The sequence below is a fragment of the Emys orbicularis genome, chromosome 5 (genome assembly GCF_028017835.1).
Source record: "Emys orbicularis isolate rEmyOrb1 chromosome 5, rEmyOrb1.hap1, whole genome shotgun sequence".
NCBI lineage: Eukaryota > Metazoa > Chordata > Testudines > Emydidae > Emys > Emys orbicularis.
In genome coordinates, this window is record NC_088687.1 from 142,942,930 (window position 1) to 143,012,650 (window position 69,721).

The following is a 69,721-nucleotide window of genomic DNA, read 5'->3' on the forward strand; positions in this document are numbered from 1 at the left end:
ATCAGCTTGATGGTGATCATTAACACCTTGCAGCATAATATGATGTGTAAGGGACCCCTACCACTCTGCTTCAGACTTCAGAGCAGGTCACTCACTAGCCCCCAACCCTGCCACTACTCGTGCACACAGGTAACTTTACCCTACTCATGTACGTAAAATTAAGCATGCTCATACATGGTTGCAGGAGCTGAGCCGTAGACCATAAACTTATCCGAGCTCCTGCACCTTGGCTTGTCATTTACAACAGGAGAAAGTGGATATAAAATGCCACCACGGCAGGTGTGGGCTGGATGCCCGCAGGGGCTGGTGTGGGAAGTGAGGGCTGGGTGTTCCCTGGGGCCAGTGTATCCATGGGTGGGTGGTTGGAGGGGGGATCCTTGGTGCTGGGAGTGGGTGATCCCAGAGGCTGGTGTGGTGGCTGGGGGCCACTTGGGGCTAATGTAGGAAGTCAGTGCCCAACTAGGTCTGGTGCTCTCTGGGGCTAGTGTCTATGGGGGCTGGGTGCTACCCTCAGCCTGGTGTGGGGCTTGGGACCCATGAGTAATCCCTAAGCCTGGAATGGGGATGGGGAGGGTTAATGCACATCAAGGCTAGGGGTTCACTAGGCTTTGAGCAGGGGTTAGGGGCCCCTGGAGGTTGGGTGCTCCCTAGGCCAGGGGGCCCATGTGCAATCAGTGTTCCCTAGAGCTGGAGAAGAGACTGGGGGTGTTTATGGGGTCTGGGTGCTTGTGATGCTCCCCAGGGGTACCAAGTACCTCACCACCACCTGCCCTTAGTGTGAAGCAGTCTCATTTGTGTCTGCTGCTCCCTGAAACCACCAGCCTCTGGCACCACAAGAACTGCCTTCCAGGCCTCCCTCTCTCTACAGATAGCGACAGGCAGTCAGGGAACGTTCTCTGCTGCGTCCAGCCCCCTTCTCCACTGGACACTCCCAGAACTACCAGGCCTGCTGTTCCCAAAGGGACTGTGCCCACCAGCTTGTAAAATTTAGCTTAGGAACAGCACTTTGCTTAACACCATGGCACTGAACTAGTTCTAGAGTGAAAACAAGGAGAAGTTTATTATCAAAGAACAGAGATTCTAGTGACAGCAACACACAGTGTCTTTGTCCTTTGTTCACACAGTGACAGTGAGTAAGAATAGTGGAAACAAATGGTAAAATGTAAATAAAATCATAACCTAGTTTCCAAAGCCTAAACCTAACAAACAACTCAATACATCTGCCCAAAGAAATCTGTTAGTCTTTAAGGTGCCACCGAACTCCTCGTTGTTTTTGTGGATACAGACTAACCCCGCTACCACTCTGAGACTTGACGCCTAACTAACAAGTTACTCTCATGTCTAACAGGTTTCGGAGTTGTAGTCCTGTTAGTCTGTATCGGCAAAAACAACGAGGAGTCCTCGTTGTTTTTTCTCATGTCTAAAGAAGTTTCCTCTCACCCAAAGTTCTCTCCAACATTTTCAACCAGACCCCTTTTTCATAAAGCAAAAGTGCTTTCCTTTGTCTTGCTCAGTGACAGGAGCTTGTGTCCCCTTTCTCCTCCCAAATGTACTTAAGCAAACCTTTGATCTGCACCTCTAGATATAAGGTTTTTTTTCTCTCCTGCTGCTAACAGCCCACCTTAATTGATTAGTCTTGTTAGAGTTGGTATGGCAACACCCATTTTTTCATGTTCTCTGTGTATATATATCTTCCTACTGTAATTTCCACTGCATGCATCCGATGAAGTGGGTTTTAGCCCACAAAAGCTTATGCCCAAATAAATTTGTTAGTCTCTAAAGTGCTACAAGTACTCCTCTAGATAAGATTCTCCTCCCCCTCCCCCTGTGTTTCTCTTCCTATTAGATCCTTTCTGCATTTTTTCCCTCACAATCCTTACCAGGAGGAAGGAAAATAATTGCTCTTCTTAACTTCTGAGGATAGGACAAGAAGCAATGGGCTTGAATTGCAGCAAGGGCAGTTTAGGTTGGACAGTAGGAAAAACTTCCTAACTGTCAGGGTGGTTAAGCACTGGAATAAATTGCCTAGGGAGGTTGTGGAATCTTAATCATTGGAGATTTTTAAGAGCAAGTTAGACAAACCCCTGTCAGGGATGGCCTTGATAATACTTGGTGCAGGGGACTGAACTAGAGACCTCTCAAGGTCCTTTCCTGTCCTGTGAGTCTATGATTCATTTGCATTCAGTGCAGCCTCCTGTGGGAGCCCCATTGTGAAGGGGAGGATACTGGGCTCCCAGGTAACCAGAGCCGCAGAGACACCTCCCGCCTGCCCAACACCCACGTGCCCCTTTGCTGCTGACTGACCCCCGGGGACGGACTCCAAGCACGTGCTTTCGCTATACCCCTCACGTGGTCTCTGTACGGCCATGTCGGGTAGGCTGCTGCCAGCGCCAGGCCGGACATCAGTGACCCCGCTGCACCCCGGGGCAGAAAGAGGTTATTGGGTCACAGTGCTCCCGGGTGCCCGCCCCCCAGGCTGGGAGCGGGGCCTGGTAGTCCATGGGGGCCAGGCATGGGGACTGGGGGTTCATGGGGGCCAGGCACCCCATGGGGCAGGAGCCTGGCCTGGTAGTCCATGGGGGCCAGGCATGGGGACTGGGGGTTCATGGGGGCCAGGCACCCCATGGGGCAGGAGCCTGGCCTGGGGGGTCCATGGGGGCCAGGCATGGGGACTGGGGGTCCATGGGGGCCAAGCACCCCATGGGGCAGGAGCCTGGCCTGGGGGGTCCATGGGGGCCAGGCATGGGGACTGGGGGTTCATGGGGGCCAGACACCCCATGGGGCAGGAGCCTGGCCTGGGGGGTCCATGGGGGCCAGGCATGGGGACTGGGGGTCCATGGGGGCCAAGCACCCCATGGGGCAGGAGCCTGGCCTGGGGGTCCAGGCATGGGGACTGGGGGTTCATGGGGGCCAGGCACCCCATGGGGCAGGAGCCTGGCCTGGGGGTCCATGGGGGCCAGGCATGGGGACTGGGGGTTCATGGGGGCCAGGCACCCCATGGGGCAGGAGCCTGGCCTGGGGGTCCATGGGGTCTGGGCACAGGGGCTGGGGGTCCAGGCACGGGGTCTGGGGGTCTATGGGGGCTGGGAGCGGGACCTGGGGGTTCATGGGGGCCAGGCACCCCATGGGGCAGGAGCCTGGCCTGGGGGTCCATGGGGGCCAGGCATGGGGACTGGGGGTCCATGGGGGCCAGGCACCCCATGGGGCAGGAGCCTGGCCTGGGGGTCCATGGGGGCCAGGCATGGGGACTGGGGGTCCATGGGGGCCAGGCACCCCATGGGGCAGGAGCCTGGCCTGGGGGTCCATGGGGTCTGGGCACAGGGGCTGGGGGTCCAGGCACGGGGTCTGGGGGTCTATGGGGGCTGGGAGCGGGACCCATGGGGGCTGGGAGCGGGACCTGGGGGTCTATGGGGTGGGGGCCCACGCGGGGGTGGAGGTGTGGAGCTGGGGGCCCGGGGTCCTGGGGGAGGGGCTGGAGCGGGGGCTAATTGAACACGGGACTAGTACCCGCAACGGCCGGACGGCAACGGCCCACTCTCCACACCCCAGAGGCAGTTAACGCGACCGGATTCCCCCCTCCGCCCCTTCTCCCCCAATCACCGGCCTCGAAATAAAACTCAGCTCTGCTGGCAGAGCCGTCTCCCTGTAATTCCTCCTCTGGTTGGTTAAATATAATGTTGAGCGACAGCTGCTTCATCCAATCAGACTACGCCATGAGCGGTGGAGGCGTTCCTGTGTAAACTCATTTTCCCCACGCTCCCCAGGATTCCCGCCCCCTCCCTGGCCCCACGTGGGAGACGCACTGAACTAGTCGTGGAACTCGACCGTCGTCCATTAAGCACCGCCCATATGCCTCTTTTCCCTTGTCTGCATAGGTGGAGCGGTGGCGGAAAATACCAATGAAATGGCTCTCGAGGCGGGATTTGGGAAGCGCAGATTGAGTGACAGGCTTCTAGGCCAATAGAGAGCGGAGTGTGGGTGATGCGGCCTAATAAGGATGAGAGGCAGGGACTGAGGCAGAGGGGAGGGGCACGTTCTGAGCAATGGGATGCAAGAGTCTGCCCCACGGAGCCAATGGAGAGGCGGGGCCGGGGGAGAGGGTGGGCCTCAGGGAGGCGGAATGTACGACAGCCACGTAGGCCAATGGGGCGAATGTGTGCGCGCGATGCAACCAATGGAGAAGAGGGGGTGGGCCCTCGTGCAGCAGTTCAGGGAGAGTGACAGGCACCTCCGCCAATGAGGCGCGGGGCCAGCCTGCAGCGCCAGGGGAGCGCTTGAGGGTAGCGGTGTGCGTGTGGCAGCGGAGCAGCGTGTGCGGCCTCGGCGAGCGGAGAGGCCCCTGCGGCGCAGGCGGAGCCCGGCCAGGTGGGTACCGCGCGGGAGAGAGGGGTCTTGGTCCACCAGGCCCCCCTGGGACCGCCCCCCATCGGGATCCCCCGGGACCGCTCCCCCACGGGCTCTGTCCCCCCCGGGACCGCTCCCCCCCCGGCTCTTCCCCGCCCCCCCCCATCGGGATCCCCCGGGACCGCCCCCCCACGGGCTCTGTCCCCCCCACGGGCTCTGTCCCCCCCCGGCTCTTCCCCGCCCCCCCATCGGGATCCCCCGGGACCGCTCCCCCACGGGCTCTGTCCCCCCCCCGGGACCGCTCTTCCCCGCCCCCCCATCGGGATCCCCCGGGAAATGCCCCCCTTCTCTGGGCTCTGTCCCCCCCCCCCGGGACCGCTCCCCCCCGGCTCTTCCCTGCCCCCCCATCGGGATCCCCCGGGACCGCTCCCCCACGGGCTCTGTCCCCCCCCGGCTCTTCCCCGCCCCCCCATCGGGATCCCCCGGGACCGCTCCCCCACGGGCTCTGTCCCCCCCCCGGGACCGCTCCCCCCCGGCTCTTCCCCGCCCCCCCATCGGGATCCCCCGGGAAATGCCCCCCTTCTCTGGGCTCTGTCCCCCCCCCGGGACCGCTCCCCCCCCGGCTCTTCCCCGCCCCCCCATCGGGATCCCCCGGGACCGCTCCCCCCCGGGCTCTGTCCCCTCCCGGCTCTTCCCTGCCCCCCCATCGGGATCCCCCGGGACCGCTCCCCCACGGGCTCTGTCCCCCCCCGGGACCGCTCCCCCCCGGCTCTTCCCCGCCCCCCCATCGGGATCCCCCGGGACCGCTCTCCCCCGGGCTCTGTCCCCCCCCCGGGACCGCTCCCCCCCGGCTCTTCCCCGCCCCCCCATCGGGATCCCCCGGGAAATGCCCCCCTTCTCTGGGCTCTGTCCCCCCCCCCCCCCGGGACCGCTCCCCCCCCCGGCTCTTCCCCGCCCCCCCCCATCGGGATCCCCGGGACCGCTCCCCCCCGGCTCTTCCCCGCCCCCCCCATCGGGATCCCCCGGGACCGCTCCCCCACGGGCTCTGTCCCCCCCCGGAACCGCTCCCCCCCCCCGGCTCTTCCCCGCCCCCCCATCGGGATCCCCCGGGACCGCTCCCCCACGGGCTCTGTCCCCCCCCGGAACCGCTCCCCCCCCGGCTCTTCCCCGCCCCCCCATCGGGATCCCCCGGGACCGCTCCCCCACGGGCTCTGTCCCCCCCCGGGACCGCTCCCCCCCGGCTCTTCCCCGCCCCCCCATCGGGATCCCCCGGGACCGCTCCCCCACGGGCTCTGTCCCCCCCCCGGGACCGCTCCCCCCCCGGCTCTTCCCCGCCCCCCCTTCAGGATCCCCTGGGACCGCTCCCCCACGGGCTCTGTCCCCCCCCGGGACCGCTCCCCCCCCCCGGCTCTTCCCCGCCCCCCCATCGGGATCTCCCGGGACCGCTCCCCCACGGGCTCTGTCCCCCCCCGGAACCGCTCCCCCCCGGCTCTTCCCCGCCCCCCCCATCGGGATCCCCCGGGACCGCTCCCCCACGGGCTCTGTCCCCCCCCGGAACCGCTCCCCCCCCGGCTCTTCCCCGCCCCCCCATCGGGATCCCCCGGGACCGCTCCCCCACGGGCTCTGTCCCCCCCCGGGACCGCTCCCCCCCGGCTCTTCCCCGCCCCCCCCATCGGGATCCCCCGGGACCGCTCCCCCACGGGCTCTGTCCCCCCCCGGGACCGCTCCCCCCCCCGGCTCTTCCCCGCCCCCCCATCGGGATCCCCTGGGACCGCTCCCCCACGGGCTCTGTCCCCCCCCGGGACCGCTCTCCCCCCCCCGGCTCTTCCCCGCCCCCCCATCGGGATCTCCCGGGACCGCTCCCCCACGGGCTCTGTCCCCTCCCGGCTCTTCCCCGCCCCCCCATCGGGATCCCCCGGGACCGCTCCCCCACGGGCTCTGTCCCCCCCCCGGGACCGCTCCCCCCCCGGCTCTTCCCCGCCCCCCCATCGGGATCCCCCGGGACCGCTCCCCCCCGGGCTCTGTCCCCCCCCGGCTCTTCCCCGCCCCCCCATCGGGATCCCCCGGGACCGCTCCCCCACGGGCTCTGTCCCCCCCCGGAACCGCTCCCCCCCGGCTCTTCCCCGCCCCCCCCATCGGGATCTCCCGGGACCGCTCCCCCCAGGGCTCTGTCCCCTCCCGGCTCTTCCCCGCCCCCCCATCGGGATCCCCCGGGACCGCTCCCCCACGGGCTCTGTCCCCCCCCGGGACCGCTCCCCCCCCGGCTCTTCCCCGCCCCCCCATCGGGATCCCCCGGGACCGCTCCCCCCCGGGCTCTGTCCCCCCCCGGCTCTTCCCCGCCCCCCCCATCGGGATCCCCCGGGACCGCTCCCCCACGGGCTCTGTCCCCCCCCGGGACCGCTCCCCCCCCCCGGCTCTTCCCCGCCCCCCCATCGGGATCCCCCGGGACCGCTCCCCCACGGGCTCAGTCCCCCCCCCGGGACCGCTCCCCCCCCCCGGCTCTTCCCCGCCCCCCCATCGGGATCCCCCGGGACCGCTCCCCCACGGGCTCTGTCCCCCCCCGGAACCGCTCCCCCCCGGCTCTTCCCCGCCCCCCCATCGGGATCTCCCGGGACCGCTCCCCCCAGGGCTCTGTCCCCTCCCGGCTCTTCCCGCCCCCCCCATCGGGATCCCCGGGAAATGTCCCCCTTCTCTGGGCTCTCCTCCCCCCGGGGTCTCCTCCCCCCGGGACCGCCCCCCATCGGGACCACTCCCCATCGGGATCCCCGGGAAATGCTCCCCTTCTCTGGGCTTTGTCCCCCCCCGGGACCGCTGCCCCCTGGCTCTCCCCCCCCATCGGGGTCCCCCGGGACCGCTCCCCCCCGGGCTCTTGCCCCCCTGGGACCGCCCGCCATCAGGATCCCCCGGGAAATACCCCCCTTCTCTGGGCTCTGTCCCCCCCCGGGACCGCTTTCTCCCCCCGGCTCTTCCCCGCCCCCCCCCATCGGTATCCCCCGGGACTGCTCCCCCCCGGGCTCTTGCCCCCCTGGGACCGCCCGCCATCAGGATCCCCCGGGAAATACCCCCCTTCTCTGGGCTCTGTCCCCCCCCCGCGGGAGCGCCCCCCCCGGCTCTTCCCCACCCCCCCCCATCGGGATCCCCCAGGACCGCTCCCCCCCCGGGCTCTTCCCCCCCCCCCCCCGTCCCCCTGGGACCGCCTCCCATCGGGATTCCCCCGGGAAATGCCCCCCTTCTCTGGGCTCTGTCCCCCCCCGGGACCGCTTCCCCCCCAGGGACCGTCCCCCATCGGGATCCCCCGGGAAATGCCCCCCTTCTCTGGGCTCTGTCGTCCCCTCCCGGGACCGCTTCACCCATCGGGATCCCCCGGGACTGCTCCCCCTGGGCTCTTCCCCCCGCAACCCCCCCCCGTTCCCCAGGACCGGCCCCCTCATCGGGATCCCCTGGGAAATGCCCCCCATTCTCTGGGCTCTGTCCTCCTCCCCTGGGACCGCTTCCCCCCATCGGGATCCCTGGGAAATGCCCCCCTTCGCTGGGCTCTGTCCCCCCCCCCCCGGCTCTTCCCCGTCCTCCGGTACCGCCCCCCCATTGGGATCCCCTGGGAAATGCTCCCCTTCTCTGGACTCTGTCCTCCCCGGGACCGCTCCCCCCCAGGGCTCTTCCCTGCCCCCCCATCCGGATTCCCCGGGAAATGCCCCCCTTCTCTGGGTTTGTTCCCCCCCCGGACCGCTCCCCCCCAGGGCTCTTCCCCCGTCCCCCAGGACTGCCCCCCCCATTGTCCCCCCCTGGGACCACTGCACCTCACCCCCTCCAGATCTTCCTCCCCTCTGCTCCTGGGCCCGCTCCCCCTGGGCTCTTCTGTCCCCCCAACCGGATCCCCCAGGAAATACCCCCCCCACACCCGGGCTCTCCCCCCCCCCCCCCCTTTCCGGGACCGCTCCCCCTGCTCTGGGCTGTTCTGCCCCTCCCCCCCCATCAGTTCTCCTGCCCGTTGTTCTCATCAGAATGACCATCCCCCACCCCCTTCTCTGGGCTCTGCCCCCCACCCCCCCAGGCAGACCCTTCCATCGTGTTCCCCCTGGGACTGGCCTCCCTTCTCTGGGCTCTGTCCTCCACAGGACTGATTCCCCCCCTCCCCCCCCCCCAAAAAAAAAAAATCAGGCTGAGCTCTGTTTCCTCTATCAAAGCCCCTTAGGATCAGCCCTCCTCACCGGGATTCCCATTGGTATCCCCCTGCTTCCCCTGGGAACAGCCCCTTCCATGGAACACACCTCCCCAGGGTTGCCCCCCCATCCCCTGTGACATTCCTCTAGGATACCCCCCCTTCCCCAGGACTAGCCCTGTCCAGTGAGCTCTGCCCCTTCCTCCTAGGACCAGCCCTCCTGCCTGGGATTCCCATTGGTGTCTGCTCTCCCCTACATCTTCCCCACACATGGGGACCCCCTTGGGTACCACTTCCTGTTCTCTTCCTCAGTGTGCTCTTGGTTGCCTTTTCTGTGATTGTCCGCTTGACCCCAGGTGCCCCTGGAAATGGGTGGGACAGGAGGGGACGTGGCATCCCTCGGCTGACCTGTCCAGGACTTGCCCCAGAGTTGTCCCTTAGGGACCTACTTGCTGCTTTACCTTCCACCCCTCCGCCCCGTCTGTGAGCCTCCCCTCAAACCAGGCTGGTCGCCCTAGAACGTCGCAGTGACAGGGGAGGTTGTCGTAATCCTTATGTAGTTCAATGGGCAAAGTGGGTTCCCACAGTAAGCGCCTCAGACAGAAGGAGCGTGAAGCTCCTGATTTGGCTGCCGTTGCCTAGGCCGGGAGCCAATACTGTGGGGCTTGGTAGAATTAGACCCCTAACTTACTCTCCCTGCCCCCTACCCCCAGGAGTTTATTAAATGGCAAGGGAGCCGTCAAGTAGCCCGTGGGGTTCATGTCCCAAGAACATGGTGAGCTTGGGTACTTAAAGAAAATCAGCCTAACGCGGTGATGTCTCTGCATAACCTTTGAGGAAGGAGCCATGGTTGTATGGGTCCTGGCGGATGGGCTCCAACAGGGAGGGGTTCTCCAGGTCTCCTGCTCTGTGACTTACTTGTGAGAGATTCTCATGGACTCCCCATGAGATTTAAGCAATCCGAATGATTTCTTTAACGCACACACACCTAATTAATTCTTTACCTCCAGGGTAACTCGGGAGCTGCTGCTCTCCTGGCATGTTCTCTTTGTAATGGCTGAACAGGAGCCACTGGGGACGGCAACGGCATCCATGTCCGTTCTGCTTCTCTTTGCCAGGCCTTTGTGGTCTGGAGCTGTCAAAAAGTTTTGAATTTCCTCTTGCTTTCATCTCTCATAGCCGGCACAAATGGGCTTGTGTGCTGGGCACGATGCGGTGATTGATTAAACATTATAACTAAGCACAATTGGCTGTGGCTAAGCCAGAGGCCAGAGAAAGCTGCCTTGGCCCATATTATTAGCTCCTCGTGGGATCCCTGAGAAAGTAGCATGTCACTGGTGGCTTTAACTGTGCTCTAGGGTGAAAAGGGATGAAACTAGAAACGGGATGGCGCACTGTAGTGGAACTGTCAGGGCAGTTAGCAACGTGTCCTCCCTTGTTGGTGGAGGAAGGACAGTCAAACCTTTGAACTCACAATCTGGCATATGGGTCCCCTAGGATGATTTGATCTCTTTTTAACCACCTTGAAGGTTCCTCCAAATCTTAATCTCCCTGCAGGAGCCTTTTGGGGCAGGACTAACAGACTCAAGGGTGGAGGTGGGAAATACTACAGTAGAACTGTGAAAGCTGCTCCCCGGTCATCCTGTCTGTGCTGCTGGGCAGCCCTCTGTCTGTAGCATGCCACTTGCAGCCTAACACAAGAACTTGCGCTGATTCCGAGAGGCCCAGAAGTGATGTACTATACTTGCTAGTTCAGCATAGGGCTGGGTGATGGTGTTCTGATGAATTAATAGGGATCTGCTCTCCCTGTAAAAGGGCTTTCTCCACCCTCGTCTCAGGAGGCACTTGGAGCTCTTGAGATTTGCTTCCCCTTCCCCAGAGAATGTTTCTGCCTTATTCCTTCAGCCAGGCTGTGACCTGATCATGGTCCTGTGGACACTGCTCTTTCCAGAGCCTCTTGGTATCACTCCTCGCTAGGCCGTAGAGGTGAAGGCTTGCAAGGCACTTGGTCTGTAACCTTGGGCCTAAGGATGGCCATAGACTCTTGGAAGAGAAGTTGAACTGCCTCTGGTTTTATATGTGCTTAACTGAAATCCTGTATTTAGTCCAGTTTGGGGGGTATATCTGAGAGTCCTGCAGCCCTGCTTAGGCCTGTCTTCTCACGTGACACTGGGTGAGAGCATGCTTCGTGCAGAACCCGGGAAGTAAGTTGCTCGCTGTGCTGTCTGCTGGCATATGTGGAGATGGACTGAGGTGTTACTGGGCAGTTCCCCGCACCAGTATTTCTCCGGTGGCCCTATTGGTTTCTGCGGAATCGCAGTTGTCATTGAACATTTCCTAGGTTTTCTGGGTGAAAAGAGAACCCCAAATGGGACCTGTTGCAGGGCTGTCTGCCCGCGTCTGCAGACAGTTGGAAACCGCAGCCCTGCGAGGTATGTCATGCCCCCATATGACACTTAAATGTCAACGTTCACTATTTCACTGGCGGTAACTTCAGCGGCAACCTCTGAGGGGCTGATCTGGAGTCCTAGCACTTTCTAGTCCAACCGCTGCCATATGCACTGGCTCACGTTAAGCAAACCAGATAGACGCTGAGCAAGGTTGCAGCCCTGGAAAAACGAAGATCCTCAATGTTTTTCGTCTAAGATACTGTCTGGTTTACCTGGGGTAGTGTGAATATTGCTGTGTGAGAACTGCAGAGCACAGCTGATGTGTGTAGTAATATACTGTAAGGAAGTAGGCAGTGTGTGCATGCACAAAGCACTGTCCCCTCCTGGATGGAATTACAACTGGACTACCACGTGTCATAGACCTTATAGCGTTAACAGCTAATGGAACTAGGGCTGTCAAGCGATTAAAAAAATGAATCGCGCGATTAAACGATAGAATACCATTTATTTAAATATTTTTGGATGTTTTCTACGTTTTCAAATACACCTCTACCCCTATATAACGCTGGCCTCGGGAGCCAAAAAATCTTACCGCATTATAGGTGAAACTGCGTTATATCGAACTTGCTTTGATCTGCCGGAGTGCGCAGTTCCGCCCCCCCCAGAGCGCTGCTTTACCCCGTTATATCCGAATTCGTGTTCTATCAGGTCGCGTTATATTGGGGTAGAGGTGTATATTGATTTCAATTACAACACAGAATACAAGATATATGTGAAAATATAGAAAAACATCCAAAATATTAAACAAGGGAATACCAATTGAAATGTATTAAACCGTGCGATTTAAAACTGCGATTAATGGCGATTCATTGGTTTGAGTTCATCGCGTGAGTTAACTGCGATGAATCGACAGCCCTAAATGGAACCATTGCTGTAGGAGCAAGGACGTTGGGATTGCATCCCCACTGCCATCGTGTGGTTGCACTGAACCGTGCTGTGGAGCGTAATGACTAGTGTAGGTCAAACACTACAGACCAGCAAGCCTCCTCCCCCAGTGAGAATTCCTTGCTGTTCTGAGAGCTGCACACAACCTAACGAAAAGGTGCCTCGCAGTTGGGGAAGCAGATGCCTATAGTGGAGGCCTAGAGCCATGTGTCCTGCCAGGCCTACGTGCAGTGAGTTAGCGTGTTCATCGGGATGGTGTCAGACTCGGTATTATCAGCTGAAAATATCACCTACTCCTCTGTCCTCTCTGTGGAGTTCCTTGTCTGGGAGCTTCTGGTTTCCAGCTGAAGGCTTTGGAGTGCTTTATTGAGCCAGCACACGCGCTGCCTCTTGAAATCGTACCACCACAAGCGGGTGTGCACCTGACAGAGGACCAATCTCAGTACATGAAGTTCAGCTGCAAGCGTTTTCAGCAGGTTATCAGACAGCCATTCGTTTTGAAATACCTTGGTGCATCTCTAGTGCCAGAACTTCCTTTCGTGGGTTTCTCCTTCACTTTGCCTGCGTGTGTCTGCCAGAGAAATCACGGAGAGGCTCAAAGGGCAGAAAGACCAATGAACTTTTCTTGTAGGTGAGAGCAGTACTCGGGAGGAATGATGCCCGGCCTGTGGGCAGGTCTTGTGCAATTATCCCCCCCTTCCCAGTCTCTCCATATCCCAACTAATCTTGGCTAACAAACCTCAGTGTGCCAGCCCATGTCCCCTCAATCCTGATCCACAGCACTCCCTGCTGTTCCACTCCTTGGCTCCCAGCCACAAATTTGCCGGTGCACCTCAGCTTTCCTGCTCTCCATGTCCTGCCCCTCACCCTCTCTGCTGATGCACCTCAATCTACTACAAAGCAAAGCAAAAGAAACTAACTTTCCAGTGTCTCTCTATGCCGCCTGATCCTGCCTGCAGAGCCAGAGTCAGATCCACTGACTTTCGGGAGTGGGGCTAATACTTTTACACTGCAGGGGGCTGTGGAAACCTAATTCACACAGGGCTCTGAGATTCTGTGATGGAAGGTGCCGTAGACTGGCAGAGTATAATTAAAGCTGCATAAAATTCTGAATGGGACACAATAGTCTTGGTGCCTTAATGTAATTATCCCGCTTTGGAAAGGGGCCTGGACGCTGGGGCTAACCGCTTTTCATCTCATGACATGGGGTCTTCAATGATCACCAGTGGCTGTTTTAATCTTCACCCAAAAGACAGCCGATCCTGCACCACAGGGACCCTTGCTACCTGCTGGCCAGAGGTTTTTGGGATTGAGTCAGAGGGCAGAGCGCTTCCTACTGAACTGCCAGCCCCACTTTCTCCAGAATCATGTCTGTCTTATTGGGGGAAGAACAAGGTCAGTGACCAGACTCCATGCTGCTTAGCTCCATCCCTGCCTTGCGTGTTTCAGGTATTTGTTACATGCCGGCTTTTCAGGTTCCACTGTAACGTGCAGTGACAGGTTGTATATTGGTATGAGAACATCATGGCCAGTCACACACAACTTCTCTCTCTGGCTGAACCTTGTGGCTCCTGGCTGGTCAGGTGATTGGGACAGCCAATTGAATCTGGTGCATGCTGGCGTTCGGTCCTGTTGCTCTCATGACCGTGAATGCCATAGTTCAGGTTGCAGGAAATCTTTCCCTCTGTGTTCACTCAGCTGCTCGTAACTTTATATAGATCCTGGGTTGAGAATGTCTAGACTTGGAAGGGTTAGATTATCGGCAAATGTCGGTGAACGTCGATTTCACTGTGTACGCTCACACTGATGGAAAAAATTGCCATACGTGATCGAAACGTACAGAGAGGCAAAGTAAGAGAAATGGTGCTTGAGAACTAATTCGCATTTGAGTTAAGGATATTTATTTGGTGTATTTTGACATGTGATATTGACAGTTTGTGTTTTAAGTTAGAAAGCTTTAGCTTTTTGAATCACAACATTTGCTGTCATTAAGCAATTAATGTCTGAGCCCTCCATAATTTCCCACAGCTGTGCACATTGAAATTGATAAAAATAAAAAATGCTTCAAAATAAACATCGATATTGCTGGTCGAAATTATAAAAAGTAAAAACTGAATTCTGCCAAGCCTAAAAACATCCATGCTTAGTCTCAGCCCCAAAGGGGTCTTTGTGTGTGGGGGAAAGCATGGGGGGTATGGGGGGGAGATAGATATATGCTTTGACTCGTAAGAAGAAATATTTTAACTCTCACCGGTATGGTTACTGGAGATGAGTAAAGGAATTCTAGTCATTTGCATGAGGTGATGTAAACAAACTATTATGTTACTAGTGCTCCTGTGTTAGCAGTGGATAGGAGCCCACATCCTGGTGCCTTAACTTAGGCCTGTAATCTCTTGGTCCTAAACCGAGTGGTGACCCATAGAAGGGGAGCAAAGGGATGTGCTAGACCTGTAGCTGGGTTTGCCTTGCAGAGACAGGAATGTTTTGTGCCTGAGGAATGGCAGACCATCAGGTTGGGCAGACCTTGTGCCAAGCGGTCTCGGATTCTCGTGAACGAGGGCAGAGCTGGAACATGCTGCCTGGGCACGTAGATACTGCAGAAATAAAGCACCGAAGGCTGTTAGTGTAGGGTTGCATGCTTGTTGTCACTTGTCTCGAGGCTCCAAACCTGAAACCATTGTGAGTCCTGGTGATGCTTTGTCTGATTGGACCTGGATTCTACAATACGCTGCTGCATCCAAAACTGAGGCAGACTAAAGCTTGGGAAGGATTTGAGCGAAGTCAGTCTGTGACGTGGCTGGTTTTTCTTCCCCCTCCCTCCTCCCCCCTCCTGCTGACGCTCCCAATTTGTTTGGAATAAAATTTTTATCCAATGTCTACTAGCTCCCCTCCCCCCGAAGACCTTAACGTGGCGCACCAAGCTTCATACTGAAGTGCTGGGAATGTGAGCCGTTCGTCTCTCGGGAGTGTTGGAATAGATTCCCAGCCTTGTGTTTGGGTGGGCTTGTGTGCACGCATGCGCAGGCTGGCTGGCACAAGCTTCCTGCTAAGAAATGGTGCCCAGGCAGGCAAAAACTCGCCACAGAAGCCCCCTCCCCCTTTTAGCTTAATGTGTGTGACTTTGTTTCCCTATGAGTCCATTCAAAGAGGATATTTAAAGAGACACCATCAAGCTTTCAGGAGTCCCAGAGATTTGGCAAAATCCACTTAACTTTTCATGGTTCTTTTCTAAACAAATACTTCAAGGGTACTTTTTATTATTTTTAGAGAAAAACAGCAGCATCCCAATGCTTGTGAGCAACGCTCAGTGCACGCGTGAAGGAAGGACAGTTTATATCGTATACACAAAGTGATCTTGAGCTTTGTTCCAGTTACATGTGATGATGTGAGGCTGGCCACAAGAGCTGGTAATGTGAGCACTAAGCCAGGGGTGGCCAGCCTGGGAAGGAGCCAGAATTTACCAATGTACATTGCTAAAGAGCCGCAGTAATATGTCAGCAGCCCCCCATCCGCTCCCCTGCCTGCCCCCAGTGCTTCCCGCAGCCCTGCTGATCAACGCCTCCCCCTCCCTCCCCGCACCTCCTGATCAGCTGTTTCATGGCGTGCAGGAGGCTCTGGGGGGAAGGGGGAGGAGTGAGGGCATGGCAGGCTCAGGGGAGGGGGCAGGAAGGGGTGGAGTGGGGGCAGGGTCTGTGGCAGAGCCGGGGTTGAGCAGTGAGCAACCCCCTCCCCCCCCCACCCCCCGGCACAGTGGAAAGTTGGCGCCTGTAGCTCCAGCCCCGGAGTCGGTGCCTAGACAAGGAGCCGCATATTAACTTCTGAAGAGCCGCATGTGGCTCCGGAGCCACAGGTTGGCCACCCTTGCACTAAGCCATTCACCTTTGCGTCACCAATCTGTATCCAGCCCAGGTTGGCAGTGTCATTGAAGGATGAAACGTGTTGCTGAAATTCAAGTTCCTGAACCTGCCTGTCTGCCCCTTAACGATTAATGAATGTTTTCCTCTGGTGTGGTTAAGAGAGATTGCCTCAAGCAGGCTGTTTCTGGACTGCTTGGAATGCAGTGCCACTGGCAGCCCTGTAAGCTTTAATGCAGATTGTGGGGAAGGGAATGGTAGAGAGGCAGCATGGCCCAGTGGATCGGGAACTAGCCTAGGATTTGAGAGATCTGGATTCAGTTCCGTGCTTTGCCACAGACTTCCTGCGTGACCTTGAGCAAGAAGCTTTGCCCGTGCCTCAGTTTCCCCTCTGTGCAATGAGGATAATAGCACAGGGGGTTGCAAGGATGACTACATGAGAGATCATGAGGTGCTCGGATGCTGTGGTGATGGAGCCATCTAAGTACTATAGATAAATACGGAGGGATGCGTACCCAGTAAGGCCCTGCCCTGCTAATGGGAGGGGTGTGTGATCTTTAGTGGTAATTGGCTGGTACGTAAGTACAGGGCTATTTTGAGAGTGGGCTGATGTTCTCCAGCTAAAGAGCAATGTGGAGGGCTCTTTTCACCGAGATGTCACGTCTCGGGGGAATTCTGTTTGCAGGCTTTTCTCTGGGTGCTTGTGGGGGATGTGCTCATATGCAGCAACTGGACTGGGCTGTTCCCTGTCTCTCTCGTTACTGGGCACCTGCTGGCTCTGCCGAGGGGCAAGTGGCTTTTTTCGGGTAGATTCATCGATACCAAGGCCAGAAGAGGGATCGTTGTGATGATCTAGTCTGACCTGTCTGATAGAGGCTGGAGTACTTCCCCAGCTGACACCTGCTGCTAGTAACTAGGGTAGCAGGGTTCAGTACCAGGCCATTCCTTGACTTGCATCGCATTCTGATGCAATCCCACAGCTCAGTCCCTGGCAGCTTCCTTGGAGTGTAGACGAGCAATGTTTCTTTATGGGCTAGAGCACCACTTTGGTTACAGCATTTGTTGTTCTATGCTGCAGTGACACTCCAGGAGCCTCCTGCGCTGTGAGCCGGACAAACACAGTGGAAGCCCTTGTCCCACACTCAAGGCTACAATGTCATTTTACCCTTTAGCCAAATAGTACTGAAAAGCTGTAGTTAAAGGTTCTGAACATTGACCAGCTCTGCTAGGTCAGACTTTAAAACTAACACCATGCTTTCCAGGCCGGCCTGCAGAGATCACGCTAACTCGGTGTGGGGAGGAATGTGAGACCACCGTATTCTGCTTTGGAGGGGATTCTGACCTGCTGTGGGCCGCCACAGATCAAAAGCCGATTAAAATGGCAGCGTGGGGAGGGATGGGCATCCAAATCCGAGATTGAAACGGGATCTAATTTCTTTTCTTTTTTAAAACCATTGCGGATTCCCCATCTGTTCTGCTGATGTAAGCCGCGGCAAGCGTTAGTGCCGTTACTTAGCTAATGGGAGAGCAGCTTGGGGGTCACTTAGGTAAATGACAGGATACTCTGAAATCCTTCAGCAAACTGGAGAAGGAAACCAAATGAACATGGAAGAGAAATTTAAATGGAAAGACAGCTAGGGGCAGTGACGGATTGCAGACCGGCCACGAGTTTGTGTTGAAATGCAGAGAAGTGTCGTTTGGGGCTGTGTATGAAGAGTCGTCATGCCACGGAGCAGGGCACTGATAACTCCTCAGTATATGGCACTGGTGAGATGGATGTTCTAGGTGCCCAAGGACCAGAAGGATAGGAGGTGAGTGGGGAAGCTAGATGCACAAGTGATTTCTTTTTATGAAGAAAGATCAGAGGAACTAAATCTGTCTAGTTGACAAGACTAGTATTAAGGTGCGCGCGTGGGAGTATGACAGTGCCCTGCAGGGGTCTGAAAGGCATAGACTCTAGGGAAGGTGAAGAATTCCATAGGGGACTGGAGGTCTTGTCTACACTAGAATCTTTTTCTCTCTCAATTACTCCCTGTTCTAGCACTGGTGCCGCTCTGCGGATGTAGATACATCACGATATCATCTGGACCCATATTGGGGGCACAGCCAGATGAACCCACGGTTCAAATGCTGGTGGCTGTCTACACTCACTCTCCAGCTGTGGCTATGGGTAGTGGGGCTGCATCAGGCTAATAAACGTCTAGCATAGCCACAGCCTGGGTCAGTAGAAATTTGATTAAGCAGAGTTGGGGGGCGGGGGGAGTCCAGGGTGAACATGCCTCTACAGGGCGTCAGACTGTGTGGAATAGACTCCTAGGAAACATGGTAGGAACTTAAAAACTATACTCTAGAGAGCCCTTCTGCAGTGATGGTTGGGGCTTGGGGGAGGGAGATGTAATGGATTTTTTTGGATGTGACTTTTTCAGCTAAAATGTGAGTGTTTGAAGCCTGAAGTATGTTGTACAGCTGGGGTGGTATCTACTGGCCAACAAAACGTTTGTTAGAAAACCTTTGCTCTTGGATGCGAAGGCGGAGAGCTATGCAAGTATCCAAAGAGAGGAGAGCTGGGTTTTCTGTGTCTAAGTTGAGTTTCCTTTGGTAAATGATCAGCCAGTGTGCAAACACAAGGATTCCCAGCGCTATTTATAGAGCTGGGTGGTGGGATCCCTAGCCCAGCCCCCAGCCCCTGGGGCATAATCCTTGACATTCCCCATTGACTGGCCCTAGACCCGTCTCTGTGGCTGTAGAATGTGAGCACCTCCTTTGGGGTTTAAAACCCCAATGAATTAGGCCTCATGACCCTTCTGTGGGGGTCCATGTTCTAGCTTCACTGTACGGAAGTGGAATTTGAGGTGAGAAGTTAGGCAGCAAGGCCACACAAAGTGGCAAAGCCAAGCCTAGAACCCATGTTGAATTAGCACCACGTTCTGTGCCGCCTTTCTTTCGTTTGCCTCTCGGGAAGGGGCAGAAGACTCCCCATCCCATAGATGCCCTGATATGCCGTGCACAACACAACATGCTGGAGCAAGAACTTTGCAACACTGGGCGGGGTGGGGGATCCCTACTCCATTCCCAGGGTTGGCTTCTGGTTAGGCAGCAGTTGGGGGGATGGGTTTTGTAGTGCGTGTCCTTCATCATCTCTTGGCTTGGAGTCTCCAGCTTCCCTGCGTGCCAAGTGTGGCTAAGATTCATCAGGGTGGAGTCACTTTTGCTTGTTCTCATGAGTTCGGTCTTGGTGCGCGGAGCAAGAGCAGAGCGTTTAAAGCTTCTCTCCCAGGCAGCGGGGATTGCGCTAACAGCGGGACGCTCCTGGGTATGTTGTGCCTTCGCTCTGAGCAGGTAGCGGCAAGCAGACTTCAGTATATTTTCCATCTTAGTCACTGATTGCCAGGGAAGTGAAGTAGCTGATGAGCTGGGAAACTTCGTTTTCCAGTGTCGCAAGAGCCCCTCCGCAGGTAAAGGGGAGCCGCAAAGGATTTAAAAAAGGAACTAGCGGGTCTCGTGCGTTGCATGCATCGGTGGCTCCGAGCATCTTTCCACTCCCCCTACAAGCCCCTTCGGTGTCACTTTCCCATCCCACTCTGGCAGGGACTCCCTACAACCCCCCTCCCCATTTCAGGGGCTCTGCCAACCAAAGTGCCCACCAGTATTTTTTCTTGCTGGGAGGTAAGTCACTCTGGTGGGGGGTGGTCAACATTTTAGACTTTCTTGGGAGCATGGGCAGAGCTGAGATGGGGGGTGTTAGTGGTTGTTATCAGCTGGTTCTTTGAGCTATAGCCTATTACAAAGGTGGCTGAAGCTGCTAGCTCTGCTAACCAGGAGCCAGGGGCTCTGTGGCCCCCATTTCCCCCTTCTGTTTTTCTGATTTTTCACCAGACTCAACGGGGTTTTGCCAATCGTTGCCTAGAGTGTTCCCTGGAATTGACTGGACGCAACTTTCAGAAATTATCACCTTACAGACCGATGCTGTCAAGTTGTGTAGGGCCTTGCTTTGCTCGGTGAATGAAAAAATGCTTTTTCTGGCTTCTCTCTGTATCTTAGAATTCAGGAGGTCTGGCTCTGCTTCTCCCTCGTTTTGCTGGAGAACTTTTGGGGGTCTTGGAGGATGTGTCTTATAAGCGTTCGCACCTTAATTGAAAAGGCTGGGAATGCTCAGTGACTTGTAGGGACAAGAGCTATGATCTGGAGCTGTGGTGAGCACAGAGAATACGTTGTGTTAAGCTGAATTTGATGGTTCTGTGATGATCAATTGCGAAGAGGCAACTTGGCTAACGAAATGGGAATGAAGTGTCACCTGGAGCGGCCCAGACAAACTGCTCAAGCCTTTGTATCCCTCAAAAAGAATCAAAAATGGCACAAGCCCAAATTTTTCTGCGGGTCATTGGAGGTGGTAGGGTTAAGATTGTCAACATTGTAACCGGGGGTGGGAATCTTTAATACACAATTGCGGTTTTTAAAAAGCAAGCATGAAAGTCAGAGAGTGCCAAGTCCTGGTTGCATTTTAACAAAGACACGAGAAAGCAAACAAGCCTTGGGAAGTGCAGTGGAAATGCAGTGCTAGCCCCTCAGACAGCTTTAACTGGGCTTTTATACAGTGGCTTCCGTATTGGAAGCACTGTGGAGCCGTTAACTATAGCTAATTCCCATGATACCCATGTGAAACGGGTGAGGAAACTGAATCAAAAGGTAACAGGGTAGACTTCAGCCTCCCCTGCCTCCTAGCCCTTTGCTTGTTTCCCCAGTTCCTTCCACTTGCATTCTGGCCACTTCTCCCCACCCAAATCATGGACCATCCATACGGCAGCACACCGTCTCCCTTGACAGTGGGAAAGCCCTCTTTCCTCTGTGTGCAATACCCACTGCCTTCCTCTCCCCACTGCTCAGCTGGAGACTGTCCTCCTCTGGTCCCGGGTTAGTCCCTGTGGCCAAGTAGGATTGGATGGAGACATGTACCTGGAAGTCATAGAGTTTGAGGCCAGAAGGGCTCATGGGATCATGCAGTCTGACCTCCTGTATGGCCACCCACATCACCTGCAGACTAACTCAGCAACAGGATTTAGACCAAAGAATTATAGCCCCCAGGAGACTCAACCATTCTGTGCTACGGACAGAGAATCGGATGGACCAAGGGGCAGATACCCAGATAATTCCAGCAAGTGACCTGCACTCCATGCTGCAGAAGAAGGTGGAATACCCCCGAAGTCCCTGCCAATCTGCCCTGGAGGGAGTCCTTCCCAGCCCCACAGATGCTGATCAGTTCAACCCTGAGCATGTGAGCAAGAACCAGCCAGCCAAGCCCTCAGGAGGGACAGAGAGAGTTCGGTACCACCTCAGAGCACTGGCCCACCCCAGTCGGTGTCCTGTGGCCATCGCTAATACTTCTGAGGAAGGAGACCGCAGCATCTTCATTCAACACCTGTGTTTAGTTTCTTGAAGTATAACTTAACATTTTGAGGTTTTCCCATGTTTGCATGTTCCTGACCTCCGCAGTATTTTGATAAAGGGTGTCCTTCTGGTTAAGGTGCTGGAATGGGACTGGGTCTAGGGGGACCTGGTACCTGCTCAGCTATAGATTCCTTGTCTGACCTTCAAGTCCCTTAATCTACCCCGTGCCTCAGTTTCCCCATCTGTAAACAGGAGTAAGAATCCTTACCTTTCTCTTGCTGTCTGTTGAGATTGTAAAATCTCCAAAGCAAGGACAGTGTCCCACCATGTCGATGCAGCACCTAGCTCATGGTTGGGACAACTGCGACAGAAGTGATTTACAGTCTTACACCCCCCCCCCCCAATTTGTGTTCTTTGGACCCGTGAAGCCGGCATAAGTCAGACACTGAATGGCTGCGGTGTCTGGTGCAGGGCTGTGAAATGTCTTCCAGGCAGTTTTTCCAGTTCCTTTTCTCCCTCCGTCTTTCCCAGACAGCTTTAAACCTCTTGAAAGCTTTCTGTACCAATTCCCGACGGCGTGTAGGTGGGGATCTGGCTGGTGAGTAAGTCCTAAACACGTACGTGCCTCTCCGAACACAACAGAGCTCTGTTTGGCAACTTTCGTCTCTTTAAAACGTCTGACACCACTGTTGTGTCTCACATCAAGCCAATAATTGTCTCCATAAAATGCACACTTTTGTGCTCTTTAATTAACCCGTAGTTTCTGCTGACATCTGCAGCAGCGTTTTCCAGAGACACCAATCAACACCGTGTCTTCTCACATTCATGTTACAGCTCCCCGCTGGCTAAAGTACCCAGATAAGTGATAACATCTAAGGCTCCGCTGATCGGCTTCAGCTGCTGCTGTAGCTTTGGTGACATACTTGCATCAGCATTGTTTATTGTGTAATCCACTATTCATGGCTCGGTCACCCTCTAGTGGTGAGACCACTTACAGAGGTTTGAGCCAGCGCCTGCCTCTGAGTTAATGGACCTGCTTCTTTTTGATCCTTCAGGCCAACTATTGGGCCGTGCAACGTTCCAACTGCTCCAGGACAAGTTGGCTGGGGGCTGGCGTCGGACTGCATAACGCCGACAGTGGGCGAGTGGCAGATAGCTCAGGCAATAGAGATTTGTGCTCTTAGATCCAAAGGTCCTGAGTTCAAACCCCGCCGACGCAACCAGGGCATCCTTACAGTTGGATTTTCACATAGGTAGTCCACATGGCCTCTCAAAGTGCTGTCTCAAGATTGCGTGCAATGTCATGAATCAGATGGGGAATGTCTTGGGTCTTTCCAGGCCAAAACGCTGGCACCTTGGCCCCATCAATATGCAAACACAGCAGCTTCTCAAGTCTGTTCCTTGTTTGGTTTGACGTCTTCTTGAACTTCATTAGTAGCATTGTGGACACCTGTTGCACCTAATCCTTGTAGGTGTTTAGCAGGCAGGCTTTGCTCACAGATCAGTCCCTCCTGATCCTTTTTGTTGCTCTTCCCTAAACTCCCTTCCACTTGTATGGCACTTGCACACTGTCCCATGCCTTTGGCACCCTGCCCTTCAGGCTCTATGAAATGGAACTGGTTTGAGGCTGGAAACTGACAGTTCTCCTTGTACCATGTGGGTCATTGTGCTTAGTCTCCCCATGGGCATGCAGGATGTTGCAACTGCTCACCTAGAAGCAGAGTCTACAAAGGGAATCCTGGAGGGGGAGAGCTATTTTGCACCAGATGAAGATGAGGGAGGCAGGGGCAGTGTAGGCCAGTGGGTGGAGAACCCTGCCTGCTGGACCACAGATAATCCCCCAAGGGAAGAGTGACCTAGTGAGGGATGTTGTGATTAGGCTGTTGCCTTGTTTTGTGTGATCTCTACTCTCCAGGGCTTTACAGGATTAAATAAAGAAGAGCATAAAAGTTGGAAGAGTATCAAAGCATGTGCGTGTGCTGACTGCTTCACAGCTGGCGCATTCCTGAGCGAGAGTTCAGCTGGAAACCAGAAGCTTCCCACCTATTGAGTGGCGTTCTGGGGGATGGGGCTCAGGGGAGAGGGTCTGAAGGGTCAGCGTTGCACCCAGGGGGGCTAGGTGGCTGGACAGCAGGTTCCAACACTGAGGGATGTCAGATAGGTCTGTGTTCTGAGAGAGCACCCAGGGACCCCAAGATCGGGGCAGTGGCTGGACTCGGGGCTTGCTCGGATCTGTGACAGAGAGTCGCTGCTTAAACCAGAGCGCTTGCCGGGCAGTGTCTTTGCAATGCAGTCAGGAGGTGAGAACGCTGTGGCAGAGTTTCAACAGACCCCGCGGTTGCAGTTCTGCTCTGGACTGTCTGATAAATAACACATGGGGCAAAGTTTACATTGAACCTGGCGTAGCATGGAGACGAAAAATACAGACATAAATCTTGGAAGTGCTTCTCCAAAGCTGAAAAAATGCTCTAAACCTGCCCCATCTGGAACAGAAACTGCGGCGTTTGGTGCTTGGGACTTGGCAAAGTGGAGATTTGGGGGGGGATGTTCGGCTGTGGGTAGTTGCTGCATTGCTGCATGTGACAGGCTGACCTGGGAAGCGATCCAGGTTGGTGGCTCTGCAGGCTCCTGGCTCAGTCTGCTGAAGCGATAGCACTCAGGCCGTACAGAGGTGGAAGAGGAGGAGAACTACTGCTTTGGAAATGTTGCCTAGCAAGACCATCGCAATCCAGGGAAAGATGAAGAGATGGCAGAGGAGCAAGGAGAACACACGCATCAAGAAACTTGCCGACGTTGGAATGAAAGGTAGGAAATGTTAGCACTCGATTCCTCCTGTTGTCTCTTCTTCTTGCCCCATATGACTTTTTTCTCTGGGGAGGAGCAGGTGGTATGCAGCTACCTAGACTATGGGTGTGAGCTAGCCTCCGTCACGCTGTCACTGGCCCTTTGTACGGGACAAAGTCCTTGCACAAACCCTTAAGTTAACTTTTGTCCATCCTGAATCAGATGTGGGGCATGTTCTGAGCATCCTTCTGATGGGATGGCCTTGGGGTGTCAGCACAGCACTGAGAAGCCAGCTATCCCAGCAGGCCCATTCCTGGCTGTGCCACAGACATGCTGAGTAACTGTACATAGGGTATGTCTACACTGCAATTAAAAACCCGTGGCTGGTCCATGCTGCTGGCCGGGCTCGGACAAAGGGGCTGTTGAATTGTGGTGTAGATGTTCGTAAGGTGGGAGGGTCCCAGAGCGCAGGCTGCAGCTCGAACCCAGGCAGTTAAACAGCCCCTTAGCCAAAGCCAGCTGTAGATGTGGCATAGCAGTGGAGACGTACCCTTAGCCTCTCCATTCCTCCATCTGTAAAACGGGAATATTGCTAACCTGGGAAAATCCTGCTGTCTTCAGTGGGACCAGGATTCGGCCCTAGTATTTTGTAAAGGGCTTTGAGATCCTCGGGTGATACGTGCTTTCTAAGTGCAAAGCATTATTAGCACCTCCGAACAGTGGTGGGCTCTTCAGAACTGCCAGGGATGGTGTGGGGGGGTGAGGGACGGAGGGGGGGGTAAGGGTGAGGGGTTGGGCAAGAGTCCTGAACAGCCTGGGTAAGGGAAGGCACAGATGTTGGACTTAGCCCATGGCATCACCAGCTAGGCCAATAGTATTAGTGCTTCGGGTGTAACAAGTCCTGCAGACTTGGCGTTGTGGAGAAGGGGCTACCTGCTTTCCTTTCCAGAAGATTGCTGTGGTTTTTCTTTTACCAGCAAAGAGCTGTATGAAGCCACTAAATGCTGCACTCTGATGGACCCTAATGGTGCTTTCTTCTCTCTCTCAGAACTGAGTGTGTGACATACCTGCCATGCAGGGCTGAATACAGATCCCACTGAAGAGTGCTGGTTCCGTTTTCTATCAGCGTTGGCAGGAAGGAGACCTCTTCTAGAAGCAGGAGCTTTACTGGCTTCCGATGGACCTTCTTGATGTGTTGGGCTCTCTGAAATCCAGTCAGACCGTACGGTGCAAGTTGGCTGAATTCAGCTGTGTGCATTGGGAAGCCGCCTGCGCAAGCATGGCCTGGCATTGAGACCACAAGCAAAGGAATCCACCATGGTGTGACCTTAAGCAAGCCCCTGGCCAGAGGCAGAGCCGCTGAACTGGAAAGAGTTGGCTGGAGCTGGAACCCTGGGTTTTGAGGGGACGCGGGTACCAGAAGATCAGACTGTTGATGAGAATTAAAAAGCCCTGGCATTCGCGCTCTGGGGCTCCTTCTGGCTAAAGCCTGGAGCGGAAGTGCCAAGCAATAAGGACAGCAAGAGGACTGTGAAGTAGGGCCCTGAAACACTGGAACAATGTGCGCAAAGCTGCCTGATGTGTGATTGCATCTGAAGTCTGATTGGGGGGGGGGGGCGCTATGAAACCATTGGGCCAGATTCTGGCCTGGGTTACACCAGAGTACATATGGAGTAATGGTTAATTTAAATGAAGTTGCTCTAGATTTACACCAATGTGACTTCAGACCAGTATGTGACCTGAGAGATTTTTATAGTAAAACACTGTGAAGGTGCAAAGAGACCTTTATTCAAGATGCCGTAGAGCAAACGCAGCTGTGAACAGGACCTTTAGTCTGCTGCAGGATTGCTGGACTCTCTTATATGCCGCAGAATGGCAATTTTGAGACATGCTCACTTAGATTAAATGGAGTTTTGTTTTTTTTAAGAATGCGGTATGAAAATGAGTAATCCATTCAGTACAGTCGTCCCTGGGTTTAGTTTGATGATGAATTCAGTTGATTTTGTGCTGATCCTACACTTTTCAAGACACTGCTCACTTTTGTACTGACCAAGCGATTGTAGCGATTGTCAAGGGGGTGGGAAGCTGGTGGACTTTGCACCTACACAGGGCACAACTGGGCTTTCAGCATCTAAAGGGAGGAAGTTTGGGATTGTGTGATAAGCACACTCGCTGCGTGTGGGGGATGTGTTTGATGAAGAGGATCAGTTGGGAAGGAATCGGAGTGTTAACATTTGAATGCCATCTTTAGATTTCAGGGTTAACACCCTATTGAGATGAATGGGGAGATTCACACCTCTTAGAGCCATTGTTTCAGGCTGTCTGCAGACTCAGGCAGGCAGCACTGCATCATTTTATATTTGGTCTTGTTTTCAGAAATGTCCCTGGAACCATGTGAGGCCTAGAAATGTGATTTCTTAAATGGAAAATCTTACATGCTGGAGAATTGTACTGCAAAGGATGGCCTAGAAGTGAACTCTGGGGTAAATTCCATGGATATTGAGCATCACAAGCTGTCTGACAAATGTTAACTAGTGTTTGTAACATTGCAGACGTAAGTCAGAATTCTTACTTTCCTCTTACAGGAGAGAGACAATGGGCAGCTAAATGCCTTTGCCTTTTGTTGTGTAGCTAGTGTTGGGAAAGAACCCAGGAGTCCTGAGGTACAATCTTGGCCCTGATGAAGCCAATGGGAGTTTTGCCATTGACCTCAGTGGAACCAGGGTTTCACCCCTGCTTCCCAATTCCCTGCTCTGATATATACCTATTGGCCAATTTTGAGTTGCACCAGGGGGGGCGAGTCAGTGGAGAATTTGCCCCCCTCTGACTGACACAGCTGTGTTATGATGAAGTCAGTGGATAGCGTGGCGAAAGGTGAGCTGCAAAGCTAAAACAGTCGGTGCGGGACACGTGTCTCTGACCCCTGCACATAACTCTTTCCCTTCTGGCTATCTGCGCAGGTATTTTTTTGGCGCCCATCGCTGTAGTACACGGTAACGATAAGCTTGTTGAAGGATGCAGTCCACTCATGTTCTGTACAGTTCCTGCTCCTTGTGTGAGCAGCAGCCTGCCTGCTGATCTAACAGCAAAGGCCCGTGTCAGCCAGTGACCATGCCTTATTGTGCTTTCCTGGCTTCGGGGCCTTGGCTCTACTCAGTGAAATCCTGTGCAGTCAGAACAGCCTGGCTGGTATCCAGCACCATGCTAGCTCACAGCATATCCTGCTCCCCCTGTGCAGAAAACCGCTGTGGCCAAGGCCCAAGCGCTGGGCAAGGCTAGCTTCAGAAGGGGACGTGTTCGATCCAGCTGTTGGGCCGTGCAACGTTCCAAGTGCTCTAGGACAAGTTGGCTGGGGGCTGGTGTCGGCGCATGAGCGGAAGTGCATAACGCTGACGAGTAGGCGAGTGGCAGACCCCACCGATTTGGTCGCCTTGCTACGCACACCCAATAGGGATGACGCAGTCCCCTCCTGTTCACGCGTGTAGAGCGGGAGGAGATTCATTGCAGGAGTCGGGAGTGAGGTGCGTCCCCAGTTGCAGGCACAGGTATGAGTGGTGCTTGTCAGCTGTGCTGGTTATAGTGCTTGTTTCAGTCCACTTGGTTTCTGTGTGTTCCAGTTTTGGAAACTAGTGAACAGCCAGGACCAAAACATCTGTGTCGGGTGACTTCATTACTATGGTTCCTTTGACTCCAGGGACCAAAAGCCATATTGACACATACAGCGTGAAGAAGCATCCTTGTGTCCTTGAGTACTGTACAGGTCTTGGGCTTCTACAACACCGCTGCTGGTGATGGATGTGCTACTTCACCATTGGAAAGCATCCAGCTAGGAGGAGTGTTTGTGTTGGGTGTGCTCCTACAGTCTCAGGTGGATTTTGAACCATATAGCTGAGAAGGCACTGCTTGTTGGATATGACGTTTGGAAACTTTTCCCATGGAGGCACAGGGTGTCCATCAGCCGCCTGGTATTTCCTGCATCCAACCTTAGATCCTGTCCGGCACTGTCTTTCTGCAGCTTTCACAGAGGTACTGTTGTGCTATCTGTCAGACTTCGATTACAGAATTAGCTTTGTCAAATCCCTTTTGGGCCTGCCTCAAGTACCCAGCAGCCAGTTCATCGAATGTGTGGCATTAGTCTCCAGCCATCCTGTGAGACAGCCAGGGCAGCTCTGGTGTACACGGTGGTTTCTTTGTGGCATGCTCTTAGCTCCAGAATTCCTTCACTTGAGCTTCCAGCTGATGCCTAATTCAGCTTTGTCTTCTGTTCTCATTGTTCCGTCAGCAAACAAGAGGGATAATACGCAGGTCTTATTGGGTGACACATCCCAGTTCCCACTGAAACATCACCTATGCATTTTGCGAAGGACGGGGCTGTGCAGAAACCAGTTTCTGGACTGACAACTGCTGTGATTGTCCCTCCCTTCTCAGACTTAAATTTGGTTGTCTTGGCCATGTCAGCAAATGTCTCGATGCCAGATTGCTTGACGGGGCTGAAGCTAGATGACTCGTCAGAATCAAGTGCACGTCTCTCAAATCTCCATTTGTTCTTCACCAACATCTGCTATTGTCTGGAGACTTGATACATCTGATGTTACATGCAGACTAGTAGATCTGTTGGTAAGCACCTCTGGATGTGATTCAGGGCCCAATAGGTTTGTCTTATCGATAATATGGTCGGTAAGAGCTGTAACATGATCTTCATCCCTCTTCCATGTAGAGACAAGGACTTGTTTATGGACTTTGTCCTCACTGCTTCTTGTTAGGTCATAGCTTTTGCATATTCATAATATGAAGCTGTGTATTGTCATCTCTAACACTAATACTGACCTGTGCATAAGTGTCTGAATTAAAAAGCTAGTTTCTAGAATATTTCAAAGGCTAGTACAGCATGTGTAGGTAATTGCAAATTAAAACCTTCTACCAGGCAGACTAGATGCTACAATGTACGTACAAAAATTTACCAATGGAGAAGCATTACCTTAAGAATTTCCATACTTTATATCTACCCGCAATGCAGTACAAACTGTTGGTACAGCGTCTACTGTGGCTGGTGCACAGTGAGAGACTCATCTGGTCAGTGAACTTCCATTGAAAATATAGAAAACTATTTGTGAGATTTGACAATTAAGAATATGCGACATGAAAACACTTTGTCAGTATATTGCAAAATGTTGATAGCCGCCATTTTGGCCACATGCTAAACAGCTTCATTGTTTTGGGGGAGGGGGAGGGGGACTTGTCCACGCAAAACCAATAACAATACCTGTGGTTAAGTGTCTGCACTGAGTTTCTCTGCAAAATCTGATGGCAGCAAGGATGGGAGTCCGAGTGTAGCGTGACGGCTGGTGTCTTTTTACCGGTCTTGTTTTAGTTGCAACCCTAGCTCCGTCACCGACTTTCCATGTCTGTCTCGTTGTCCCATCTGTAACATGGTGATACTTAGCTGTGGTACTTCTTGGTTAGAAACAAAACAAAATAAAACCCAGCTCCTGCCCCAAGGGACTTAGTTTCAGCATAAGACAAGAGATGGAGACAGACATGAGCAGAAGGAAGCAATGAGACCGCTTTGGTTAGCATGACAGGCGGTGGTCTGAGCACAGCAGCAGCTTAACCGTTGTCAGTTTTTTGCAAGCATTGTGGCAGAGGAGAGTTTGAAGGAGGACTATATGTTAGTTTTGCAGATGTTTATGGGGAGCTCCTTCCCAGCATGAGGGGCAGCCTGGGAGAAAGCATGAGGGGTGTGTGAAAATTTGACAAGTGGGTGCAGGAGGCTGGTACTGTGGGCTGATTGTGAGCGAGGATCAACAGCTTGGTAGCAAATGAGATAGATAGGGCGGGGACTGGCTGTGAAGGGCCTTGAAAGTGAAGACCAGCAGTTTGTTTGTGCTCGAGCAGGGGGAGCCAGTGGAGGGATGCGAAGAGAGGTGACATGGTCAAAGCGACGGGCTAGGAAATGATCTTAGCAGCAGCCTTTTGAATGGGTATCGGGGAGGCTAAGATTGTTGGTCGAGTTAAACCCTGACGCAGGAGGGTTTGTGTCTGCCAAAACTCTTGGGGTTTTTTGTTGTTCTGTATCACAGAAGATCAGTAAAGAACACACTCATACAGAGCTCTTCAGAGAAGTGTTCTTGGGTCACTGTACAGGTAATCCACAAAGGGAATTCTAGAACCAGGGTTTGTCCCTCTGTGTGGCACGGGCTGGAGGGTGCGGGAGTTGATCTGTTTTCTGTAGCCTTATAAATAACAGGATTGTCAGCTCTATTCTTACGGAGCTTTGCTGGAGGCGTCTCTGGAGAGCCTGCTAGGTGAAGGGGCAGAGCGCTGAATCTGTAACTTCAGTAGCTAATTGGCAGTTTGGAGAAAGGATGTCTGTGTTAAACAGTCTGACTAAAAGCCTTTCACTGAAAGGCCACTTCCAGCTGCAAAATGGGTACCTGCTCCATCGGGGTAGGGCAGTCCGTGGTGGTCGGCCGTGATACTGGCCACATCGCTCCCTTGTGTACCCTTGGACATGAAACTGAACTGCATCTGCCCAATGAGCCATTAGCTGGGGGGACTTTGTCTCATGGCAATCACTGCCTCAGTGCTTGGAGAACTAGTGAAACAGGCCCTGGCAATCACCATAGAACTTCCCTGGCTAGGGACCTGGATTTCCAAAGTGGAAAGACAAGCGGGTCATGGAGAATGGAAGAAGGGTATAGGCTCACTTTCAGCCTCCTGCTGCAGGTCTCCTTTACAAACGAACAGCTGTCCTCTTCCATCTGGCCTGTATGGTCCGCATCTGTAGTCTGGTGTTGAGATGCCCTCTTGAGTGACTCCGGCACGGTGGGAAGGAAAAGAGAAGCACAGCCATCAAGGTATGTGAGAAAGAGACAGCCGGAGTGTGCTGTGGAGCACAGCCCCATAACTCAGTAACCAGCTGTCTCCGGTATCGGATTCACCATGGCACCATGGCTCCAGGCCCACGCTCAGAAGAGGCCTCGGTACCTGGACCATGGCCCTGCTCGGCCCCGCCCCTTCTCGGCCTCTTCCCCCTAAAGTCCCGCCCACTGCTCACTCCTCTCCACCCCTCCCTTGGGGCCTTGGGGAGCAGGGGCGGGGGCTTAGAGTAGAACATGGGTGGAGTGGGGGGGCAGGGCCTCAGGGTGGAGTACAGGCAAAGCGGGGGGTGTGGGGCCCACAAAAGATCAATCCAGCCCTAGCTGTCTCACTGGCTACATCTTGCTTCTCTCCGGTTCAGAGTTCCCGGGCTCATCCCGGCCTTTGCTGAGCTCCTGGCCTGGTGTGTCTCCCTCATCAGGGCTCAGTGTTTTTCCCCCAATTTCTCTGTGGACAGTTCTTTCTTCCTGCCTACTCAGGGTGTTGCTCAGCAGGGTATCTCTCCTTTCCCCAGCTCCAGCGCTGGAGGGAGTGATGATGCAGGTAGCGGGCCCTGCCGTGTGGTTCTCAAGTGCCTGGCAAAGCGGTGGGGGAATCCTTTTGCCACTGGCAAACTGCTGCAAAGCTCTGCTCAGTGTGGGTCGAGCTGCACTGAGGGGGCAGGCCTGGGATTGCACCCAGCACAGCTGATTGACGTTGTCAAGGTATGGGTGGATGGCAGAGGTTGTCCATTGTTGTTTCATTTTATTTTTGGGGCGCTTGATTTTTGTGCTGCAACTTGAACTGCCCCAATCTCTGCAGTTACTGGTACAGCTCCTCCTGGCTCACACCTGGTGCAAACCTCCCTGCCAGTTTTAGAGCAGTGTCCCTGCCACACCCCTGTGTTTGCATAGGAGGATTTACTGTGGATAGTGTGAACAATCAGTAATCCCTGCCAGTTCTTTAACACTGCCGGCATTGTTGCAACTGGGGGGTTGGCTTTGCCTATGTAAACATCTTGTTTTCTCAGCAGAGCAAAGAAATAAGGGGAGACTATGTTAGATTTCTTAAAGAGGAGGAAAAACTCTCTTGTGTTGTAAAACTTCAGCATCCTCTTGGCCCCACCCTGCCTCTGTAATCTTCCCCTCGCCCCTCTGCTCCACAACTCCTTCCCCACCACCTTCCCCCCGGACTTTGAGCGATTGCCCTAGCAAGGAAGAGGACCCCACCCCATTAACTTTTGCAGCATTTAAGCATTCATTTTAAAAACAAAAAGCTCTTCAGCTTTTCCGCTTGTGGTAAACCTTCCAAATGGGACCTGGTGCGGTGTGGTCTTCCAGAGTCAGTAGACAGACGGCTCCAGGGCCCCTGCTGCTGCTGTTCTGCCCTGCAGATGCAAGGTTAACGAGATTCTGGTCAATTTCCGCTGCTGTTCAGAACCCTATAGACTAGGGTTACCATCCGTCCGGGTTTCCCCGGACATGTCCGGCTTTTTTAGTTTTAAATGGCCGTCCGGGGGGGATTTCTAATAAGGTAGAAGTGTCCGGGATTTCCCCCTTCCCGTTATGCAGAGTGCGGCACGGCTGTGCCTGATTGAAAGCGGCTCGCAGCCACTGGGGCCTCTAGCAGCCAGAGTCCCCGCCCCCTCCCTCCTCCCCCGCAGAGCAGCGCCACAGTGTTTGGCTGCACGTGGAGCCCGCAGCTCTCCCTCGGCCTGGTGGAGGAGGCAGGCAGGGGACAGGGAACAGGGAGGGTTAGATTGGTCGGGGGTTCTGGGGGGGGCTGTCGGGAGAAGGGGGTGTAGAGAGCGGTTGGGGCAGGCAAGGGACAGGGAACGGGGGGGGTTAGATTGGTCGGGGGTTCTGGGGGGGGCTGTCGGGAGAAGGGGGTGTAGAGAGCGGTTGGGGCAGGCAGGGAACAGGGAGGGTTAGATAGGGGGTGGGGTCCTGGGGGCAGTGTAGGGTGGGGGGGGCAGGTAGGGGATAGGGGGATTCTGAGGGGAGCGGGAAGTGGGAGGGGGCGGGGCTAGAGCAGCACCCCGTGTCCTCTTTTTTGATTGTTGAAATATGGTAACCCTACTATAGACAGCAGCAGAACAAGCTGATTCCTGCTACTGCTTGGGGACAACTGGAGTAGCAGCAGAGGTATTCATGGCGGAGGCGTTGGCCTCTCCCCCACATACCAGGAGGCTGTGGTAGAGGGAGGTGAAAGAGGAAAGATCCTTATTTCCTGCAGCTAAAACGTGGGCATGGGGCTTCACATCAGAGTCCTCTACAAGCCAGAGGCTGATCCAAAAGATGGCGTAACCAGTCAGGATCTAGGGTAGAAATCCCTGCAGCAGGGGAGCTGGGCTTCTCAGCCCCCCCAGCCTTATGCTTTGGATCCACCTCTGTCTAGTGGGTCTAGTTCTCTAGCGAATAAATGACGGGTAAGTATTTCAAGCCTTGTTCTCCTATAGGAAATGTGGCTTCTTCCCCTCCTCCCACAAAGTAGCATGTGCCAAATGAGTATTGCAGAATTCTAGCTGCTGTGGGAAGCATGGGGTGGGGAGGGAGACAGTGTCAGTCTGCTGTCCAGAATCCAGATCTGAAGCCAGCTGTGATCCAGATTCAAACAGGAGAGAGCATTTCAGCATGGTTGTGGGCGGGGACAGGGGAGAGGGTGCTATGGAATGAGACCTCTTTTGTGTGTGGCCAGGAAAGTGCATGGGGTGGAGTCAAATAAGACTCCTCCCACTTTTCCTCGGCCTTGCAAGCTGGCATCTGCCAGAGTTGGAGCTACCCAAAACCCCAGGGAAGACTAAATGTCTACAGACACATTGTAACTAATTTGTGGGGTTTGATTTTTAATAGTATTCTACACTTATAGCCTGCTACATCTCACCTTCCTCTCTTTCCTTGCTTTCCCCCTCCATTCACTGTAGGAACTTAGATGTGTTTCTCCTCATGCCATTTTAGCTTGTCTCATGATATTTGTAGTTATTAAAGCTCCAGCTTCTGGAGTCATGGGAATGTGTGTCTCCACTTCCATGTAAAAAGTTTCTAGCTCTCATGGTTATAGGAGACCGCTTAAAAACCTAACCCAGGTGCATCCCGACAGGCTGAGAAACCAGAAGGTAGAGGGGGAAAAAACACCTATTTTTAAAAAAAAGTCTTGTGACTTTTAAGCTCCTCTCGGGATTTCTGGGGGCCTGAGTCGTAATTTTTGCTGTTGGTCGGTTTTTTTGTTAAGTGTGTGGGCTGGCGATGTTGGTTCGAGGGCCGGGACTGTAAATGGCCTCAGCACCGGTTGGCAACCATCCTGGACGTTCGAAATGAACACACCTATTCAGTCATGTAACTTCCCCCTTCCAGTAGGGGGAGAGGCCAGTACTGCCCCACGGAATCCATTTCAGTAGGAAAGGCAAGAAGGTTAAGTTTGGTGTGTGTTTGCCCCCTCAAGGCTCGCCTTGCAATGTTAGCCTGCGTCTATTGTACCTCCCGCATGGTGAACTGGTTAAGTAGGAATCGGATGTGGGGCAACGTGGATGGGTTAACGCGAAGAGAATCCGAAACTAGAACTCCTGAGTGTTCGTGTGTTTAAATGTTCAAAGAGCATATTTAGTGTTTCCGTTCGAAGTCGGATAAAGAGGATGGGGTGGGAAAGCCCAGGGCTGGGAATCTGAGAGCTGGCTTCCGTTCCAAGCCCTGTCGCGGACTGTGTGGCCCTAGGCGAGTCGCTACGGTCAGGTCTACGCTACAAAGTTGTCAGCGTAGCTGTGTCGGCCAGGTGTGTAAACCACACTCCCCGGTGACATGCTAAGCTGGCAAACCCCCAGCGGATACGCGGCTGTGCAGACAGAGCTTTGGGCAGCACAGCTGCTGCTGCTCGGGGAGGTGCGGTTACTGTGCTGGCAGAGCTTCCCCTGCGGGAGGTACTGTGATAGAAAGATGAAGCCTTAATTAAATGAATGTAAATGTTGATAGCTCCCTAAGGATCTTCTGGGCACTGCACATCCATCCCCCAGGAGAGGAGCGCATGCTGGAGTAATAAGATGAGTGTCAGGTGCTGTACACCTGGTGGAAGCTCTCATCTTGTGGGACAACACAGAGCGTCTGCAATATGCTTGGCAGGTTTGCCACCCTGGTGGGCAAGACCCAAGCGCTACACACGTACCTCCTTTATAGCTCTGGGGTTGAGTCATGCGATGGTGTGGGAGTCCTGGCCTGTCACTTCCCTCCTCTTGACGCTCCCTGTTTTCCCCTCCCCACAGAACCAGTAATGATGAATGGTTCCAACGTTGCCAATACGACGACGTCCAACGCTAAATCCAAAGACGAGCAGGTAGTGAACGGGCACGATGAGAAGGAGAACAACCCTTTCGCGGAGTACATGTGGATGGAGAACGAAGAGGATTTCAATAGACAGGTGAGAGGGGGGCAGCTGGCTCCACATCTCTCTGCAGCCCTCACTCCCAAACCAAATTGTGCTGTTCCAACTGGGTGTGCAAACAAGCCGGGGGATGAGTAGAGGAGGGACAACCTGCTCCTGTTCTCCCCACCCTCCCATCCCCCAATTACATCTGGCCACGGTGACAGAAAGGACATGCCCTTCCCCCAAACTTTGCTCTGAATTTTAGGCAAGTCAGTTCCTGCCTGCCTAGTTTGGAAAAATCAGGCCTGAGTTGGGCATCCAAAAATGGATGTGCCCCAAATCACAGGTCACTTCCAACCGCATTGTCCGTAGCGAGCAGGGTTAATGACTTGAGCGGCAGATGCTTGCCAATAGGTGGACTCGATCCGGTCACAGGGTTGTCACAATAACCTTGGAAGCTGTTTGCTCTGAATTTTAGCAGATGGCAACTGAGCAGAGGAAACCTTGGTAGGAGAGAGTTAATGGTCTGCAAAATACTTGATAAATGATGATCCAAACTGTGCATGACTCTCCTGTCCCATGAGAAGCTTGTAACTTGTTGCTTCGAAGCTTGTGACTTAGATGACGATGAGCTGGGAGCACTGCAGGGCTTGGTTATTAGGCAGTCTCCCCGTTCCCAACACACAGTCTTATCCCCTTGTTTCTCCCCTGGACTCGCCTAGAGTTTGTCCCGATGCCAAGCGTGTGCGATGTGGCAGGGGAAAGCTTGCCGGAGCTCTGCAGAGGGGAACAGCACACGCCTCTAGCTGGAGGAAACTTAGACTCTGCTTGAGCTGGGTGGGCAGTGAGCTCACCCGTCGCTGGCCGTTCCATTGGCTGAGCAAGCGCCTGCTATGGGCAGGAAACCTGAAACTTTCTTGGAGACAGCGGACAAAGGCCTGCTGCTTTCCTGAAGTTCCCCACTCGGTAGCCTCCGTGTACCTGTGTGGTGGGGGGGGATGATGATGATTGATGATGGGGAGTGATCCAGCTGAGGGCAGGAGCGATTGGACGGAGGCCTTGCTTCCCTCCACTCCCCCAACTCCCCAAAAGGGGAACTTCCTCAGTCTTTAATGTTCTCAGCAGAAAATCTCCATCTGGTAACGTTTAAGCTTGTTCCCATGGGAGCAAACCCAGCCTCCAGCTCACGATAACCCTTCAGCGCAGAGCCGGAGTCTTGCCACGCCAAATTACGCAACAGTCGTTCCTGAATTATGGCAACTAGACACAGCCGCCGCCCACGAGCAGCTGCACGGGTGGGACTGTGTTAGACTAATTCGAGAGAAGGTTTGCAAAGTGCTCAGTTGCTGGAAGCCCCATGGAAGCGCTCACAAGCAGTGTTACATTGAGTCCAGTTTGCCTTTTTTCCCTGAAGGGAGCGTACTATGAATGGAGGCAGATGGGGGGTGCTAAGGGGCTATAGATAGGAGTGATGGGCTGAGGAATGAAAATCCGGGGTGAATGCTGGGGAGCTGTTTGACTGTGGAATAGGGTCCCATTGCTTGGGACCCTTCCGTGAGATTGCAAAGGGAAACCAGTCTGCGCCTTCCTGCTTTGCCAGCCTCCGCTCTTAGACTAGACCGGCTTTGACTCTGGAGCTATCCCAAGGATCTAAGCCGGCCGGGAGGTGCGTGTGTGGGGTTATAGCAGCCAGACCATCTAACTTGTATTGCAGGAGCACCTAGAGGCACAGGGAGGGGCCAGGTGCTGCCCATTCTAGATGGGCCCATCTGCGTTACAGCCTTGACAATGGCGAGGTGGGGCTTCTGTCCCTGGGAGTGTGGATTCCAGACTGCTCGACGCACCCGTGGGGAGTAGAAAACGTTCCCGGGGGCACAAGAATCTCAGCCAGCTTTTTCGGGACAGTCTGAGGTTTCACTGAACGGTTTCTAGTCCTGTTGGTTGTCGGGGGGGGGGGGAGCCCCCCCGGGGGGACAGCACTGGATTGGGGCACAGACTCAGGTGAACCATAGAGATGGGAACCCACCTCCCGTGTCGTCCGAGGCAGAGGTAACTCTGAGCCCATCGCTGTGGGTCATGCCACTGTAGTGAGTGGAATTAGCCTGAGGTGGGCTTGGCCCTGTTTCCCACTGTTAGTCTTATCCCTTCAAAAGGCTGTTAAGAGACCACCCCTTCCCTGCCCCCACAAATCCCTGTGGGGGTTGGGGGCCCAGGCAGCGATGGGACAGACCTGACTTGTGGCCAGCCCCAACTGGGTGACTTGTCCGTAGAATCGGGGTTGAATCCTTCCCAGATTCACTTTCTCCCTCTTCTCTGCCAGTTTTCTGGAGTGTTCGTTTCCTCCGGGCGGTGCTAGCCAAGCGGAGAAGTGTCTGGGTGTCTTCACAAGCCCCCAGGCTCCTTGCCACGCTCCTCATTGATTCCAGCAATGCGCCCTTTCCCATGGAAGGAAGGCTCCTGACCCAGAGAGCCTGCACATCCCAGGAGGCAGAACAGGAAGCAGTGGGCTCTGGCTGTAGTGGAGAAAACGCAGGTTCGATACCGGAGGAAGCTAGAACAAGCGGTGAGGGGAGTCGGGGGAGTCGTAACGCCTGTGGGAAGGTGCAAAGGAGATTTTAAGAGCCCCCCCAAATAGGCACATTTTCACCAGTGAGAGCAATTAACCACTGGAACCAACTTCCCAAGGCCTATGGTGGATTCTCCATCGCTGGCAATCTTTAAATCAAGATTGGATGATTTTCGAAAAGATCTGCTCCAGTTCATACAGGAATGAATTCAGGGAAGTCCTATGGCCTGTCACGCAGGAGGGCAGACTAGGATTAACAGCGATCCCCTTAGAATCTGTGAGTCTCCGAGCTCAGACTGTCCTGACCGGCTAGTAAAATCGTGTGAGCCTTGTCTACATGCCTGGCTTAGCACCAGGACATCTGCAGGTGAGGCTGCTCCCTTCCACATCTGGGCGTTGTCAGCACCATTGCTGGTTTCCTTGTGATACACCTCAGCTCTACACACAAGCATCTGCAACGGTGCCCAAGCATGCCCAGCTCCATTGCTCACAGCAAGGTGAAGTGCTGTACCCCCTGAGTGTGTGCCTCTCACCGTGTAGCTCAGGAGAAAGCGCTGGCGTCTACATGACCAACTTGGCAGTGTCGGTTCGACGGCCTCCGCTGCATCGTTGTGGTTGCTGGAGGTGCCGTTTGCTCCGCCTACGGGGGCCATGCTCCTGCCGGGATCTGTAGCTCAGGCTGGGTTAAGGCAGGGTTCGACCTACCGTGGCCGGTCTGAGACCCAGTATCGTGCATTCATCTGCACATCCTCAGAAGGTTGGGATCCAGAGCGGGGCTTGAAGCGCAGGGAAGGCTCTGAACACCTGCACGAAGCAGTCGGCAGGCATGGGGCGGCAGAGTTGCATTGATCTGTATTTAAACGACGGGAAAGAGGAAGCTGCTCTAGGAATAAAAATGCCCAAGGTGGGATGTCCGGGAGTAGTCGGCTCATTTGGGAGTGGGGAGTTTGGCAATCAAGGAACCTCTGTTTCTCCTCAAGGTACTGTGTTACCAGTCTCAAGGACCTGAAGAGAGCCCATGCCGTCCTCTTTGGCAGCCTCTGGGCAGTCCAGTTGTTTAACCAGCTGATTTGGGGGGCTAATCTGGATCTGATTATATCCATCAGACAGTTGCGGCAGCAGGCGCCAGTCCTGTGCACACTGCGGGAGCTCGGTGGCAATCCGTCCCTGCTGAAAGAAGTCTAAGTTAACATTCGTCAGACAATTTGCAATAAACTCCTTGCAGAATACAGCAATATAGGGATGGCCAGACCCTGTTAGACCAGGACCCACCTCGTCCAGTATCCTGACTCCAGGGGCCTGTACCACTAAATGTTGCAGAGGAAGCTGCTAGAAACCCTGAGGTGACCGCTGGGGAATGACCGGCCCCCAGGGGTGGTGTCCCAGAATTGGCTTATAAAGCTAACGTGGAGACTTGTTTTTAGCCTGCATTGCTGCTGTAGAAGAACCTGAAGATCAGAGAAGTCTCTGCTCAGCTGTTCGAGTTGAAGGGCCCTGTCCTGTTGGGAACCCTAGCTCAGTCCTGAGCTGAGAGGAGGAGCTGGTCTGTAAGATTTCAGGCAGGATCACATATTTAAGTGTGTTTTGCTCCAGGCTTGGGCTGGGCTGGGCTGGGCTTGGTGCTGTCTCCTGACAGATGCTTCCAATGCCGGCCTCTGGCTTGCAGTTTCACAAGGGCTTGCTCACCATTGCAACTGCAAGGTCAAGGAATGGCTCTTTCCTGACACAGCAGCCCCTGCTCCCCTGTGGCTTGGAGTGAGTCAGGGTTTGTACTGGGGCAGAGGGGATAGTGCCTCCCCCTCCCCCTGCCTTTATAATCTTTGCCAAGCCTCTGTTGGACCGGGACTAGTCTGAGGCTTTTTAAGAAGAACTTTGTAACTAAATTGGCCATGTGGCTCTGAAGTAGCTCGAGTGTGCCTGGAGCCCAGCTAAAGACCCTGTGGCATGTTTGCTTCCCCGATGAATTGCCTGCTTGGTGCAATAGGTCATAAGTAGGGACCTATCAAATTCACGGCCGTGAAAAACGCATCATGGACCGTGAAATCGGATCTCCGTGAAATCTGGCTATTGTGGGGGGGTGGTAATGCCACCCTTACATCTGTGCTGCCTTCAGAGCTGGGCAGCCGGAGAGCGGTGGCTGCTGGCCGGGCACCCAGCCCTGAAGGCAGTGCCGCCACCAGCAGCAGCCCAGAAGTGAGGGTGGCATGGTATGGGGGGGTATCATCACTTTTTGGGGAAGGGCAGGGCCGATCTTATGAGTGAGTGACTGCCCGGGGCAGAGGGGTGCTATGGTTACCCATCCACACACAGCCAGTCCAAGGCCCCTATAATCCCTGAGCGCTGGGGAGGACCAGGGCTGGGGGTGCCTTGGCCGGGGGCTCCGACCCTGTGCCAGGCTCTAGCGGCTAGTCCTGGCTGGGCTGCGAAGGGATGGGATTTCCTCTTCCCCTGCACAGGCCGCTCCCGGGGCTGGGTCAGACCCACCTCCAGCAGTGGTGCAGAAGTAAGGGTGGCTTCTGCACTGCTGCTGGCGGCTCTGCCTTCAGAGCTGGGCTCCCGGCCAGCAGCCGCCGCTCTCCAGCTGCCCAGCTCTGAAGGCGGTGCTGCCGCCAGCAGCAGCGCAGAAGTGAGGGTGGCAATACTGCAACCCCCCCACCACTAGCCATGTGACCCCCTCACAACCCTTTGGTGGGTCAGGGCCCCCACAGTTACAACACTGAAATTTCAATATCTAAAACCGTGAAATTTCAGATTTTTAAAATCGGATGATCGTGAAATTTACTAATCTGGACCATGAATTTAGTAGGGCCCTCGGTATAAGTGACTCTCATACAAAGAGGAGGAAAGGTAGCCTTGTGTTTAAGGCATGGGACTAAGAGCTGGGAACAGAACACACAATATCCCAGCTCTGTCACCAGTGTCCTACGTGATCATGGGCAGGACGTGCTCTCTTGCTGTGACTCCGTTTATCCATCTGTGAAATGGGCTATTGGGCGTTTTAATGCATTGCTTATGCCCTGATGTGCTACCAAAGCCAAAAACCACAGTGCCTGCCCTGAAGGGCTTAGTCAGATGAGATGCGATGCGCTGGGAGGCAGAAGGAAGGTGGCACTTCCAATGCCTTGTTTTGTTATCTCCTGGGATTTAGCGTTGTGATGGAGAAGGACTCTGGCTGATTGTGGGGGGGGGGGGGGGGTGTTAGTCCCCGTGGACCATGTGGAAGCAGCAAGTCTTTAGGAGGGATTCGATTTTGGGGGGGAGCCAGGAGTACAGGGCCCACAAGGCCTTTCCACATATGGGTGGACGGCAGGAGAAGACGCAAGCTGGGGTGGTGGAGCAGAGGAGAGGGATTCTTTGTTAGTTCCGTTGCTCGCTTGCTGTGTGCCTGCTGTAGTGTGGTCTGTTTGGGGGGGACTGTGTGTGGAGCGTGGGGCCTGCTACCCAAGGCTGAGAGCTTCCTAAGGAGACTCTAGCCTGCTGTCCTTAGATCCCTGATCCGTTTAGGATCCCTTGTCGGGGGGGCTGCTCAGGGAGAAGAGGGGTTTAAAAAGCCAGCTCCTAAGTCACCAGAGGAGCTAGCAAAACTCCCCTGTTCGCGAGGGGGTGTGTGTGTGTGTGTGTGTGTGTGTGTGTGTGCAAGAGGCACCTAACAAACCTTCTCTAAACTTAGACTGATAACACCCCCCACCCCTAATGAAGAACAAAAATCCTGCAAGAGTAAAAAGAAGGCCGGCAGAAGTCCCGCAGCAGAGTGGGGGCGGCGGAGGCTCTCCAGTGTATTGCACTGAATGCCGCATACACGATTACCTGCCTCGTGGGCCGGTGGCAACCGTGTGCATTCAGTGCAGGTAGCTCATGGCCTTCAGAGACCAACGATGGGCTCTGGAGACCGGAGGGGCTGAACTGGAGGAGCGAAGGGAGACAGAGAGGTGCACAGAGGAGACTTTCAGGGACACGGCAGAGCGGCCCCATCCCCACTCTGACAACCGCTGGGCTGTTGAGAAGGATGAACGTCTTGGAAGGAGAACATCAAGCTGGAATGGAGGAAAACAATCTCCTAGTTGGGACCTTCCTTCCAGATGGTGTCACGGTGTCCTTGCATTGAAGATGTCTAGTTGGCAGCCAGTTTCAAGCGGAGTGCCCCAAGGGTCGGTCCTGGGGCCGGTTTTGTTTAATATCTTTATTAATGATCTGGAGGATGGTGTGGACTGCAGTCTCAGCAAGTTTGCCGATGACACTAAACTAGGAGGCGTGGTAGATACACTAGAGGGTAGGGATCGGATACAGAGGGACCTAAACAAATTAGAGGATTGGGCCAAAAGAAATCTGATGAGGTTCAACAAGGACAAGTGCAGAGTCCTGCACTTAGGACGGAAGAATCCCATGCACTGCTACAGACTAGGGATCGAATGGCTAGGAAGCAGTTCTGCAGAAAAGGACCTAGGGGTCACAGTGGACGAGAAGCTGGATATGAGTCAACAGTGTGCCCTTGTTGCTAAGAAGGCTAATGGCATTTTGGGCTGTATAAGTAGGGGCATTGCCAGCAGATCGAGGGACGTGATCGTTCCCCTTTATTCGACATTGGTGAGGCCTCATCTGGAGTACTGTGTCCAGTTTTGGGCCCCACACTACAAGAAGGATGTGGAAAAATTGGAAAGAGTCCAGCGGAGGGCAACAAAAATGATTAGGGGTCTGGAGCGCATGACTTATGAGGAGAGGCTGAGGGAACTGGGATTGTTTAGTCTCCAGAAGAGAAGAATGAGGGGGGATTTGAAAGCAGCCTTCAACTACCTGAAGGGGGGTTCCAAAGAGGATGGAACTCGGCTGTTCTCAGTGGTGGCAGATAACAGAACAAGGAGCAATGGTCTCAAGTTGCAGTGCGGGAGGTCTAGGTTGGATATTAGGAAACACTGTTTCACAAGGAGGGTGGTGAAGCACTGGAATGCGTTACCTAGGGAGGTGGTGGAGTCTCCTTCCTTGGAGGTTTTTAAGGCCCGGCTTGACAAAGCCCTGGCTGGGATGATTTAGTTGGGGATTGGTCCTGCTTTGAGCAGGGGGTTGGACTAGATGACCTCCTGAGGTCCCTTCCAACCCTGATATTCTATGTTCCTCCAGAGGAGGGGACCCCAGTTATTGGGAAGAGATGGGTAATAGTCATGGGGCTTTGGTTATTAGAAACCTAGATAGCTGGGTTTGTGATGGCCAGGAAAACCACATGGTGAATTGCCTGCCGCGTGTGAAGGTTGCAGGCCTCTTAAGACATCTAAACATACTTGTGTGCAGTGCTGGGGAGGAACAGCTTGTCATGGCCAAGACCATAACAGGGTTCAAAAAAGAGCTAGATAAATTCATGGCCGATAGCCATTGATGGACCTATCCCCTATTAGCCAGGATGGGCAGGGATGGTGTCCCTAGCCTCTGACTCCCAGATACTGGGAATGGGCGACGGGATGGATCACTTGATGATTCCCTGTTCTCTTCATTCCCTCTGGGGCATCTGGCACTGGCTACTGTTGGAAGACGGGATACTGGGCTAGATGGACTTTTGGTCTGACCCAGTAAGGTCATTCTTATGTTCTTATGGTACACATAGGTATCCATGACATAGGGAAAGGTGGTAGAGAGGTCATGGGAGGCTAAATTTAGGCTGCTAGGTAAGAGATGAAAGTCCAGGACCTCCATGGTAGCAGTCTCTGAAATGCTTCCAGTTCCAGAGCAGAACTGCAGTATCTCACTATGTGGATGAGACATTGGTGTAGGGAGGAGGGTTTTAGGTTTATTAGGAACTGGGGGGCCTTTTGGGAAAGGGGAACCCTACACGGGAAGGATGTGGGCTCCACCTAAACCAAAACGGAACCAGGTTGCTGGCATGTAAAATTAAAAAGGTCGTTGAGTTTTTAAACTAAGGGTTGGGGGAAAGCCAACAGGTACGGAGGAGCACACAGTTTGGACATAGACTTCCTGGGGGGGGGGGGGAGGGGGCGGGGGCGGGCAGGACTTATTAAGGGGGATTCTCTACATCCTGGTAAAGAGGGAGGATAGAAGTTGATAAGGTGGGAGCTGAAGAAAAAACAGTCAGACCAAAAAAGAGTCCTGCTCACTTATATCCCATCAAGGCAGCCAACTAAGTATTGACAAATTTATCAGTGCTTGTATACAAATGCAATAAGACTAAATACCAAGACAGGTGAACTTGAGTGCCTGGTGTTAAATTAGGATATTGATATAACGGGCATCACAGAAACTTGGTGAAACAGTGGTAATCAATGGGACACGGTCATAAAATCATAGAATATCAGGGTTGGAAGGGACCTCAGGAGGTCATCTAGTCCAACCCCCTGCTCAAAGCAGGACCAATCCCCAGACAGATTTTTACCCCAGTTCCCTAAGTGGCCCCCTCAAGGATTGAACTCACAACCCTGGGTTTAGCAGGCCAATGCTCAAACCACTGAGCTATCCCTCCCCCCATACCAAGGTACAAAATATATCGGAATGACAGAGTAGGTCGTGCTGGTGGGGGAGTGGCACTGTATGTGAAAGAAAACAGAGGCAAATATAGTAAAAATCTTAAATAAATCAAACTGTCCCATGGAATCTCTCTGGATGGAAATTCCATGCTTAAACAATAAGAGCATAGCAGTAGGACTATACTACCGACCCCCTGACCAGGAGGGTGGGGGTGATTAGAGAGGCTGCGAAAACCCAATATGATCTGGAAAAAAGGGTGACCAGTGAGGTGGCAAAATGTGCTGATGTTACAAAATTACTTAAGATAGTTCAGTCCAAAGCTGACAGTGAAGAGTAGCAAAGGGATCTCACAAAACTGGGTGGAGGGGCAACAAAACAGCAGATGAAATTCAATGGTGATAAATGCAAAGTAATGCACATTGGAAAACATAATCCCAACTCTACGTATACAATGATGGGGTCTAAACTGGCTGTTACCACTCAAAAAAGATCTTGGAGTCATTGTGGATAGTTCTCTGAAAACAGCCACTCAGTGTTTCAATCCTTCTACCTCCTGATTTGGAATATCTTCAGTTACATTTTTTGTCCTCAGTTCCCTCTATGGCAGGTGGATCTCTACTCTCGACCTCCAGCATCTGGCTGCGTTGGAGAGCTTGAGCCCAGGTGGAGGCGTTCTCCCGTCTCCAGTGTGCACTCCGTAGGAGTAGCCTGCCCCCATGTGTCGGCATACGCACACTGCTGGGTGGGGTTTAACTAGTGATGTTGTACTCTGATGGAAAGCTCCCAGAGCAAACTCCGTCTCCAAGAGTCTCACTTCTTATTCCCTGCACGCAGAGTGTGAATGTTTATCCGAGCTGCCTTGTGGCGTGACGCCAAAAGCGACCAGCTGAGCTACTTCTGCAGTGGGGTTTTGTCACTTCTGGGCAAATCGGATGTTCCACCGAACCCTGGAGCTGAGCTGCGCTATAGATAGAAAGGGGCCTGAGAGGTAGTGTACCCGCCACCCGTAGCGCCCCCTTGTGTCAGGGTGCAATGCTGCAAGGAGCACTGCTCTCCGGCGACTCATGCTGACCGCTTGCCTCTCGCTGGGTCTTCCAGGTGTCGGCCGTCCAGCCAAGTCCAAAGTTCAGTCCCTTCCGGAGTAACAGAAAGGTCCACGTGAAAATCCTAACAAATCCAAGTAGTTGTTTTTCCTCTGCCCGTCGTGGGCCAAACTAATAGCTACTTCTGCAGCCGGATTGCCCATGTTGGCTGCCTCCCGCAGGGTCTCTGACAGTTTGCCCTGGGGTCGCCCTGCTCCCCCTTAGGAACCCTGTTTCAGGACTTCCCCCCCATAGGAGTCTACTGAACTCCCCATGGGTTTCTTCTCGCAGACCTCTCCTTCCTTTCCCTTCCCAGGAGCCGGTTTCCCCCTCTAGGACTCCGTGGGCTGGAAGCCAATGCCCTCTGCCCCCAGAGCCTGATGACCAGAGCCGTGCCACTGTCCTCCTTCCTGGGGGACCCTGGCAGTTCTCTTGGGTCTCACTGTGCCCCCGGAGCCCTCATTCACAGAGGCCTGTTCTGTCTCCTGTGGGCTCCTTCAAGCCTGCAGCAGCTGCTGGGCCTCTCTAGAGACCTCCTTTGCTCCTCCTTTATACAGCTTGAGCAGCCTCTTGCTAGCTCCGCTGCTCCCTTACCAATTAGCTAAAGGGCTGCCGCTTGGAGCACTTGAGTGCTCCCAGGTGTAGCCCTCAGGGTCGTCATGGACCAGTTGGGCCCTCGTTCGCGTCAAGAGCCACTGATCCCATGGATGGTCCATGTGGGCTTCGCTGCGGCACAGATAGAAGACAGGAGCGGCAGCCTATGCTCCACTGAGCTGCAGGTCCTTAGCGCCTTTTGAGAATCAGGCTGGCTGTTTAGGACCCCAGCTTTGAAACCTGTGTCCTGACTATGTGACTTGACCAAAGCCCACCCGACAGGTTGGTGGCAGAGCCAAAGATGAAGCCCAGGAGTCCTGGCTCCTCGGCAGCTACTCTTGCCACTAGAGCAGTGGTTCTCAAACTTGTTCCACCGCTTGTGCAGGGAAAGCCCCTGGCGGGCCGGGCCGGTTTGTTTACCTGCCGCGTCCGCAGGTTCAGCCGATCGCAGCAGCCGCGGTTCACCGCTCCAGGCCAATGGGGGCTGCGGGAAGCAGCGGCCAGTATGTCCCTCGGCCCGCGCCGCTTCCCCTAGCTCCCATTGGCCTGGAGCGGCGAACCGCGGCCACTGGGAGCTGCGATCGGCTGAACCTCCGGACGCGGCAGGTAAACAAACCGGCCCGGCCCGCCAGGGGCTTTCCCTGCACAAGCGGTGGAACAAGTTTGAGAACCACTGCTCTGGAGCACACCACCTCCCAGCGTCCTACGGAAATTGTCCAAAACGCTCCACCTTGCTGTGCTGGCACTCCAGTGTTGTAATGCCGTAGTGTGCGTTAATAACAGGCAGGTGCAGCGTGAAGCAAACAAGCAATTGAAGGCAGGGCTGTAGAATCCTATTGCCTTCCCAGGGCTAATGCCTTGCAAATGTTTGGGCTTCCTGCTTTGAGCCCCATCCACATTACACCCTAACCTCCACTGTCCCGGTCCTCTAACTGGCTCGAATGCCCAATTCGACACTTACTACCAGCAAGCTCTGCTGGAATATGTACGCCGTAGTCATGGCCGGGAGTGATGTGCTGGCATGTTCAGGTGTGTAGTGTAGATGGACCCAAAGTTGTAGAGCTCCCTTCTGCACTGACTGCTGCGTGCCGTTCCCCGTCCCTCTGACACCATCTGTGCACCCTGAGAGCCGTGGTCACGCATGGCTTTGCCTAGCCACCTCGGAGTCAGGACTCCTGGGTTCTGTTTCTGGCTCCGTCACCTACCAGGGTTTCAGGCCAGCTACTCAAGCCCCCAAGTTTAATTTTCAAAGGTGCTAAGAACCTGCATTCAGCACGGCCAGATCTTAGCCCAGGATTAAACCGTGGCTCTGGCATGGTAAAAGCATGTCTCCGCGTGGCATGGCTTTCCCACAGCTATGTTCCTAAAGTGTCCATCCCACCGCTTTTCTCCAGGGCAAGGGGAGATGTACTTTCATTCATAGATTGCAAGGCCAGAAGGGACCATTGTGATCATCTAGTCTGACCGCCGGAAGCATGTACTGTGCAGCGCATGCTGTGTGCACTCAGGCAGGTGGCTTGCGACCCTCGGCCCTGATGTTCTTTCCCCTTCCCGGCCAGGTGGAGGAGGAGCTGCAGGAGCAGGACTTCCTTGACCGCTGTTTCCAGGAGATGCTGGATGAAGAGGACCAGGACTGGTTCATTCCATCACGCGACCTGCCCCAGGGCATCGGGCAGCTGCAGCAGCAGCTGAATGGCCTCTCGGTGGGCGACAGTTGCAGTTCAGAGGATATTTTGGTAAAGATCTGGGAGAAGGCTGTGTACGGTGTTAGACGGCTTATTCCTTCACCCTCCCACTTCCCTGGTGCTTCTCATGTGAACAGAGAGATCCATATCCTGACATAGGGCATTGGTCCCTCGGGATTCCTCCCCCCTCAGCAGGGCCCTGTCTCAGGGTGGGGCGCACCAGTGAGGGCAGAGCTCCTCTCGCTGGTGGGGTTTCCTCCGCCCTTGTGTCATCCCCACTAGCACTGGTGGGATTCGCATGCACTGCACAGTGAGGATAGACCCCCTCAGTGTTGATGAATCTCATTTCCTTCCATGATGATCCCACAGGCCAGGAGTAACCATCCCAGCTCAGTATATCCGAGGGGTTATGTTCTGCAGGGCTTCCTCCTGGGTCTGCAGGAGGCTGGGTGGCTGGTTGTCCTATCAATGAGTCATGTCCATCACTGGGGTAACCCCAGGCATCTGAGGTGATCTGATCTGGAAAACACTGCTGACCGTGCGGCCTTGCAGCAGGCCCGTGGGTGTTATCCCGCAGCACAGACGGTGGGTGAGGGGATACTCTGCATCAGTTCCCATTACTTGGCATCTTGAGTAGCCAGATCTCTGGGTAGAGAGGAGGAGACGGGGGCAAGGTGGAGAGAAATGCACGGTGAGAGGAATGATCCATCTCCCTTTTCTCCATTTCAGAGCAAAAGCAACTTGAACCCCGACGCCAAGGAGTTTGTTCCTGGAGTGAAGTACTGAACCTTCAGGCAAACAGACTGTGTCCCTGGCTTTTGGAGTGGGAGAGGGGGTGGGAAAGGATCCGGGCGAGAGTCGAACTCGGCACTGTGAATGGAGTCGCCGCGATGCAGGGAAATCTTGCTCTATAAGCTTCTCGGGTACCTTTTTATTTTTCCTTTATAGCATCTCTTGTTTGGGCAGGCGGCTTTCTGGGACTTGCAGCCCTGCGGGCTTACCTTGCGACTGCTACTCCATCGACGGCCAAGTCCAGGTGTGTGCTTCGAACCGGCTAACAGAGGCCATTTTTGAAAGCAGGTTCCCTGCTCTCCTTCCCATCCGCAGCGGGCCAGGAAGTGCTGTGGGGAAGGGTGGGGCTTGGGGAAGGATCCGGATTGGGTGTGTTTCCTATTTCCGTTCAGCAGGGATTTTAGAAAAGCCGAAGCGTAACGAGGCTGCGACTCAAAATCCTTCCAACCTGCTGGAAACACGACGAACGCCCTTCCTCTGCGTGCACCGACCACTAGATTGGGTAAAACTCTGCAGATTGAGAGGAGCCCGGCCTGCTTTTCTTGTTGGTGGAAGTTCTCAAGCCAAGGAGATCAGATCGGCAAGAGGCCAAGTGACCACCGGGGGAATGGCTCCTTCTACAGAATGTCCATTCACCTTGGCTTTTGGTTTCTGGCTCTTGAGCTTATCCAGCACTGCAGGCTGCCCCTCTGAAACCTCCGGCATCTGCTGTTTACAAATCACTAGGCAAAGTGACCCACCTTTTGGCTTAAACAAAAAACAAACCCAAAGGGAACTAAAATGTTCCCATTCCCTGGCATGCTATGGAGAGGTGTGTTCCAGCTCACACGGCAAACCCTCCTTGGAGAGGAGAACGATCCAGTCACGTCTGGTGCGCTCCTTATGGGCCCTATCCTGCAAGGTGCTGTGCTCCCCTTGGAAGAAGGTACTCAGCAGCTTGTAAGATCAGGCCCTGGCTATTTGGAGTGTGGTCTGTCTGCTCCCTGGGCATTCCCGAGTGTCTCATGAGAATGCTGCCATGGGTTGAGAGAAGCATTGGGGCTGCTGGTCATCACCTTCCCCGGGCAGGGAGGGGCCTGGCTTGATGTCCTGACTTCTGCCCCACAATTTGCCTCTTGCTGTGTGAGATGCTTTGTGGGTCTGTAGGCAAATTTGGCTTCTGATAACGAATGCTTTGAGCTGATGAGAATTGTTGGCAAACAAACCAGAGCCCCCAGGAGACCTGTGGGAACCAGCTGGGAGCAGGAGACTCTGCCCATGTTGTCAACCAGTGTTTTTGAATGGTCCCATGGTTTGGGATTTAACCCTTATGGGCTTGTCTCAGCAGTGGCACGGTCCCCATAGAACTTAGGCCTCCAGGTATTTAGAGATTAAAAGCATCTTGGGTTGCAGGAGTTGCTGTCACTTCTGAACCTCTGAGCCATGGTTAGACACTGGTCTGGGAAACACAGGAAGGGATTTCCATCCTCAGCCTAGTCTGGGGGAGTGGGAAGAGCAAGTTCCCTGTGAGCTGTCAGATGGACTTGCTGGGGCTGTACAGAAGGCTGGGGAACCTTCAGCGTAAAGGTGAGGGAGCGGCTTTTAGGAGGCATTACCCACCACCTTGTCCTTGGGCTGCCGGAGGGCCTGCAGGATCAAGCTCTCTCTAGAAGCAGATACCAGGAATTTTAACGGGAGCTGGTAAACCGCAGGCCCAGCTCCATTTGGAACAGATATGCTCCCAGCTTCCCTCTCCTCTGTGCCAAGCCGGAGCCATCTCCTCTTGCAGCAGGAGGCTGGGATCCAGGCTTTAGCTTCCCCAAAGCAGAGCCCAGCCTCTTTGGGTTTTAAACCATCTTCCGGGAGGTTGGTGGCTTCCTCCTTCTGGGAACCAAGGTCAGCAACCTCCGCGCCAGGTGGAACCAGCTGTCTCTCAGTGAGGTTGCTTAGGACGACACTCGCTTTTTTTTTTTTTTTTTTTTTTTTTTTTACTACATCTGGCCTTGGTGAAGTAGACGGGGATTCTCTGCTCTGTCCATGTACAACACAGGCCACAAACGCCCATCTTCAGAGTGTCACCAGGTTTTTAATCTCCCCTCCCTGCTGCAGCTTTTTATATCGTCCCTTCGAACTTTTTCAGTAGATTGGCAATGGGGATTCTGGAGTCCTTTCAGATCTCGCCTGGGCTGGTAGGGATGGAAATTAATTACACGAGAGGGCTGCCCACTGGCCTATGTGAAATGAGTGAGGTTCTCAGGCCAGTTTCCACTGGCCTGGCAAACCCCATCACGCCAGTTGGCTCCGGTGTTGGCAAGCTCAAAAGAAGGATCCACGGAGCATGACTTCCCCTTGGGGCATAGTCCAAGCACACGGCATTGTTGCTGTCTGTATGGGACCTGCTTTGGGATTAAACTGAGAAATCCAGTCTCCGTGGCTGTCGGGCTGATGCCTTCAACCAGCACTAAACTCCCTTGCAAACTTCACCCAGGATCAGAAGTGGCTCAAACTGGAGTCTTACCGAAGTCTGCAGGTACCTATACGAATATTGCTACACAATGGCAGGGTTGGGCCTGGTTGTGTTGTGTCCTCCTGTTCTTGGGTACAACCGTTGCCTTCAGTGCCTACTTTCTGTTGCCCTATCTAAAAGGGGTTTTTCCATTATCTGGAGCCAGAGCGCACGCCTTGCTACGTATCTAGTGATGGATGGACTGTGGCACAGGAACAAAAATGTTCAAACTCCAGCTGCCCTTTGGAACAGCCCAGTCTTCTGGGTCAGTGTGGATTCCATTGCCATGAGAGATTAATGCCCACGTGACTGTGCAGGAGTGGTAAGGGTGGGCATACAGGTCAAACTACTTTTGTATCACTGGTTGAGTTCTCAATTCCCCCCCCCCGCCACCCTGCTCTGGCTTCTTTCTGACTTTGGAAAGCACTTTCTGATGACGTGCTGTACATTTTTAAGATAATGCATTATTAAAAATAAACCTTTTGGAGTTGTGCAGTGTAGTGCATAGATCTTTCTAATGGCCGGGCAAGCTCCTTCTCCATGGGCAACTCCTACAGACATCAAGATCCCAGTAGGATGCCCCAACTCCACTTGTTCTTTCACAAGTCCTCGTTATGCAAAAGACACGCATGTAATTCAGTGTTGATAAATGCAAAGTAACGCACATTGGAAAACATCATCCCAACTATACGTATAAAATGATGGGGTCTAAATTAGCTGATACCACTCAAGGAAGCGATCTTGGAGTCATTGTGGAGAGTTCTCTGAAAACAGCCACTCAGTGTACAGCGGCAGTCAAACAAGTGAACAGAATGTTGGGAATCATTAGGAAAGGTATCGATAAGACAGATATTACCATATTACCTCTATATAAATCCATGGTACACCCACACCTTGAATACTGCGTGCAGATGTGGTCGCCCCATCTCAAAAAAGATGTATTGGAATTGGAAAAGATTCAGAAAAGGGATTAGGGGTATGGAACGGCTTCCCTATGAGGAGCGATTTAATAAGACTGGCACCTTTCAGCTTGGAAAAGTGATGACTAAGGGGGGGATATGACAGAGGTCTATAAAATCATGACTGGTGTGGAGAAAGTAAATAAGGAAGTGTTGTTTACTCCTTCTCATAACACAAGAACTAGGGGTCACCAAATTAAATGAATAGGCAGCAGGTTTAAAACAAACAAAAGGAAATTTCTTCACACAACTCACAGTCGACCTGTGGAACTCCTTGCCAGAGGATGTTGTGAAGGACAAGACTATAACGGTTCAAAAAAGACCTAGATAAATTAATGGAGAATCGGTCTATCAATGGCTATTAGCCAGGAGGGGCAGGGATGGTGTCCTTAGCCTCTATTTGCCGGAACGGGGGAATGGGCAACAGGGGATGGATCACTTGATGATTCCCTGCTCTGTTCATTCCCTCTGGGGCACCTGGCACTGGCCACTGTGAGCAGACAGGACACTGGGCTAGATGTGTTGTGTGTAACAGGTTCTGAGGGGTAGCTGGGCCCCTTACTCTGTTGGCTCAGGTGGTTGAGGCTTGTGCTGTCAATGTTGGAAGTTCATGTGACTGATCCCCACGACCAAGCCCCTGTGTCTGTGAACCTGGGCCTGGGCCTTGCAGCTTTAAGCAGAACGTTCAGAGCTACCTGAACATTGTTACAGTCTGGGGGGATTTCCAAACGGGGCTGCTGTGACTCGACACACCAGCAGCAGGATGTCGTGTCTGCCCACTCCATCCTATCCACTGGCTTTTCAGGAGCAGGCTGCCACCGGCCTGTTTCCCTAATTCCCCACTCTCCGTAAAGCAGGGTTTCTTAACCGGGGGAGGACCGTGGGCCAGGTTTAGTGGGGTCGCAAGTGCAGGGCCGGCATTGGGGAGTGGCACACAGGGCAATTGCCTGGGGGCCCTCCGTATCTAAGTTGCATGCTTCAGTCCCTCTGCTCTCTCCCCACACAGCAGGGCTTGGGCTTCAGTGCCCCCTTCCCCCCCCAAATGCATCAGGGCTCTGGCTGAAGCATGTGACTTAGCTTCGCCGGGGCCCCCAACATCAGCCCTGAGTATTACTCATCATTTACTTAATGATAGTCAAGGTCGGGGTTTGCAGTTATTTTAAGAACGGGAAATGCTGAGAGCTGGGAGGCTCGATGGAGGGAAGAGCAGCACTTCCGGAGTCACGGGCATGCTGGCACCGGGGGCCCTCACCAGGCCAACTGTGGCTAACCCCATCCAGCAGAGCTGGCGGCATTACGCCCGGAGGTCTTAATTCCGCAAAGCACTTCGGAGGGCCCACGCGTGCTGAAGTCACCTGTTTAAAGTTACCCTGGTGCTTACGCGCCTCTCAGGGGCTCTGTGGAATGGGCAACCTACTTCCGGTGGTGCCGCTGGAGGAAGTCTGTTGGGGGGGATGCATTGACCGTGTCTTAAACACTGATCCTTGCTCTCGGGGGGAGGGGGGGGGCACAATGACAACCACATGGGTGTTAGCTATAGCAGGCTCAAGCAGGAAGTCTGAATAGGAAGTTGCGCCTCCCAGTCCTGTGTCCCTAACAGAAACGGACCCTCGAGAGGTCTGGATTTTAAAGGTGATCTGCAAAGGGAAGAAAATGGGTTTTCTTTGCCTTACAGGGGATACAGGGAAGTTTTTATATAAAACGGGGTTGGGGGGGGGGGGAAGACTGTTAGAAACTCTGTTTTTGTGTCTTTAGGCAGCTAGATGATGTCCCCACTACCAAGTGAGTCCTGATCTACTGCAAGGGGAAATGATCTTTTCTTAAGTCTTGGGGTTGTTGGGGACACATTTAACTCAAATACAGTACAACCAATTGAGAGAAGAGAGCAGTTGCACCTCTCCTTTCATATAAGAACTGGAAAAGCCTCAACTCTGCTGACAGTTCACCATCCAAGGAAGATGAATGAGACTTGGTTTATCTGATGCTTCTAAAGTTAAAAACAAAAAAACCCTTCCCCTGTTTTCTTCCATTTGCAAAAAGGGGGCCCAGAGGATACTGCTGAATAAACAGCAGCGCCAAGCCGGGCTCCCGGAGGAAGCATTGTCCGTTCCATGGCCAGTGCCTATAGCTGTGACTCCAGATCAAAGTGGTGTTTAAATAAGCAGTTGTCTTCAGGCTGTGGCCTTAGAGGGGGTTGCTCCACTGTCTTATTCTTGGGAAAGAGGAACTACGCGAGGAAATGTTTTCATAAAATTGAAAAGAAACATAAGCACCTTTTTCTGATCTTTGCTTTTGAACCAAATGGCAGCTCTGGTAATGTCGACAAAGAGGCAGTGATCTGTTTCAGGGCTGTGTGTGTGTGGGGGGTTCTGCTGTGATCAGATGAATTGGGGAAGGAAAGGGAAGATTCGGAGATTCCAAGGCCAGAAGGATCCATTGTGAGCATCGAGGCTGGTCTCCTGTATAACACAGGCCAGACACCTGCCCCACAATAATCCCTAGAGCCGAACTTTAGAAAAAAATCCCATCTTGATTTAAAAATCGCCGGTGATGGAGAATCTACCTCAACCCTTTGTATTGTTGCAATGGTTAATTACTCTTGCCTTTAAAAATGTATGCCTTATTTCCAGTCTGTCTAGCTTCAACATCCAGCCATTGGAGTGTGTTAGACCTTCCTCTGCTAGGTTGAAGAGCCAATTGTCAAATATTTGTTCCCTGTGTAGGTACTTATAGACTGTGAGCATCACCCCTTAACCTTCTATTTGTAAAGCTAAACTGATTGAGCTCCTCGAGTCTGTCACTATCAGGCAGGTTTTCTAATCCTTTAGTCATTCTCATGGCTCTTCTCTGAGCCCTCCCCAATTTATCAACATCCTTCTTTAATTGTGGACGCCAGAACCGGACCCAGGATTCCAACCCTGGTTGCACCAGTGCCAAATAAAGAGGTAAAATAACCTCTCTACTACCCAAGATTCAAGTTTGTATATCCAAGGATTGGATTAGCCCTTTTAGCATCACACTGGGAACTTGCTGATTATTCACCATGACCCCAAGTCTTTTTCAGAGTCACTGCTTCCCAGGATCGAGTCCCCCCCCCATCATGTAAAACTGGCCTGCATTCTATGGTCGTAGGTGAGTACATCTGCATTTAGCTGTATTAAAACACATTGTTTGCTTGTGCCCAGCTTCCCAAGTGATCCAGATTGTTCTGTATCAGTGCCCTGTCCTCTTCATTAATCACCACGCCCCTGCTTTTTGTCATCTGCAATCTTTATCAGAGATGATTTTGTTTCCTTCCAGGTCATTGATCATGTTTAAGAGAGTAGGGCCAAGAAGCGATTCCTGTGGGACCCCATTAGAAATACACCCATTCAATGATGATTCTCTGTTACAATTACATTTTGAGACCTATTAATTAGCCAGTTTTTAATCCATTTCATGTGTGCCATCTTCATTTTATATTCTATTTTTTTAATGAAAATGTTGGGTAGTACCAAGTCAGATGCCTTGCAGAATTCTATATTCCTTAACACTGGTACCTTTATCAACCAAACTTGTAATCTCAATACGGAAAGATATCAAGTTAGTTTGACAGGAACTGTTTTCCATAAACTCATGTTGATTGGCATTAATTAGATCACTCTCCTTTAATTGTTTATCAACAGAGTCCCATATCAACGCCTCCATTATCTTGGCCAGGATCAGTGTCAGACAGACAGGTCTTTTATTACCCAGATCATCCCGTTTACCCTTTTTAAATATTGGTACAGCATTAGCTTTCTGCCAGTCTTCTGGAACTTCCTTAATGTTTTAAAACTTACTGAAAATTAGCATTAAAAGTCCACTGAACTCCTCAGCCAGCTCTTTTAAAATGCTTGGATGCCAGTTATCTGGACCTGCTGATTTAAAAATAACATTAGCAGCTGCTATTTAATATTCTCCTGAGATGCTCACGGAAGGGAAAGAGTTACTGTCTGATACAACATCTGTTTTCGCAAATACAGAATAGATATTTATTCAACACTTCTGCATTTTGGGCATTATTATTGATAATTCTACCATTTCCATCTTGTAGTAGACCAACACCCGTGTTGGGATTCATTTTGCTCCTAAAATATTTAAAAACTCCTTATTGTCCTTAACTCTGCTGGCCATTGATTTTTCCTTGTGTCCCTTTGCTTCCCCTATCAATTTTCTGCAGTTCCTAGCTTCTGATTTATATTCATTACTACCAACTTCCATTTGTTACATTTTGTATTTATTATTTTTTATAGTTGCCTTCACTTTCCCTCTAAACTAGATCATTTTTTTAACCAGTAAGGCCTCGTCTCTCAATTTTGTGGCTTTTTAGTAAAGTGTTCTTAAACATTCTCCATTATCACTCCCACTTTTTTTCTGAGATATTTTAGCTCATAATTGTTTTCAGCTTTGTGAAATTAGCCCCTTTCAAGCATTGAGTATATATTACTGATCTGGACTTTATTCTGCTTTCAAATGATAAATGTGATAGTCACGAACTCTTGTACCTAAATAACCATCATTTCTTCTAGGTCTGGGCTCAGTTCATCTTTATTCCTCAAGACGAGATTGAATATAGAATTCCCCTGTGTTGGATGCAACACTTGCTGCGTTAGGAAATTGTTTGGAAATCCCAAGGACCAGGGCCGGCTCTAGCTTTTTTGCCGCCCCAGGCAAAAAAAAAAAAAAAAAAAAGGCGTCCGGACTGCCGAAGCAAAAAAAACCCCGGCAGCCGCAGGGAGCGCGTGGAGGGTGGTCAAGGCAGCTTGCAGGGGGGTGAAGGGCGGCACCCGCCCGCTCCTTCCCCCGTGGGCAGCCCTCCGGCCTTGGGGTGTCTCTCCCAGCCAGGCAGGCAAAGCCCCCGGGGGCTGCAGGAGGTGCTGGCTCAGCCACTCCTTTAAAGGCAGCTCGGCCGGGCCGGGCTCAGAGCGGCACAGGAGGCAGAGGCCAATGCAGGCGGCGGGGAGTGGCGCATCCCAGGGAGCTTGGCGGCACGGTGAGCGGCGGGGATCACTAGTTCGTGCCCCTGCAGGGCTGGGCTTGCCGCCCCAAAATTGGCCAGAATACCGCCCCTTACAACACGCCGCCCCAGGCACGTGCTTTCTCGTCTGGTGCCTGGAGCCGGCCCTGTTTAGGACTGGCAGTGGGAGGCTACCAGCATATTTCACTCAAACTGAAGTCCCCCGTGATCACACAGCTTTTCCCCCTACACATTGCAGATAGGTGTGTAAGGAGCCAGTCAGTCTGTTCCCTAGTGCGATTTGGTGTCTCTAGCAGATACCATCTAATCCCCCATCTTGTGTGTTTCCTGTTAGGGCGTTGACCCCTCAGCATTCAAGATCATTTTCTTCCAAATTATCAGGGACTCGGAAAGAGGTAATCCCAGTTTTGACATAGAGCGCCCCTCCCCCTGCCCTTTTGCCCACTCAATCCTATACCAGTTCAAACCATTGATTTTAACATTCCAATCATGGGAATCATCGCACCAGGTTTCAGTGATGCTAACAAATGAGCAATTCCACTTCCTGTTTGTTACGCCGGCTCCTAGCTCTGGTGTACAGGCAATTCAAGAATTTCTTCTCTTCATGTCCTTGAGTTCCTTGACGAATTTTCTTCTCAACATCTTGATTTTGTGCTAACTGAGTGCTTCACCTTCTCTCGTGACCCTCCTATTTTTTTGTTAGTTTAACTGGCCTGTCCCTGAGGAAATTGGTCTGTTGCAATGGAGATCATCCCAGCTATACAGCCCCATCTCCCGTGGCTTCCTTCACTCAGGGGACAGGAAGGATCTCCGAGAAGATGGCTTGGACCTTCTTGTTCAGCATGCTTCTGCATTCCCTGCAGTCACCTATTGTCTGTGAGATCCAGCAAGGCCGTGTCCTTAGTGCTGATATTAACCGTCTCCACTGGATCCTTGCCCATTGATTTCAGAAGCCTATCCAATAGTAGAGTGACATCTCCTGACATGGTGCTGGGTGATGGCTCCTGGCTCTGCTGTTGTCCACCTGTCCCTTGCAGAATGTTCTTTTGATTCTTCTGCGTCATGAATCCCCACCAAGGATTGTCTTCCTCGGCTGGGTGGAGAACACCGAGAACAGGTTTGGTTTTCTTACAGGTTGGGCTGAACTGCCGCCCACAGCTATGGCCCCTGCATAAAATAACCAGTGTCAATTACAAGAGTTCAAAACTCATGAGCTGGATGTGCTGGCTGGGCCTGGCTTTCAGGCTTTTCTCTGCACTGCTGAGGGCTGAATTTTGTATGAAAATGAAAGCAGAGCTGCTGTAATCACAGGACTGGAAGCTGGGGCTTTACACATTAAACATCCTGAGATAAGCATGAAATTAGCCATGCACAAGTTCGTGCTACTGTGGTAGGTTGGGGCAGTTGCTAGAACTATTTTTCCTGAATTAACTCCCAATTAAGTCAGTTGGTACCATACTTGCAAAGGTTAGTCTAGCCACGCCCACACTGGCTCCAGGCTGCAACTGTTGGCCATTGATACGGGGTAGAAAACCTTGCAATAAGGAGGACTCTAACTGCGTGAGAAGCTATTGTCAGGGTGAAGCATTGCTCTGGGCTGCTCAGGGGCTAGATTTCATTCCTGGGTGTTATGGTTACTACCATTGCTACAGCACCATTCAGCCAGGTGGCTCCTAGGGTGTTTATGCCCTTCAGCGGCAGGTCCCTAATCACTCTGCCTTAAGCTAGACTTTTTTTTCTACCACTTAAGCTACCCTTAAAGGGACAGTCAGCTGGTGATATCGCCAGGTTCCAAGCGTGTTAGAAGTAAGGTGAGCTACTGCACTTGTCCACTTACAGTCACCTTTTCCCTTGTCTTGGAGCATGTGAAAGAGCCCCCTGTGTGGGGAAACCGCAGTAGTGCCAGGCCGGAGCTCCCTGTCACTTACCCAAGGGACCAAGTGTCAATAACTCCCTACAGCGAGGAGCGGGGAGTTGTTTAACTTTTACTGTTAAGTGTTACAGACTAAAGCTAGACGTCGAAAGTTGTGTCGTCTTCACAGCAACCTCCTCCCAGCACTCAGGGCTTTTCTAGCCTGTTTTTATACTCCGTGAACCTTTGGGGACAGAGGGGTGGTTAAGCCAAAATCGTCAGACTGGGGTACTAGCTGCAGTTCGATGCCAGGTGTGCAAAGGGGTCTCACCTACAGGCAAGGTGTGCTGCCTTCGCTAGACCAGTGGAGTTAGTGGTAGTTATCGTAATGCAGGTACCACTTGAGCTTAATCGCATACGGGAAGGGGAACAAACTGTAGTGCTATAAGGCACCTTCCTACCAGTCGAGCTACAGGCGGCCGAGGGCTGTGCTGATAACTAGTTCAGAAGGTTCCCAACCCCCCGACTGACTGTTGTACCACTAAGGCCTGGTCTGCACTACAGCGTTAGGTTGACATAAAGCAGGTTACGCCGACTCAGCTATGTCAGTGTCTACGCTACAGCCTTGCTCCCAGCGACGTAAGTGCCCTGCTACAATGGTTCGCAACCAGGGGCTCCCTGCAGGGCCGCGAGCAGGTTTCAGGGGGTCCCTCCAAGCAGGGCCAGCATTAGACTTGCTGGGGCCCAGGGCAGAAAGCCGAAGCCCCACTGCCTGGGGCTGAAGCCCGGGTCCCTGAGCCCTGCCCCCTGGGGCTGAAGCCGAAGCCTGAGCAATGGAGCTTCGCGGGTGGCCCTGTGGTGTGTGGCCCCAGGCAATTCCCCTGCTTGCTGCCCCCTAACCCTGGCCTGTATGTGCAGAAAACCAGTTACTGTGGCACAGGTGGGCCGTGGAGTTTTTATATCCTGCAGAGGGGGCCTCAGAAAGAAAAAGGTTGAGAACCTCTCCCCTACTGCACGGCCACCATAACTCCACCTCCCGGAGAGCCGCCGGGCTTGTGGTAGTGGAGTTAAGGCAACAGCGTCCCTCTAGACATTGCATTACTTACAGCTATTGGCTGTCATTCTTGTCAATCCCACAGCTCCCATGCTGGGCTGCTGCCCAGTCACCACGCCCAGCCCGACTGCCACCCGGGCTCCTGGCTCCCCGCTCTGTCCAGGTCCCTGGTGGGAGCGCAGCAGCCGACTGGACTCCAGGTGTGGATCTCCCCATCGGGAGTCCGGCTGCCCCCCTCCCAGGCTCCCCGCCGGGAATGGGGCAGCTGCACCCGGCTTCTTGACTCCTGGCTCTGCCTGGATCCTGGGCACGGATCTCGCCGCGGGGATCCTGGCTACCCCCCACCCCCCCCGGCTCTCAACTCCCCCCCTGGAGCACAGATGCACCTGGTGGGGAAGCGGCACGTGGCGCTGAGAGCCCTGGCTCACACTCCCCCCCCACTGCCCTCCGAAGTCAGGGGAAGTGCTCCTGGTGAGGACACCCCCCCCACCGCAGTAATTACGATGGTGGCTGCAAGTCAACCTAACCTCGGTCGACGTAAGTTTCTAGTGTAGACATGCCCTGTTTGGAGTAGGCCTTATTCAGGGTTAGCTTATTCCCTTAGTATCGCTTCTCCCTCTAGAGCAGAGACACTTCTCAGCTTTTCCATCACTACCATAAAAGGTGGTTTGGATCCTGGGAGCAAGGGGCATTCGCTCTCCTGCTGTGAGCTCCCCGGGGAGACCAGGGGCTGGTTGGCCCCAACGCGCTCTCTCCCAGTAGACTCTAGAGCCGTGGTGTCTGGACTGGAATTGTACAGCGGCCTGGCAAGGACATCTCTGACCCCCTGGCGTATAAAAGCTTTGCAGTAAAGACCCAGGTCTAGTCTGCCAGGAAGGGTTTGCCAGCATAGTTCTACCGGCCAAACCCTCGTAATTGAAATGCAGCTTATATGGGGGGGGGGAATGCTCTTAGCACTATCGCTTATACCAGCCCTCCACCTCCATGTGCTGCCAAAAGCCTCTCCGGCAGGCTTTGGCTGGTGTAACTGGGGGTCCAGCTCCACCTCTGGTTCTAAGCTGAAGTGGTGCCTAGGCCTTGGGAAAGGCAGGGAGGAGTTTCAGGGCAACGCCTCCTTTGTGTGTTTTAAGTAGTAAAATAATCCACTTTAAATATCTCCATTGGCATCTGCGGTAGCACCCGTCGCAATGAATGGGGCACTTTACAACTCGGCTCCGGGTTCAAGCTCTCTGCAAACTCCAGGAGAGATCCCGGCAGGGTTTGCAAGCGCTTCCTCTTTCGAAGGGCTGCTTTACAATTATTACAGCCAGAGAGAAGTCTGGGACCCTGCAGAACTGAGGGGTTTTTTGTCCCACCTCAAGGGGAGGGGCCCCAGCCCTCCCCCCCCTCCCCCTTTGGAAGACACTGAGTTAAGTCCTGAACTGAGGTTGGGATCATCCACTCAACTGTCACTCTTCTCTAAGGAGATTTCAGCCAGGGCTATTCTGCACACCGTAAGACAGTTCCACAGAAGTATTGTCCCCACTTTACAGCTGAGGGACTCAGGCTTGCTCAGAGTCACAAAGCTAGCTGGGGCCAGAACTGGAGAGAGAACCCAGGCGTCCTGCGGCCTAACCAGCCCTTGTTCCAACCATTTAACTGGCCTCCTGCTCCCTGTACTCCACAGCCTGGGCTGATCAGCAAGTGACTCCCCAGGAGAAGGTTGGCTGAACTACGTTAGAGGAAGGGGGGTTTAGTTTTCAGCAAGTAAAACGTTCTCAGCTGGCCAAAAGGAAGTGCAGAAGTTTGAGAAAACGGAAACGATTCCCACAGAAGTTCCCGGTCAGTCAAAGCTGTTTGCCATCACAGCCGTTTCAGTGAGAGGATTTCAGTCCGCTTGTCATCCAGTCACCTCCCTGCACCCCTCCACCCCATCCTCTGAGAGCTGCTCCCCACTCTAATGCATAGAGCTGATCTGGCTACAGGTGGCCTGTAATTGTTCCTGTGAGCTCAGAGCAGGGCCCACCTTCTGGCCTGTAGGCCCTACAATAAATAACAGATTCTGCTCCCAGGAGACAGACGGAGTCAGCTGTGTCTGATCTTTTATTGACGAATTACAAAACACGTTGATACAAAAAGCCAGATGCAATTCCCGTCGATATGTAAATAAATTCCCCCCCACCAGGCTGCGCCAGAGACACAAACCAAGGAACAATTTAAAAAGTAGGGCTGCCCGGCCGGATGCTGCCCAGGCAGAGAGCACTGGCCTGGGCAGGGAGGGAAGGAGAGGAGATGAGTCCCCCCCTGGGGACCTAGAAGGAGTGTGTGTAGAAGACATCCACATTGGCAGTGTAGTCCAGGGGCAGCGCCTGCCCTATGTGCTTGGCCCCCAGGCTGGCTCCGCCCAGCGCTGACGAGTGCTTCAGCTTCAAGAGGGTGAACTTGGAGAAGAGGCTGTGCAGCTCCTGACGCTGGGCCTGGTTCAGGACTTTGAGAAACCCTGGAGGGGGACGGGGGAGAGTCAATTGGCCATGTTCCAATCGAGACAATACAGCTGTTGCCGTTCAAAGGCAGGGGTGGGCTGGACGCACGAAAGGGCGGGGACCCAAGAGCTGGGAGCCAGGACACGGCAGCAGACTCGGCATTTGCAGGGATGGGGGCACAAATGCTCAGTGACTCGCCCAAGGGCACAACTGGGAATAGGACCCGGATCCCTTCCACGCCTGCACCCTCACCCCAAGACCTCCCGCTCTGCCCGGTTTTCTGGCTCACCTTCTTTCATCATTTCCCAGCTGTTCCACACGGAGCCCACGCACAGGATCGGCAGCCCCAGCTCGCCGCGGAAGAGGCTCTAGGGGAAAGCAGAATTAGCGATTGCAACCCAAGCGGTGCAAAACGCCGCACAGCACAGACGGAGCAGGAGGCCCGAGGCAGGCAATATCTCCCTGGCGTGTTTCAGACCCAGGGGAGTCAGCCGCCCGGTGGTTACCTTGTCAATTTTTGGCAGCACAGCTACAATGTGTCGAGCCAAGACTTCCCCAGCCTTGTTGAAAATGTGACAGCACAGAGGATCCCCCACTTGGGCACCTGAGCGGGAGAAGAGAAGTAAATCAGGGTCCGCGGTGGCTACAGATGGGCATTGCCAGCCACAAGTGCAGGTTCCCTTCCTGCCACAAGGGGGAGTGATTCTGGTTCGAACACTGCTCGTCTTGCTCCCATCCATAAAGAGATTTACGAGGAACATTTTCACCCGGATAATTTAAAAGCGGCCAAAGGGATTTGGCTCGAACTCTCTAACCAAGGGGGCAGAGCACGTGCCTGGGAAACTTCAGCCCGAAGGGGAAGAGTCTCAAAGCTGAGTGACCTAGACCAAAAGGGGATTATAGAGGCGGCTAATTTACAGCCTGCACTGTATAGAGACCCAGGGCATGTCTACCCGTCCCCCCACCGCTGTAGGGTTTTAGAGAAGATCCCAATACACGGCCAGGAGAGCTGCTCCCGTCTGCGAGAGGCACGGCCGATGTCACCGGGAGACGCTCTCCCACCAGAGCGCTGTCTAGCCCGGGGGTTAGGTCATATAACTGTCGCTCAGGGGGTGGACTTTTCACACCCGAGGTCAGTTTGCAATGCAGCCTATTCAGCCATGTCAGAGCTGCCCCAGGGAGCGTTCTTGTAAATTGCATGGGAGGTTTACAGATTTCCCTCATCCCAGGGCGCAGAGTTACGAAGCACGAGATGCGAACAGAGCAATACGTGGGCTGTGTGAACTCTCCGAGGCAGGGGCTACGGTCTTCTCGGCAGCCCCTGGCACAATGGGGCCCTGACCCTTGACTGACGTTACGACGCTACAAATAACCTGCCGTCTGACACAGAAACAGAACCCTTTCTAGAGAACTGTCTGCAGCTGCCCAAGGCAGGTCTTAAGCATCGTGGGAAGAGGGAGCCGGATCACAGCAGGATTCCGGGGCTGGATCGGGTGCTAGAAGCGAAGAGCTTGGAATCAGAAGAATTCTAGCCCCCTCACCAATTTCTTATTGAGGTGGAAGCAGGGTCCTCCAAAGGCTGATATTCTGCATTTGCTTTAGCACCTTCCATCTGATGATCTCAAACCCCACAGCAAGGTAGGGACATTATCACTAATCAGGGGCAACCGGAGACCCAGAAAGCCGCTTACTCAAATGAGAGAGCATGTGGCCAACTAGTAGTAGAACCAGTCTCCCAGCTGCTGTGCCCTCACTCCCCCCACGCAATCAGCAGCATGGAAGAAGCCATGAAAATGACACTAGGTATCTGCACCATGGAGCTGAACGGGCACACGTCAGTTTCCCCATCAGCTTTTCTGATCAGATGCCCTTTGCTGTACCCAGCACATGGGCTCGGGCAGCCTGGTAACATCCCAAGAGTTTAATGAGTCCCTTTAACCAGCCAGGAGTGTGCACTGCAACCTGGAGTTGTAACAGGGAAGAGGCTCTTACATCTCGAAAAGAAGAGCAGGGCAAAGTGGGGCTCCCGCTTGCAGATCCAAACTAGCCACCCCCCTTTCCATATTGAATTAGATCTATATTGCACTGTCTCAGGGTTCTATCCCACCCCCCAAGTATCTGAGCGCCCACCTCGTAAGAGCAGTGGCCAAGTCCCTAGTGACTTAGAATCATAGAATATCAGGGTTGGAAGGGACCTCAGGAAGTATCTAGTCCAACCCCCTGCTCAAAGTAGGACCAACCCCCAACTAAATCATCCCAGCCAGGGCTTTGTCAAGCCGGGCCTTAAAAACCTCCATAGAATGACTTCATGGAGTCTCTGGCTCTTCTCCCTTGTCAGAGTCAAAACTCTGGCAGTCCGGGGTGTGACTGCAGGGCCATCTCTCGGGGACAGGGGGTGACGCTTTGCTTTTGGAGGGACGGGCTGCGGCTAACCAGTTCTGTCTGGTTTAACAAAGTACCCAGAGCTCATCCTACCAGGGGCATGCAAAAAAACCCCCAATCAGGAATTAGCAAGCGTTAGTGGAGCCATGGCAGGAAAGGGCCAGCCCCCTGGCCCCACGCACGGAAAGGAGCTGCCTGCCTCTGCACGTCCAGGGGAGTGGGTGAAGCTCATCGTATAACCCCCCCCGGAGATTGACGAGAAGGGGCGGGGCACAGCATCACACCTGCACTGAGCACCCCTCCGGGAGCCCTGCTCATGGGGACGCAGTCGGCTCCCATGACTGCCAAGCGCGGAGCTAGAGTCGTATCACTGTGTTAGTGCTAGAGACTGTGTTAGCCCAGCCAGACCTATCTCCCAGCCGGTGCGGGACGGCCCCCCCATTGGGAGTTGAGTCCCACGCAATGGGGCCCCCCCAACACTTCCCTTGGGCAGGCTCCGAGTCTGATTCTTCTGATATTCAGCCTGAGTTTCCCCCTCTCTCAGTGTCACCCCTTCCACCCCCCAGGCAATGCTCCTCCTTCCTGGGGGTGAATGCTCTGCAGATGCTGCCCACGGTTTGGGTCCTCCGCTCCCACACGCTGCCTCCTCTTTGTGCTGGGAGCCAGCAGCACCAACCCACTCCCGAGCTAGTCCAGCCTTTTGAACAAGGTCCCGCCCAGGTCTCCCGTCAGGCTGTCTCTGCCCTACCACGTGACCAGACACCCAGAATGGAGGATTAACCAAAACCACCCCGGACAAAGTCCCTCCAATACCCTCTGCTAGTTTTTGGCAGAATCCCGCGAACTTGGATTTCTCGAACGTCCGGTAGAGATGTGTCAGGAGGCCCATCCTGTCAGAGATCTGTGGGGACACAAGATACGCAGGGGAGATGCGTGTGCCTATAGCCGGAGCGCAGTCTGGAGCCACTCCTCCCCCCCCCAGCATGGAGGGACGGCCGTACCAAACCCGAGTGGCGCGGGGCTGCGTGGCCAGGATCGGGAGGAGCCACGCTAACCCCGGATGGGAATGAAGTGCTAAGCCGGTGGGGTGTGAGGCACCAGAGAGTGGCAAGGAAGGTCCCAGGGTAGTGGGTGAGGGGCTGGGACAAGTTGTTAGGGGCTATGGGGTGAGTGGGGAGCGTTTGGGGGGAGGATGGGGCGAGTGGAGAATGTTGGGAGTGAGTGGGGGGCGGTGGGAGATGGGGGTGAGTGGGGGGGCAGGGGATATGGGGGGGCTGTCAGGACAAGTGGGGGCTGATAGAGAGGGGGCATTCGGGGGTCTGTGTGTGGGGTGAGGTGGAGGGGGCATACGGGGCTCTCTGTGGGGGTGGGGGATGTATGGGGTAGGGGTGCTTTGCTGTCTAGTTATGGAAGGTGGGGGGCACAGGGCCCCTGCGTGCTTTAACCCAGGTTTGGTCACTCCAGGGGACCCGGCTGCATGCGTTCCCACGGGCGAGCATGCCCAGCGCGTACCATGCTGCATGCCTCACAGCAGCGCCCTTCAGAAGGCTGTGGGGAAGCAGGAGACCAACAGCTATTACCAGGGCCCTGATCACAAGAGGTGCTGAACACCCATGGAAGTGTCAGGCTCTCCGCCCCTCTGAGACGCCAGACCCAGCCTGGCCCCATCTCCCCGCCTCGAGCCGCGCCCTCTCGGCCAGGTACCTGGAAGTAATCCAACATGGCCTGCTTGACGTAGCCGATGTCGTGGGGCGGCACTTCCAGGTTGTCCAGGCAGTCGAACACAATCTTCACGGCCTGGTGCGCGATCCAGAAAGCTGCAGAACAGAGGCCGCAAGAGGCAGGCGGTTAGGCCTGGCTTCACCGACCCAGAGCTGAATGGCTGCCGGACCCGGATCCAGCAGTGCCAATAATGGACTTGGTTACGGTGGAGAGGATGCTGGAGGTACCCAGAAGCCACCAGTACAGAGCCAGGAAATTGAGCATTAACAGGCAACATTGACAAGAAACCCAAACCTCAGAAAGTAGGGAAAGTACCCAGGTAACCTTAACTCTGCCCCCTTCACAACACCAGCCTCCCATCTTCGCTCCTTTCATAGCTACTCTAAGGGCTTATCTACATGGGGAAACTGACCAGGATAGCGGCAGCCCTTTAAATTCACACCTACCTTATTCCAGAATAGATTCCCCATGCAGACAAGCCCTAAGAAGTGTTGTTTTCAGATCAAGAGCTTTAGGAAATCCACAGCAGCCCACTCGGACAGCTTTGCAGGCAGAGAATTGAAAACATGCCCCATGGTCTATAACCGGTTTTAGGTCTCCACGGCAGAGACGCTAGCTCCATGTCTCACGACTTAGATCACGTGACGTTACAGGGCCCGATTCTGCAAGATGCAAAGAACTGCCGGCGAGAGAACCCCACAGAATCCAGCGCGGCCATCCGCGGGCCGTTTGTCTGATTGGGTTGGTTTCCATGGCGCACAAAGGAGGCTGGGGCCAGCACAACCATGGAACAGCTACACGGCGAACCCAGTCGTTTGTGAGATCACCGACAAGAGGAAACCGTTACGGGTGGGAAAGGGAGCCTGAGTTTCTGGTTCTCTCTGGGCATCTCCATGGGGGGCAGAATGAAGGTGGTTCAGATCCCATACCTGCTAGTTTCCCTACATCCGAGTGCCTTGTAACCGTAACTCTGGCTTTCCTGGGTTATATATTATAACCGCGATGTTCCCATAAGAGCTTTTACCCTTCAATTCCTGATCTGCCACTGCTCCCCCAAAGGATAACGCTGCAGGCCAATACATCGCTCCAGGCCACCTCTCATCTGAGAGCCAGGGACTCCTGGCCCTGCTAGCCACTCGCTGAGAGACTTCCAGCCTCTCTGCGTCAGCTGCCCTTCCCCGCTGGGCAAGGAACAGCCTCCCCAGGGCCCTGGCAGGCGATTAGCCCTCGAGAGGCCCGTTGGCTGAGGACTCGGTGAGGAGGGTGGGGTGAAAGACATCCGCAGGCTCAGGAACAATCAGACACAGCTAGCCACTGGCCAAGGCCCCCCTGCGCCCAGCCCCATCGTCCCCAGAACTCCTCGGCCAGGAGACGCGCCCCGGGTCTTACCTGACCCCTCGTCTCCCATCATGTGACCCCACCCTCCACAGCTAACCTCCGACCCGTCGGGGTTGATGAGTTTGCAGTTGGAACCGGTTCCCGAGATCAGCACCACGCCACCTACAGGGGAGAGGGAAGGGCCAACAGGTGACCGGGGCCGGCCTTAGGAAAAATGGCATGCTGGGCGAACTTGTATTTTGCCCCCCCCCCCCCCCCCGAGCTCTCCCCACCTCTCCACTGCCTCTCCGGGCTCCCCACCCCCCGATCACTCCTGCTGCCTCTCTCTCCCCTTCATTGCCCCAAGCTCCCTTCTGCAGGCTCGCATCCCTGGCCTGCTCCGCTCCTTGCCTCTTGACCACGGCACCCTGGGCAGCTGCCCACCCATGAGGCTGGCCCAGCGACAGCCGAGCCCAGTAACCCCAGCTGGGTCACTCTCCCCACAGCCCCACCTCTCCCAGCCGTCCCATGAACCCCTGCTCCCGAGGTTTCCCTAGTCAGCGTGCAGGGAGGTGTCTCCCACCCCTGGAGCCTGGCCAGGGCCACATGAGCCAGTCATTCCCTCTTTCGACACTATTCCGCACACGGCAAGCGACTCCAGCAAGGAGCCTGATCGCTGGGCTTCCCTTGCGGCCGGACCGGTTCTACCCCGTGCTCCCACAAGTACTGGCGAGACCACGAGGGCTCCCCCTAGTGGTGGTACTGCCAGAGCTCTCGCTTGTTACTTGCCGGACTGGGAGGTGCAAGGGGACTGGTAGGCTGCTGGCCGGTCTCCCCAGCCCTAGAAGGGTTAACGCTGCACCCAGGGCCTGTTCAGACCCTTCCTGCAAGGCAACGCTGGCAGCAAACCGCTCCCGTGGCCCTGCCCCCGGGGGCTCTTTCAGTCTTTGTAGGAATCAGGCGCTCATCAGGCAGCGTGACCTGACGCTGGCAAGCTACGGCTTCAGAGGGCTCTGCCCCAGGACAGGCTGGCTGGCCCCAGGCCCTTAGCGGGGCAGACCACCCAGTTTACAGGGCCACACTCCCCATTGCACATCAGCGGCGCCTCACTCCTCTAGCGTCCCCCCCTAGAATCCCCGTCGGAGGCCCTTGGGGCAGAAGGCCGGGGCTCAGACCCCCCCCAGGGCAGCTTCCCACGCCACCACCCAAGCCTCGGAAACAAAGCGGCTCCAAACGGGAGGCGGATAATAGTGTCCGTTTCCCCGTGGCTTCCCCCAGTCACCAACCCCAGCAGGACCCAGCACTCAGCACCCTCCTTCCCCCAGCCGCGCCCCTAGCCGGTCCTTGCCGTGGTCGGTAGCTGTGGCCATCGCCCCGATGGCGTCCGTGGTGATGTAGTAGTTCTCGCTCAGCTGCGGGAAGCGGGTCTGCAGCTGCTCGATGAGCTTCTTGATGGCTTCTTTCTGCTCCCCCCCGCTCAGAGACAGCCCCTGCGCCCAGACACGCCGCGTGAGTCCGACAAACCAGAGCTGCGCGATTCCTGTTCCGCTGGACAAACCTCCTGCCCCAGCACTGGGCAGCCCGGGCCCCCTCCGCCCCAGCCCAGCCCAAGCTGTGGCTCCCGCAGCTCCTAGCCTGCTGGGCCTGGTGTTGAGCATACAGCGTTTCCCACGTTGTTCTGCATCTCATTCCTCAGACCCGCCTGCCATTCACTTAGGTTCTCCCCTGCTATCTTACCCGGCAGCACTGGGGAGCGGCTGACACCCTCCAGAGGAGAAATGACACCCCAAGGACTCAGTCTGAGACAGGGTGCCAATCTCCTGGCCTGTGCTTTAGCCATAGGACCAGCCTCCCTCCCCTGCCCCGCCTTCCCTCCCCTCTGATCTGACTGCGCCCCTGAGCAGCCCACGGCGCAGAGCCGGCAGGGGTGGCGCCGACACACGGGTAACTCACCAGCGAGCGGAGGGGAACCTGCGGGTTGGCACCTGCCTTCCCTTTGGCCTCGCTGACCATCTCGTTGATCCTTTCCAGGCATTTGTCCGAGCCGACCAGCTAGCCGGGGAGGGGGGAGGACAACAAACATTTCTCATTAAACCCTTCTGCATGCTGGGGACAAGCTGCTCCCGTGCTAACCCCACCCCCAGGACTGGGACTAACATGCAGACTAGAGCCAGGCATCCCCCCTTCCTGCCCAGAAGTGCTTGGTTCAGCGATCTCGGGGGGGAGGTGG

General features: G+C 54.2%; 2 protein-coding genes across 3 annotated transcripts in view; one reads left to right on the forward strand and one right to left on the reverse strand.

Annotated features, from left to right (window-relative positions):
- Positions 1-4,308: 4,308 nt before the first annotated feature.
- Positions 4,309-49,866, forward strand: PAIP2B (poly(A) binding protein interacting protein 2B). Its single transcript, XM_065405359.1, has 4 exons — positions 4,309-4,365; positions 34,972-35,126; positions 47,342-47,518; positions 48,197-49,866. Exons 2-4 carry the CDS (start codon positions 34,980-34,982, stop codon positions 48,251-48,253), a joined length of 381 nt encoding a protein of 126 aa, XP_065261431.1. The 5' UTR covers positions 4,309-4,365; positions 34,972-34,979; the 3' UTR covers positions 48,254-49,866.
- Positions 49,867-61,672: 11,806 nt separating this feature from the next.
- Positions 61,673-69,721, reverse strand: part of NAGK (N-acetylglucosamine kinase) — an 18,401-nt gene continuing 10,352 nt past the window's right edge. For both annotated transcript variants that reach the window (XM_065404907.1, XM_065404908.1), the window contains exons 3-10: positions 69,445-69,543; positions 68,840-68,981; positions 67,564-67,674; positions 66,157-66,269; positions 65,266-65,353; positions 62,577-62,674; positions 62,360-62,438; positions 61,673-62,087 (exon numbers count right to left, since the gene is read on the reverse strand). In XM_065404907.1, coding sequence (XP_065260979.1) covers positions 61,900-62,087; positions 62,360-62,438; positions 62,577-62,674; positions 65,266-65,353; positions 66,157-66,269; positions 67,564-67,674; positions 68,840-68,981; positions 69,445-69,543 — 918 coding nt within the window. In that variant the 3' untranslated portion in view covers positions 61,673-61,899. The remainder of the gene's footprint in view (positions 62,088-62,359; positions 62,439-62,576; positions 62,675-65,265; positions 65,354-66,156; positions 66,270-67,563; positions 67,675-68,839; positions 68,982-69,444; positions 69,544-69,721) is intronic.

What these genes read in the sequence shown, in the direction of transcription:
- PAIP2B (XM_065405359.1), top strand. Translation starts at nt 34,980, where the DNA reads ATGATGAATGGTTCCAACGTTGCCAATACGACGACGTCCAACGCTAAA. An exon ending in AAGAGGATTTCAATAGACAG is followed by an intron (nt 35,127 to 47,341) that starts GTGAGAGGGGGG and finishes CTTCCCGGCCAG; the next exon opens with GTGGAGGAGGAGCTGCAGGA. An exon ending in GCAGTTCAGAGGATATTTTG is followed by an intron (nt 47,519 to 48,196) that starts GTAAAGATCTGG and finishes TCTCCATTTCAG; the next exon opens with AGCAAAAGCAACTTGAACCC.